Below are 71,809 nucleotides of genomic sequence, written 5' to 3'. Positions count from 1 at the left end.
GAGGTGTGGGAAGCCAAAAACAAAGAGATGCATTGGTAAATCTTGAGATATTTCTCAGTGACCTATGTAAATGTTATCTTATACAGCATGGTGCCTACATTAGATGATTTGGTGACATTTCTTCTCCCAAAAAAAGCTCAGGGAGGTAATTTCCAAGTCAGATTAAATGTCGGGACTTATTCTTTGGTCTTGAACAATCCCTTGCAAGAGTAACAGATTTGTTTGCAAGCAACTGGAAATTTGAAAGGTAAAGCTGAGCATGATAAACACCATGTCTGCTTCCTTTTAAATGTGAAGATTTCTTATTTCTGTGCTTGTATTTCCTCTAGTTAGTATTTCTGGGCTTGTATTACCTCTAGTTTGTATTTCTGTGCTTGCTCCTGCCCAGTGCTGCAACACCAAGAGGTTCTTCTGTCTGCAGATGTCAGGAGTTCCTTGAACTATCGGGATATTTGTGATGTTTATCTGGAAAGGGCTGGATTCCAGCACTCTCCCAGCACCTCAAGCAGTGTCATGGCTGTGCAGGTACTGGAAATCATGTGCTTGGCAGGGACCATGTGCAGAACCCCAGAAGGGGCCGAGCACTCTCCTTTATTGCCTTCCGCGAGTTTCGGGTCACCGAGGACCAGGCAGAGCTGAACCCTTTAGCAGATGTAATAATGATTTTTTTTTATTTTTCTTTTTAAATTATGGAGTCAAAAGAAGTAGCAACACATGTGCTGGCTCCAACATTTCCATTTCAATCCAGCTGAGCTTCTGAGGGTGTTGAGAGCGTGGCCTCTTTTGGACCTTGGAATTAAAAAGAGTATCCGAATAAAGCTTCCTTTTATTAGAGAAGAGAAGCCTTCTTTTGAAAGGGTCTCAAATATCATCCTTGGCTGCCAGCACATTTTGGGAAAGACAGGTGAGAAGTGAAACACATTCCTTCCATTATGCCTTTTGCCACAGCGTCCAGCTTTATCATCTGGGCAATTACAAGTCTTTGAAAAAAGAGCTCAAATGCCATTACACTTCTGACTTAAACCAAGAGAGGAGGGGAAAAAAAAAATAGAAAAGGTATTTTAAGCTGCACTTTGATAGGACCAGAATAGTATTAAAGGAAAGCAGCATATATTTTATCACTATTTGTGGCCTGAGTTTTTCTTAGATGATTCTTAACACGCCACAATTTCAGTACAAGAGGGTGAGAGAGGGGAGGAATTCCTGAGGTCTGTTTCAAGTGCAAATAGTTACTTTCAACTGGGTTTTGCACATCAAAGATGTGCAATTATTTCCTCTAATTATTAAAAGCATGAGATGGGTACATGTGAAAAACCATGGCATTGGAACATGCTTTGGGAGGAGTGTTAGAGACTCACCAAATTCCAGTGCTGAAGATAGAGGGAACCTTGAAGAGCATTAAGATCACTCCTGCTATTCTAATTTACATTTTTGAGTGGTTTTTTTTTTACTATTTGCAAGATTTCACTGTCCCAGATGGGTATTTGCACAGCCCAGTGCATGTTTCAGTGGTGTTTTTTATGGTTCTCATGCCTTCCTGGTGCTCAGTGCCCCAGCAGGGATTACCAGGCTCTTCAGGAGAGAGCTCCTGTAAGGGGAGAAGACCTAGGACTGTTCCCTGCTGGATGAACAATGCTTACATTGCATGCCAGCTGTTCCTCAGGCTTTGCAAGGAGCTTAGACCCTTCTTAAACCCCACTTTAGCCCTACTTTGATTTTTTTGCCTGAAAACTGACAGTGGCATCTCCGTGCAGGAGCTGGTCACTTGATCTGAGAAATGCTAAATCTGTGTATTAGGGACCTGCTTTTTTAAAGGTTTGTGGTAGAAATGTAATAACCTCAGGACTCTGAAAATGCTCTCCTTTACTGTTACTTTAACCAGTCCTCCCTCCACTTAATTTTGCTGTTTTCCTGCTTATGTTACATAGATAACAAGTTCCTGTCTGCATTTTTCTTAATTACCACCTCATAGCACCACAAGTCTTGTCTCTTGAGGGGAAAGTTTCTTCTCAGATGAAAAATGAGTCTGTGGCATGGAGTATCTGCTACTTTTATAGCCTGCCTTTGAGAGCTGTCCCTGCATTGCTTGCAAAACCAAAGACTTGAACTGGAGAACCTCCTGGCAATGAAGCCAACAGAAGAAAAGTAGTATGGGTGATTATAGTTTTCCTAGCAAAATCCAGCTACTGAGTGGCAGTAGCCTATACTTTTCATTTTCAAGACAAATATCAAGAGTTTTTAAAGCTGTGGCTGTGCCAAGTCCATGCTGTCTTTTCACAATCTCTCCTCTCATCCCCAGGAGATGTAGATGAAACCAAAGGGGATGAGAGGCTGAGGGCAGGTTGGGGCTATTGGCTTGTTTTCATTTTAATAGATTGGAGTTTTATAGTTTTATCTACATTTACACTTATTCAGAAAAGCAATTACATTTAGGGCTGTTTCTCAAATTAGAACTTAAAAAATATAATATCCTTTCAGTTCACAAATAGCTGTGTCTTCTTTAACCAAACTTTACCAAGGTTTCTGTGAAGTTTCTGTGGATCATTTTCGAGGTGCATACCTTTGGTCTGTAGGATTTTTTCCTGATTGTTGACAGATATCCCTGGTACAGTGTAACAATATCTGCAGGAATTTTCAAACCTCCACCTCCTTATGTCTGTCAACAAACAGCTTGTGCACCAAAGCCCTTTGGCACATGCAGCCCAGAAACGAGGCAGGGAGCTTGGATGCCTGACTTTCAGTCATGCCTGCATATGCAGCTGTGTTCATTCTGTCCATAAACAACACAGGGAAAACCTGGGGAAAAATTGCCATAAAAGGGGAAAAAGATTCCCTGACAGATTCAATTGAAGTTGAGAAGGAATAAGAACAGAAGTCTGTGTTAGCTGTGCAGGAGTTATTCTTGCCATTGGAATAAAGAGTGACAAAAAGATAGGGGAGAGATAAGAATGACTGCTGGGTCAAGCTTGATGTTGATATTTCTCACTATTTCACTCTGTGAATTCCTGTCATGGAATCCCAGCATGGTTTGTGTTGGAAGGGACCTTAAAGATCCTCCAGTTCCAGCCCTGTGCCATGGGCAGGAATACCTTCCACTATCCCAGGGTGCTCAGAGCTCTCTCCGAGCTGCCTTTAAACAATTCCAGAGATGGGAAATCCAAGAACTCTGGGCACCCTGTGCTGGGGCCTCCCCACCCTCACAGGGAGGAATTTGTTCCCAGAATCCAAGCTAAACCCACTCTCTTTCAGTTTGGAGCCATTGATCCTCATCCTGTCACTCCTTTCCTTGTAAATTGTCTCTCTCCATCCTTCTTGTAGCTCCTGTAGGCACTGGAAGGCCACAATTAAGTCACTGCAGAGCTTCTCTTCTCCAGGCTGACCAGTCCCAAAGTGAAGCACACAGGTGTGTATACCTTGGATACAGAATAACTTGTGAGATGTGGCTGTAAAAAGAAAACTAGCATGACATTTTCTGCAGGACATTCCCAGTTAACATTCCTTTAATTTTATTTTTTCTTGGTAGTCATATGGTTTAGTTTTAGGTAGTCCTGTGTTGGACTCTGTGATGGGTCCCTTCCAGCTTGAGACATTCTATGAATTTATGGTTCCATGCCAGGCTGGATACAAAGAGAGAGAGGTATTTTCTCCAAAGCACAGCACAGCCACAGAGCTGCCTGGTGGGCAGATAACAGAGCAGAGGGGAAGTGCAGGTTCCCAATTACTTCTAGTACAATTAACGGGAAGGAGAAAATTCTCCTGTGCATGCTTAAGGTTTTTTTACACAGAAGGAGAATTCTCTTGAAGAGGCTTTGCTGGGAGGAGTTGATGTGGGCTCCCAGTGGAGCTGAAAGCTGTTCCACCTGCTCCCTGGCAGACAGGCAACGTGCATAATTAAAAGCAGACATTTCAAAGGCTAGGAATACCCAGCAGGGGTTGGAATGCTGAGAGTAGTGAGGGGTTCTACCTCATCTACACACTGTTTCCACCATTTAAGGACTCTGGAGAAATTAACTAGCCATGTTTGGTTATTATTAATCCTTTTTACAATGGAAAGAGCATCTCAAGGAAGGTCTGGTGCCAAGAATCTGTTGTTTCAAGCAGCCTCAGACACTGCAAGCCCTCCCCAGTTAAAATTTTGAGGGTTTAATTTATTCCAGAGTCTGGATCAGCACGGGTGGGAAGGTGAAAATCCTGTGTTTCAGTATTCACTTGAGTGGAGTGAGACTCTGTTTTTCTTTCCAGGCTCAGAAGAGAAGCTGATTGCCACAGAATTAGCTCTTCCTTGGGAAAAGGGTTTTATTGGTATCAGAGACAAATTTTTGCTTAAGGTTACTAATTCCAAATTACTTCTTCTTCAACAAAGCCATGTTATTAGATTTATGGTTATTTCATCCCAAATGTAATCTGTGCTGGCTCATAAATTACCTGCTTAGAAGAGCTGACAACATTGCTGTGTGAGGGAGTCTAACTTTTTTAATAAAATAAGGGGAAGCAATCAAACAGAAATGAAAATACAACTGCCCACCCACTCTTAAGTTTTCTGTACTGGGATTACCAGTCAACAGGAATTATCCTTATTCAGAAATGGAAAGATATTTTTTAAAAATATATTTTTAAAAAATCACATGCTGATGACATCCTTTATCAAACATCTAATGACAGACCTGTTCTTTTCTCCTAAATATGTGAGAACTAATCACAAACTAGTAAAGCGTATTTTATGTTAATATAATTAATTTACACCAGACAAAGTTCTTCTCTCATTGTTTCTCCTCAACAGAGGAGCCAGTCCTCAACAGAGAATGGACCAGATGATGACTTCACACCTCTCCAAGGCTCTGTTTTATGCATCTAAATTAAAGTAAAGTAAGCATTTTTTTTACATTTTTCCTCTCCATTTAGAAAAAATATACAAAATATGCTTTCCCCATGTGAGAGAAATTAATATTGAACTTCCCATTAGCTCATTTGAGCATAAGGAACACTTTGCTTGTTTGTCTGCAAACAATACCATCTTTTCCTCAGAAGGTCTCATTCTGAAATGTGTATAACATGGAGTAAAAGATATTGATTTGAAACAGTTATTAATGTGAATATCTGTATTTCCCTGTGAATAGGGCTGTAGGATCAGGCCAGAACCATGCAAGTCACCACAGAAGGATGGATTATAGGATTGGAGAGGGATAACTGCAGGAACTTGCAAACCACATTGTATTCTTGATTGCATTTTGAATCTCCTTTTGTATTAAAGGTTTACAAGTTATAGACACCCTATGAGAATTGCCAGACAGTGCTTTAATAAACAGATATCCTGCTTGAGCAGCCCTTCTACACAGGCATAAACCCAACTCATTTCCTCTGGGGTCTGATTTCAGCTGAAGTTGGAACCTGTCAGGACATGGAACAAGACAACCAGGACAGGAACAACGAAGCAGAGCTGAGAGCTGAGGTGCTCATGAATAAATAGAAGTATACAGGTAATGGATTAAGTGGGTGGCATTCCAGGATGGGGCTTCCCATTGCTCCTTTTTCTCTGCACCATCCTGAGTGACTCCCTGCTAAAGCCATGTTTGTCTCCATAGTGCCAAATTGAAAATCACACGTGTCTGGATACTGCCCAAAGGGCAGCACAGCTTTAGAGCTTGCAGTGATTCACAGAGTGCTGGAGCTCACCCAGTCCAGCTCCCCTGCTAAAGCAGCTTCACCCAGAGCAGCTCACACAGATCCAGGCAGGTTTGGAAATTCTCCAGAAGAGCAGACTCCGGTTTCTCTGGGCAGCCTGTTCCAAGTGCTCTGTCACCCTCACAGTAAAGATTTTCCCCGTAATCAGGTGAAACCTTCTGTGTTTCAGTTTGTGCTTCCTGAGTAAATTCTCCTCTCTCCATCACTCTTATCTAGCTCCAAAGCAGAGGGGAGTTTTCTGTAGCTGCACAAGTGGGGAAAGCACTGATGTTTCTTTCATGGAGCGCTCTAAATGCTGGGACTTATTGCAAAAGTGTTCTTTGGATTTAAATACATCAATAGCAGGGTTCATTTTTTGTAAATAGCAGGCAAAAATAGGTGGCTGGCTAAGGGGAGTATTCCTGAGTTTTATGGGATCAATAAAAGTTGTTGTTGTGCAGAGCACTTGGCTTTCTCCAGTGCTCTCTTACAACATGTTTAATCAGGTTCCTCCCTGCACCAGGATGCACTGTGAGTTTGCTTGGCAGCTGTTCCACAAAATCCACTCAAAATCCAGGCTTCCCACTGGAGTGAACAGAGCTTATGGATGCACTTGAGTGCTTTGCTGAAGCAGGGCCAGCCTGGGTGAAAACATCTCACCCAGGAGCCAGTCTCACCTTCTCTGGAGGTATTTTCAAGGTATGAGATTTGTATTTTCCTATCAAATATTGTTTGGTTTGTTTTGGGTTTTTTTTTTTAGGTTGGGTTGGGTTTTGCTTGTTGTTTTTTTGGGGGTTTTTTGGGGCTTTTTTTCAATCAGGAATGATCGCCCCAGAATGAAAATGTATTATATACTCTTGTATATGAAAAATTGTATAAATAAGAACAGATGCTTCCAGTGCAGAGGCCTGAGAAAGGCATTTCTTTTGAAAAGAGCAGTCAGAGGCTCTTCATAACTCTCCCCTTTTTGGCTGAAGATATGGTTGAGCACTGAGACCTGGGCTGGGAAGCCCCACTAAGCAGTTCCTTCCTCTATAAAACAGACACAGAAGAGGAATTCGATCCAGATCCGTCCTGCACATTCCACCACACACCTTGGGTCTGAGCTCCAAACCACTGAGGGCAGCTGGATGACTCCACTGCAGTTCAGGTAATTTCCTACCTGGGGTAGGCTTGGAAAATGTCACAGCAGCATTCCTGGCCTTGCTAAGGATGTGGGCTGCTCCCATTTGTCAAGGCCTTAGAAACAGACAATCAGGGCTGCATTTACACTAAAAAGGTAGAGGAAAAATAGGAAAGAAGATGAGGATAAATAATGGGCCCATGTGTATTCAGGTCCCATTCTTCACATCACCAAAATAGAAAGCAGAGCCTAGAAGGAAACAGGATTTATTGCTGGTTTCCTTCTAACAAAGCTAGGACTAATGGCAATCTGTCTTTTGATCCTATTTCTTTAAACCAAAAGAGAAATGAGGGAAAAGGAGGAAAGAATCCTTCCAAAGAGAGGTCCCTTGTGCTGATGGGCTCTCAGGCAGTGAGCACACTGAATGTCTCCCTCACTCCTGTGCTGCTCTTGGTTCACACAAAGACTGCTGCACCCTGTGGCATCTTTGGACTGAGGGGATTGCATTTTTCCACTCCTTGGGAGCTTGAATACAGCTCCACACCTCCAGCAAAACACAGAAAACCCTCATAAACCTGATCATTCAACTCTGATCATACACCAATGTCATTTAAATTGGTTGGAGTTGATGGGTAGCAACATTTACTGCATTATAAAATAAAGCCTAGCTCAAGACTGAGCAAATTACCCTCCCTTCCACCAAAACTAAAACTTACATTTTGATGTATGTAGAATTCTTTTTAATTGTAATTGACCTTTTAAATTACCTCATTCAGCTGGGTAAAAACTGTTTGAGTGGAAACCCTGGTTTAGGTGAGTCAGTAAATATTTGTCCAGCTAACAGCAGTGAAGGAAAAAGTAGGCAAGTTTGCTTTTGTTTAGGCAAACAGAATGATAAAAATAAAATTGTGTCATGTAGGATTAATGGTTGGTGAAATCTTAGTTCTTGAAGGTGAGGCAGCAGATCTGTCAGCACTGTCCTAATATCAAATGCATGAAAGAGAACATTTCAGTTTCAGAGCAATAATATTAATAGGTTCAAGATGCTTTCAGACATGTCATTTGATCTGCAAGAAAACTCTTCTTGAATGGCTCAGGCACAAAAGTGTTCTTTTGTTCCAAGATTTGGAACAAATTGAGGCAGAGATGTGGGAGAAGATAAAATGTGATAGCTGAGATCTTCCAGGACAACAAAACAGACTCTCCTTTTCACAGGTTTGCCATAGTTGTCTCTAATTTGTAATGATAAATCCCCATTGCTGGGATTTTCCAAAGCATGCCATTTCAAGGGATTACCAAACCTGTTCCTAAATTATTTAGGAGTTTTACAAAACTCCACAGCCATTTGTCAGTGACTTCCAAGGGCATTTAGGATTTAGGAATGGCCTCAGGCACTTCTCTGGAATGCAAGTGTGGAACCTGTGGGGATGGTGTTGCTGCCATTTCACAATTCCTGGGGGTCATTTGTAGGTGCTCCAGCTCCCTGCAAGTTTGGATGCTTATGGCATTTGGATGAGGATCTGCCATATCCAGCTCATCCAGAATAAGCCCAAACCCCAAATTTTTCTGTACATACAAGAGGCACTGGACATTTCAAGACCACTTTGCTGTGTGATTTCAGCTTGGAGACTCGGCTGGTTTGCCAGAAAATCTCCCATCAAGTGCTTCACTCTTTTAAATTTATCTAAGCAGCAGTGAATCATTTCAGGTACCAAATCTGTATTTATTTTTAACTGACAAACTTTTATTGCTGTCGTGCTAAAAAGCAAGAAAAAGAACCAGCCCTTAAAAAAACCGAACCAAACAACCAACCCACCAAACAAACAAAAAACCTAGAAATCACAACGGTAGACATTAAGCTGAAGGCAATTTATTTATTTTTGTGAAGTTATTGTTCAGTAATTGGTCTCCTGCTTTCCAACAATCAGCAATTCTTGCTCCTGGAGGTAGAAAAGCTGGAAAGGGCAGAGCACAACAAATTCACTCAGCCCATTAGCAAAAATTTTGCAAAACTATCTCCCAGCTTTTCAGCCTTTAGTGAAGGGAGTCAGAGACAAAACAGAAAGCAAAGCAAATACAGGTTGAACATTTACAGTCACTAAATAGTGTTAACAATCATTAAGCACTGCTGCCTGAGTCAGTAAAATACCAGTTGTCTCAGATTAAAACTCTGCCTAACAGCCTTTTGGAGAACATCCTTTAACAGAATAGGGGCTTCATTCTTTCTGGTTTCATTTTTGAGTGGTTTTTTTGACAGTATCAACATGATGAGAAAGACACGGTCAGCCATGGGTCTGATTTTTCAGAGAATTAAAAAACAAGCAGAGAGGTTGTCCTGCACATGGCTTTAAATCCAACATTTTCATAACTATTCAGCAAACCTCCCATGGAAAGACTTCCCACCACCACCTTCCTCCTACTCCCATCAAAGTGTTGTGAAAAAAGCTGGTAAATGATGACTTTAAATCATATCCCAGCAAAGAAAGTAGGCTGCCAACAACAAGGAGTTTTACATAAAGTTATCTTTCTGAGTCTCAAACAAAACAAAGTCTATCTTATCTCCACATCCATTTACATGCTGTAATCTGGAGTGGTTTCATGTTGCATTTTGTTTGAAGAAGTAGGGAAAAAAAACCCCAAAAACGTTTTGCAGGAATTTCCCTCATTTGAAAACGACCTGATCAGTCCCCAAGTTTGCATAGATTTCAACCCAAAACTCAGGTGCAGCGAGGCAGGGCCGTCCTTTGCTTTGTTTGCCCATCTGTTTCTGTGCACGGGGGAATCGTGGCTGAACTGTTTAAATGCAAATGGTGCCGAGAATATGGAACAAGTTACCCGAGCCGGGAGCCAGCGCTCAGCGTACATGTGTTCAAATTACCGGAGATTTGTTCCTCTGCTAGGCAGGATTGAGGGATGAAAATGCAAAACCATGGGATTCAGCTAAGCTAAACAAAGGAATCCATGCTACGTTTTGGGCCAGATGCCTTTTTCCTGAAAAGATTTTTGCTTCCAAAGGATTCAGGTGCAAACTTGTTGTCTGCTGGGATGGAGAGACAAGAACCCTTGGTTTTGGTTTGGGTGTGACACGTCACTGCAGGCAGGGGGTTTCTGCCTGGGTTTCTTCAGATTCAAGTTATTTTATTTTTTGGTTTAATCTGCAAAGCATGTGCACTAGGTAAGGAGTCCTACAGGCTGAGGCTGAGGCCTGAGTGGGTGCAAAGCAAGGCAGAGAGAGCTGGTGGAGGTTGTTAAAAACCTGCTTCATGTTCAGCTGTAGCCTCTGTAGAAAAATCTACTGGGCCTAATCAATGGGTATGGCATAGCAGAAAGCAGAAAAAAACCCTCTCCCCTGTGTGTTTTTATTCTGAGGCAAAATTCCTCTGACATCCACCTAGGAACAAAACCCCAGATCACCTGAGGACTGAGCTTTACCTACAAGGCATCATCTCAAGGCAGATGATTGCAAGAGCTTTGATACTTTAGCTGAAGCACAGAACTGAGCTAACATGTCTGCAGGACTTCTAAATTAGAGTTGGCTGGTGTCCAGGCACTTGCAAGCAGGAGCAGGGGAGCCTCAGGTCTGTCTGAAATGTCCTCTAGATGGATTCTCAGATAGGATGCTCTGAAGTGTTGCCTCTTGTGGTTGCAGTTGTCTGTGTGGGTGGCTGAGCTCTCTGAATCACATCTTGTGCAAACAGCACCTTGACAGTTCCATTAACAATACAGAGAGCTCTAGGTTCAGTATGAAAACCCTTCTTTGCACATCTGAGGGATGGTTTGGAGGGGAAAAAAAGAATCTGATTCAGAACTTGTAAGGAATTCATGTCTTTGCCACAACTTTTATTACTGGGAAACATTACTAACTTTTACTCTAAGAGGTATTGACCAATAACTCTCCCAGTGTTTTCCTGGTAGCACAGCAAGTAAAGGAGAAAGAGAGTGTTTTGCTTTCCAACATTAAAAAATGAAATAAAATCCCACCCTTACATGCACACAGAGTGCCCTCAAATCTGCAGAAAGAGCCTGAAACTCAAACTAAGGGCAGAGCTTGCTAAAATCCATAAAGCCATGTGAATGCAGGGCACTCACACCGCAACATAATGAAAACCATCAGAAAACCAACTTCATGTGGCTTTCAGGGACCCACAGCATCTGCTGGCTTTGTTTTGGAATTCTGCCTGTGCCCCATTGGAGTCACTGTGTCAAGAGAAGAATGCGAGGGAGTCGGTGGGCTTGCAGTGCAGGAACAGCAGGAACATCCCAGCTGAAGCATTCCAGGTGCTTGTTAAAGCAGGGTGAGGCAAATGAGGGAGGAGAGAGGGCCACAGGGGTTACACTGCAGGCAGCAGACAGTCTGATGGGCCTTGCATTTGCTGCAGCCATTCATTTCCATATGTGCATGAGTGCTGCATTCTTGCAGCATTCCTTGGCAGCTTGGAATGGGGACTACTCCTTATCTCTGTAAATGAGCACGCAGATCAAAAAAACACCAAAAGCAATCAAATATTGCACCTCACTCAGCATTTGCTTCCAAGGACAAGTACAGCTTGTGCACAGTGATGAGCAGTGAGGCTTTTTGTCAAGGACTTGCAGATTTTCCTCACCCACTAAATGTTTTCTCCTTGTGCTGGTTTCAGCTGGGGTAGAGGTAATTTTTTCCCCAGTGGCTGATGTGAGGCTGTGTTTTGGGTCTGATCATACAGAAATGGATTTGTTATTGCTGAGCAGGGCTCACACAGCGCCAAGGCCTTTCCTGCTTTTCGTACTCCTGGGAGGAGGTTGGGGCTGCAGGGGACACAGCCAGGACAGGTGACCCCAGCTGACCAAAGGGACATCCCAGTGACATCCTGCTCAGGATATAAAGGGTAGGGAAGAAGGAGGAAGAGGGGACATTTGGAGTGATGGGGTTTGTGTTCTCAAATCACTGTTAGGTGTGATGGGGATCCCTGCTCTCCTGGGCATGCTGAGCACCTGCCCATGGGAAAAAGTGAATTAATTCCTTGTTTTGCTCTGCTTGTGTGCAGCCTTTGCTTTCCCCATTGAAGTGTCTTTATCTCGACCCATGAGTATTCCAGCTTTTACTCTTCCAGTTCCCTCCTTGATCCTGCTGATGGGGGAGTGAGGATGTGAGACTGCTACAATGCTCTCAACTACAAAATTGCTCTGACCTCATCTACACAAAACTGCAGACAGACTGCTCTAAGTAAGACAAAAAACCCTGCAATTAGAATTTACCAAAATGAGCTCTTCAGAAGATGCAAACAGGAAAGGACAGAAGGACAGGGGGTTTTTATGTCTCTGTGAAGTGCAGGAGGGAGCCCTATAAGTGGAAATGTGTCCAAGCAGCCAAAACAGGGCTGCAGTGAGGTCATGTCTTTGTCAGTGGCACTCAGGAAGGCTGAGTTCACTCTCAGGGACCCCTAATCCACATCCTACACAGCAGCTCTGGGCCTGGGAGGCAAAGGCTGCAGCTCACAGGGGATGGGGAGGAAGTGACTGTACAACCAGGAACTCTTATTCACCCTCATTACGCTGTGGTTGCTCAGGGTTGTCCATGTGGATTGGCTGAGGAGCAGAAAATATGCAGCAAATGTTGAGTGGATTGGAAACTGAGAGACCTCAACGTGTGATTGCGAAGAGGCAGCGCCAAGCAAGGCTCTCCTTCTCCATAGCAAAATACACAATTCTCAGCACAACACAGTTAAATCATTTTATCAGTAGCCTGCTAATAGACAGAGAATCATGGAGTCATAAAATTACCTTGGTTGGAAGGGACCTTAGAAATCATCTAGATCCAGCCTCACTGTGGTGGATAGGGACATCTTGCACTATCCCAGGTTTCTCAGAGTTTCATCCAAGCTGGCCTTGGACACTTCTTCTATGTGCCAGGGCCTCCCCACCTTCGCAGGGCAGAATTCCTTCCTTTTATCTATTCTGTCCCAATACAGGGCCCTGAGGGACACCACTGGTGACTGAAGAATAAAATCAGAGTCACATAAATTATAAAATCAGCTTTGGAGGCAATCTAAGCTTTACAATGGGCTGGACACTGGCATGAAGAATTTAGCATCCTGATTATGAAGTGTGGAGCAGAGCAGAGAAGCCTCTGGAAACAAAGGCTGAAAACCACGACCTTAGAAGAGGAACATTCTCTCCAGAGAAGCAGGGGCTGTGCAAAAGCAAAGGGAGGAGCTGCTGCTGTTCTCAGGTAATGAGTTCCCGGTGTGGTCTCTGCCCAACAGAGTTATGGAAGCCACGCTGCAGCAATAAAAAAATAGCTTTGTCCAGCAGCAATATCCACAACTTAGAGATATTTTTGATTAGCTGAAGGAGGCCAAAACATGGATTGAAATATTGAAAAACTGTTCTTTGCATAAGCAGAGAGTCCTTACTTAAGGATTCCTTACCTTGTGCTTATGCCTTACAAAGAAAGGGTCAGCTTTTGATGAGCTATTGTCTATAATATGACTAACTAGGAAAAAAGAAGTAGCAGACTCTTCAGCTTGGCAGGAAAATGTTTAATAAGGTGTGATGTCTGGGCACTGCAGCTGAAAGCATTTCAGATGGATGCCGTTTCTTACCAGTTAAGGTTAATAAGCATTGGAACACCTTTCCAAAAGCTCTCATTTCTTCCCTGAAAATACCAAGTTTTAATGAGTCAAGTGGCTCAGTCTGAGTGTTTTGGGTGTGAACACATGGCACAAACATAGTGGCAACACTCATCTTCCTCACACCACAGCAGCTGGCACCTTGTGGGACACCAGGTGCCTTAGTGGATGGAGTTCCAGCATGGGAAGGGGAGGTTTCTGTTGGGAAAGGTCATGGGTGGGACATTGCTTGGTTATGTTTTCTCTTAAAACATGTCACCATATGGTTTCCATGTTTGGAAGTGGTTGAACTCCTGCTCTGAGCAGAGGAGAATGGTTCTGCTGCACTGGGGATGGGTGAGTTTTTATGAACCATGGAAAGTCGTGCTGTTCACTGGCAAGGGCTTGAGTACACACATTTGTCAGTTCATATTGGAGCACATAAACCCCAGTAAACATCAGGAAGGAAATAAGGTTGCTGGTGTGGTTATGATCTAGACCATGACATGAACGTTGCAAAATGTTCCCCTGGGAGAAAAAAAATCTGAAAATATTGCAGGCAAGAGAGCCGAGAAGAGAGAGAATAGGTGATTTGGGAAACAGCCTTGAGGCTATGATGAAATCCCTGCAGCTCAGACTATGAAGGAGAGCAAAAGTTTGGTTTGGGTGGAAAGTTTCTTGCCATGTTTGAACACCCTGAAAGGTGGGCTGGGTGTTTTTATCTTCCTTTGTAAATCCATTTCAGGCCACGAGAGATTTTGTAGCATGATGTAGAGTGAAAGAGTGTTTTTGCCTAGTGGACCTTAAGTTTTTCTCCTGCTGAAGGTCAGGATAGATGGATTTTGAAAGGACCAGCTGTTCACATCCACTCAAGATCAACCTGTTCTTTGCTCTGCCCACATGCCACATCTGTTAAACACTGCATTTATTTATTTCTTTTTTCATTTCTTTGCATCATAGCTGCTGAAGATTTCCAGGATTCATACCTGATGATATTCTGGGTGTCCAGTAAGGAGGGAAATAATTTCCTGTAGCAGGAATGCTTCCACTGCAGTATCAGGTAATGGAGCTCCCCCATCCCTTTCAAACACACACCCTCCTGGAACAATGGTGAAAAAGGAGTCATGATATTTATCAATTTCCACCATTTAACTTCCTGAAATGGAAACCCTAATGACAGCCCATGCAGGCTGTATGGTCAGGAAAACCAGACAAAGTCTCCCATTGTACCGGTCTGGTTGTTACGGGAGAGGATCTGCCTGCTTTGGTGTAACAGGATGTACTGCATATTTTGTATTTTTGCCCAGTGCTCCAATCCCTGTGGGCTAAACCTTTTCAACAGCAGCAATAAAAGAAGAAAAAGACTGAGGCCCTTCTCTTATACCACTTTTCTTTTCGGGGGATATTAAATACAAAGAGTTTCACTCTCGGTGGAAGTTGTCCAACTGACTCCAGGATACTGTGTAATCATTAGGAACTGGAAAAACTCAAACTGCCTGTCTGTAGTGGCTTGGATAAGACCTGCTGGGAGCCTTCCAGAAATGAATATTGCAGCTGTGATGGGACTTGTGTTTGGGCTTTTCTTTTGGGGTGAATCGCGCCCTTACGGCCAGGGCCAGCCTGAGCCTAATGCATCACTTGAGACCCATTTAAGCCCTTAAAATAAGACTAAAATAGCATTTTAATGTCACAAGGACCTCCCAGCCCTTCTGAGGGAAGTGAGTGTGCTGCAGGATATGTGCTAAACCTTAAAATGTATGTGCTGATCATTAACATGCCTGTGCTAATCATTAAATGGATGCTCTCCACTGCTAGAGACAGGAAAATATATCCCAAAAGCTGCATCCCTCTCTTACAGATGGAACATGTCTAAAACCTTTGAAAAGGAACCTTGTGCAGGGCTCAGGTGACAGTGTTCATCTGAAGTAGCAGGACTGGCTGCTCCAGGAAGGGAGATCTGGATGGGAGATCTGGACGTGGAAGAGCTGGCTCAGGACGTGGCGCTCACTCGGTGCCCCTTTGGGAGGATTTATTTGGTCCAGCTCTCTCTATTCCCTGTGCACTCTGGGCCAGGCAGTGGTGCCACCTGAGAGCATTCCCTCCTTCCTCACAGGACCTGCAAAGCCCTTCCTTCCTTCCCCCAGCTTCAGGCAACCAGGACTGAGATGGAAAAATCCGTGCACAAAGCAACCAGAACTCGATCTCTGAAGTGGTGCAGCGTGTGTGTTAATGCCAGGTGAGATCTGGCAAGAGAATGTTTGTTTTAAATTTCCCTTTAATCACTCTTACAGTTTCAACTTTGAAGTCTAGGGAAGTAAATTTTCTGGTTTATGCCTCAGATGACATGGAAAAAGATATTCCACCTCCACTCCTGGAATATCATTTATAGATGTGCAAATTCATAAAGCTATGCCTCTAACAATTTGCCCACATGGAACCATCCCAATTTGCAGCAACTGAGAACTTGACTGAAAAAGAAAATAATTTTAAAACATAAAATATTTGAGGCATTTATTTTATTATAATTGCCCCAGAATTTCAGATCTGGCTAGTTCAGAATATAGGATCTATATCCAGGCTATGTGCAAAAGAAGGGCTGGGAGGACAGGGAGAAGCTGAACATACACATCTTTGGAAAAATATTTAAAGAAATAATGACAAAAAGTGCTAAGGTTTGGAGGGGTGCAAGAGAACACAGATTTATTTAAGCTCTGTTTTTCTACTACAGATGTTCTGCTAACTAGAGCAGAGATGTTCAGAGACCACATATTGGCTGTAAAATTCTAAGACTGAGATTAATTAACTGTCTGCTGCTCCTTATATAAACGACACTCGAGAGTGTTTCAGGCCTTCTACTCCTCTGAAGGAACAGCTGTAGAATACATCACATGCATTTCTTGCACCCTTAAAATGTATTTTTACAACAAGTGTCATTTTTTTTTACAAGGAAAGTTTAACATTTTACCCTTCCTCTGATTATCTTGCTGCTGTTCAGAAAATAAAAAAGGAGAAGGGTCTGAAGCTTACTCTGCTAACATGTGATACTTCCTGCAGAGCACTGCCTCCACCCAACACGTGTTTTTAAACGAAATTCATGGTAGGTTCAATGGTCACAATTATTCACTTGTGTTATGGCTTGTGTGAGTCCATTTCTTGCAGCAGTTCTTGGAAGGTGAGGACCTCATTCCAGCCTATTTTCCAGGTTAATGCCTGAAAATGCAAGGAATACAATTTGTCATTTGCACCTCCTTCTCCTGCTGACTGGACAATCCCACTGCTTCTTTTGAGCCATCAGCTCACCCCTCCCCTGGATACCTGTAAGATATGTACTTTTATTACATTATATATTTTTATTCATGTTTAATCTTGCAGAAATCTCTTTTTCTCCTCCATGATACCTTAACAATTTGATTTCTAGCCAGGCCTCAGACAATTTCCTGTTTTAATTTGATACTGTACCCACAAATTCACAATATTCTTATGTTGTTATAGTAAAACAATACAGTAGTTTAAAAGTGCCCAACCCATTTTAACTCCACACTCCACTTGGAAATGGCAGGTGTGGAAATGGGAGAGGGCAAGGATGCAGAAGTTACCTCAGTCTCCAGGAAGCACCTGGATCCCAACCCATCTGGCAGCAAGGATGCACCAATAATGGTGGTGTTTTCCTATTTATCAACCACAAATCCATTTCAGTATCAACAAGCAAGCTGAAGTCCCTCAAAACAGCTGCCAGGAGGTTTCCATCTGAGTGGGCTTTCACAGCATCCAAGCCACAGAAAGATACATGGTCCAAAAAAGGAGCAGTGTTGCTTACGTTGCTATGCTAGGGTGAGGGTTAAAGGCTATATAACTTATTCCAAATGCTGGAATATCTAGTCCTTTCCAGAAGACTAGCCTAAAATATTAATCTTTAGGAATTCTTTGCAAAATTACTTATAATGAGTATTTTATTTACTAGTGAGCCATTTAGAAATAGCTTTCTTCAGTGGTTTTAATGCATCACTGAAGGGAAGCTTTAAGATGAGCAGACTTGAGCACTGTAATCATCATGTTTGCATTGTTAAAACTGACAAGATCAACAAACCATGGCCCTGGACACTTCCAGGGATGAAGCAACCACAGTTTCTCTGGGCAACCTGCTCAAGTGCCCTGCCACTCTCAGATTATTTTTTCCCCTCTAATATCTAATCTAAACATCCTCACTTCTGATTCGAAGCTGTTCACTGTTGTCCTGTAGTTACAGGCTGTTATGAATAATCTTTCTCCATCTTTCCTCTAAGTTCCCTTCAGGGACTGGAAGGCTGCATTAGGGCACCCCAAAGTCTTTTCTCTCCAGGCTGCACAATCTCAGCTTTCTCAGCCTTTCCTTGTTAGCACAGCTGCTCCATCCCTCTGATCATCATCATATTAAAATTTTCTATGAAGTTAACAGAAGAGACAATATCAGGAAGGACAAAGCTGTCCTATGTTAAGAATTGTGTTCCTTCAGGTAGATTTTTGAATAGGGCCTTACCCAAACCTGGGTCCATTCCCAGCTATAGCCCTATGTTGATCACAAGTCTATCAAATGCTGATTTTTTTGGTATTTAGAACGTGTTGGGCAGGCCAATTTCTTGGGTTTGATTCGGCCTTCTTGTAATTTTAGAGAACAAATGTTACTTCCCACAGTAATTGCCATCTTCCCTGTGCAGTGACTTAGAAATGCCAGACAGTCCTAACACCACAACAATGAAAACTAAACAGAATTATTTTAATTTCCAAGAAGGAGTAGTTCACTTCGTGGTGAAGGACAGGTGCTGCTGGGTGGGACATCCCTGCTAGGCCTTGACTGCTTGTCAGGGGGCTGTAGGCAGATCTTGGATTCATGGTTTTCTAACCCCTTCTAATGTGCCTGAGCACTGGAAATGAGGTGATGTAAAACAGATCCTTTATATATATAAATAACTGCATGGACACCTGGATAAAATAATTAACAAATTTTCCAGTATCTCTACATCTCTCCAGTTGCTCCTTCATGTGTGTGTTTGTAATGCTTAGAGCAAAGTTTCTTTATTTGACTAAAACACTCTAGGATCAGGAATCCCCTGCTACCCAGGCTGGTATCTGCAGGATCCTGAAGGGTTTCACAGACAAACCCAGGGGGTGGAACACAACTTTAATGACAGCAGCTTGTAGCTCCCAGAGACTCCAGAGGATTGCATCTTCTTTCATCAGGATTGAATTTGATCCAGAGTGTACAAGAGTTGTGTTGTGCCTCAAAGCTAATTGAGGATTTGTGGCTCTCTATCTCTCAGTTGGGAAAGGTCAGCCTTGAAATTTCCAGGTCAGAGCTGCTTGACAAGGATTTAGTGTCATCCACAACTTGGGACATGCTAACAGGATTTCTTGTTTAAAGGCAGTGCTCTAACTGTAAGAAGAGGCTAAGAGGGCAAAACTGCAGGGAAAGAGATGATTCATTCCAGTGATTTATCCTTGCACTTCCAGGCTCTCAGACTCAAAGATGTTCCCTCTCATTGCACGAGGCACGACTGACCCATCTTTCCATTACTGCACTGCTGTGCTGACTTATTGCAGTTCAGGGATGTAAACAGGACAGATTTCCTAATCTGTGAGGTTATTTGCACAAAATAATTTGTACCTTCCTGGAAAGCCTGGATCCTTGCTTGGTGTAACAGGGCAGCCCAGCCAACTGCTTTGGTCACTTGGGAAACCAAAGACAACTGCAGAGATGAGCAGTGGGACACACCATTTAATTATCACCAGCCTTTCTAAGCATTCCTGTTTTTCCAAGGTTATATGGCCGGACAGTTGGAATTGGGCTGCAGCCTGGGAGAACATTACACTGGCCTCTTGTGCACCATATCCCTTTTCATTGACAAACTAACACTTCTTTAATGAGATGTGCTGAGGTTGTTATCCAAAATACATTCCTTATCCCAGATCTCATCTCTAGCACCTCTCCCAGGGGTATCTGGGAGTTTGGACCCAGACATGTTTGCAAATCCAGGGCTTGATCAGGTCCCAGTGAAGTGAATAAAAATATTGTTGGTGCTGAGCAGACATGCATTAGGCTCAAAGGAAAAGTAAAACCCATCCAAGAAAATTACAGGTTCTTTTTTCAATCAAAATATGTCTTCTCTCTCTCTCTTTAATTTTTTTCCTGCTGTTTTAACTTTATAATGAGTTTGAGTAACTGAGAAAATGTTTAAATTTTAGAATGTTGAATAGTCCTGGCCCAGTGCCCAAAAAGTTAATGTGACCTTCCTAATACATATCTCTTATTAATTTTGAACCTTACTGACTCCAGTGAAGAATTTTTGGGGATGACAGAGCACTGAAATGTGGAAAAAGAAATACCAGGAGGCTGAGAAGTGAACTGTGGTTCACAGGCATCACCATTTCCGGGAAAATGGAAAAAGAAGAATGAACACTTGCAAAACTTTGGTGAGTTAAACATTTCATAAGCACAACCTCAGGGTCATGTTAATGCAATCATTTACACGGGAATATTAATTCTTCAGGCTTTTGTGGCTTCAGTTAAGCTGTTCCTTAGAAAAATGGTGGAGTTGCAAAGCAGTCCCTGGAAGCCACAGGGGCATTTGTGCATCCCACCACCCATCCTGACCCTGCCAATGCCAAGCATTACAGGTGGGCACATCATTTTCTTCCAGAGCGGTCAGAGGTTTATTTGCTGCTTGCAGGTGAGCACGAGGCTGGAAATCTGCATCCCTGCAGAGTCCTGCAGGCAGAGAGCACCTGTTCGTGGCACTGTCCTGGGACGTGCAGAGGAAACACGAGGTAAATAAGCACTTTTGTTTGTCGCTGTGGGGTCTGGACCTCAGCAGGGGGAAATCAGTCGGAATCCTCAGGGGACTCCTTGCTGTCGCCTTCCCAGAGCCGTTCCAGCCCAGGGAACGGGGCATTTGCCATCTCCACCCATTCCATTGGCAGTGCTGAGGTGCAAAGGTGACTGCGGTCCCCTGTCCCTGCCGGAGCCCCGAGCAGGGGGTGAGGGTGCCACACGAGGGGACGGGGTCGGCGGCTCTGTGCGGCAGCGGGGGATGACCCAAGGGTCCGAAGTGATCGCGAAGGTCAGAGCCAGCATCGCCCCCTCCCCGCCCGCTGTGCCGCCGGCTCGGGGGAGCCCAGCCCGCCCCGGAGGGTGACAGCTTGCGGCACTGATGACAGCCGGGGCGCACACAAAGACGGGAGGGAAGTTCGGCGCTGCCCGGGGCCGAGCGGGGACACGGCGGGACCCGGGGGCTCCACCAGCCCGGCAGAGCTCCCCTGCTGGCTCCGGAGCCAGGCACAGACCTCCTCCTCCTCCTCTTCTTCCTCCTTCCCCGAGCCCTGCGAGCCGCAGCCCGGCAGGACGCGAGGTAAGCGCGGCTCCGGCCGGGCACATGCCGAGCCCCTTGCTGGGGCTGCCGGCGGTGCGGGGCAGCTCGCGTTTCTCACACACACTCGCACTCATACACTCGCAAACATCTCTCTCCTGCCGGTCTGTCTCCGTGCCGCGGCCCCGCTCCCTCCGGCTCCTCTCCTCTCCCGCTTCCCTCTCTCCCGCTTACTCTCGCTGGTTTTCTCCTCCCCCCGAAGCCGCCCCCCCTCCCCCTTTCCGCCTCCCCTCAAGTTTCTCCTTCTGTCTGATTAAATGAGAAGGAAGTGTGGGAGTGGTGGTTTTGAAGCTCTCCCTTTAAGAGGCAGCCTGCAGTGACGAATTGTTGAAATTGCCATTGCAGGATGGCATTCCGCTATAAATTCATTGTTCCACCTCCTCTCATCTTCACATTTCTCTCCCTTCTCCTCTTGTTCACATCGACAGACTGGGGATAACAACAACAACAACAGGAAAGATACAGGGAGGGGGCTTTTACAGAAATCCAGGACGTTTTACGCTTCTTGGGCTTTTTTTTTCCTCTCTTTTCTTTTTTTCCTTTTTTTTTTCTTTTTAACCATCTCACCGGAGACCATCCAGGCGGTTTTGGGTGCCTGAATTTCTTCTCTCCCCTTCTCCTCCTCCTCTTCAAAACAAAAGAGGGCAAAAGAAGGAAAGGAGCCTACCGGAGCCCGAGGAAGTGCCGAGTCGCAGCAGACCTGCCTCTGCTGCTGCTGCTGGTGATGATTCGGTGACTATAGCAGCGAAGTGGAAGGGGAGTGGGAAGTGCTCAAACTTCTCTACTTGCCGGCTCCGAGCCGTCTCTCCTCCTTTTCCTCTCTCCTCACTTTGCCTCCCCGGCAGCAGCGATTTGGGAATTTTTTTTTTTTTTTTGCCTCTCTCTCCCTCTCTCTCTCTCTCTCCCTTTCCATGTGCTCCCGGCTCTTCCCTGCAGAGAAACACAAAGTTCACACGCGAGCGGCTTTTGTTGACATTTTTTTCTCTCCCACTCACACTTGACTTCGGGAGGGAGAACTTTTTTTTTCCTTACTTTTTTCTTGTCCTTCCTTTTTTTTTTTTTTTTTTCCCTTTCCCGCACCTCTCCTTTTCTCCCCATCCCTTAACCCCGCTGCCGCGCTCCGCCGGCCGGCTCCCGTTATTCCCATCACCATCGCCACCACAATCACCACTCCCGCCGCCGCGCTGCCCCGCGCCGAGGCGAGGATGCTGCCGGCGCTGCTGTGGCTGCTGCTGGCCGCCCGTGCCGGCCGCGCCGCGCCGCCGCCGCCCGCACCTGCCGAGCCCGGCGCGCCGCCCGCCCGGCCCCCCGCCCCCGGGCCGCCCAGCGGGGCCGTGCGGCGCCTCGACCCGACCTACGCGGGGGGCGGCAGGGCGGGCTACGTGCTCTACGCCGGGGGACAGCGCTTCCTGCTCGACCTGGAGCGCGACGGGCCGCGCTGCCACTACCGCGGCACGGTGGACGGCAGCCCGCGCTCGCTCGCCGTCTTCAACCTCTGCGGCGGCCTCGACGGCTTCTTCGCCGTGGGCAGCTCCCGCTACACCGTGCGCCCGGCGCGCCGCGCTCCGCACGCAGAGGCCGCGGCGCGGATCTACGGCGAGGGCCCGGCCCGCGCCCCCCACGTCTTCCGCAGGGAGAGCTTCAGCTTCGAGACGGTGCCGGCCCGCACCAGCTGCGAGACCCGGGACCCCGCCAGGCCGGCGGGCGGGGACGGGCGGCGGCGGCGGCGGCGGCGCTCCGTGTCCCGGGCCCGGCAGGTGGAGCTGCTGCTGGTGGCCGACGCCTCCATGGTGCGCAAGTACGGCAAGGGGCTGCAGCACTACCTGCTCACGCTGGCCTCCATCGCCTCCCGGCTCTACGCGCACGCCAGCCTGGAGAACCACGTGCGGCTGGCCGTGGTGAAGGTGGTGGCGCTGGGCGACAAGGAGAAGGGGCTGGAGGTCACCAGGAACGCCGCCACCACGCTCAAGAACTTCTGCAAGTGGCAGCACCAGCACAACCGCCTCGACGACGACCACGAGGAGCACTACGACGCCGCCATCCTCTTCACCCGCGAGGTAGGCACGGCCCCGGCCGTGGGCATGGCCATGACAGCGACCAGGTGTCCCTCGGGCCTGGGGTGGCGGGGCTGCCGGAGCTCCGGCCACCCTGGTCGCCTTTGCCCAGTGGTTGCCTCCCCACTCATGGATCCGGCTCGTCCATCGGGCAGTGCAGCATCTCAGGGACCGGCACCCACTGCCGGGCATGGCAGAGGGCTTGAGATCTGTGTGTGTCCCCTGCCCTGTGCTGTCACCCCGCCGTGGGTTCACCAGTGCAGTGCTGGGACCCCGGCCCGGTGGAGAGGTGGGAGCTTTGGTCGTGGGACTCAGCTTGAGATCCCTTTGCTTCACATGTGACTTTGTCCTGTCTGTCCATGTGACATATTTAACACCCTCTGCAGAGGTGGTCCAGTCGGAAAGGGTTGATAACACTTCCTACGCTAAATTAGTCTCCGAACAAACCAGCTAGGGAAGGTGGTGGAGAGCACACCTTAAGAGCACAGACGTCGTGCTTGTGGAGCACATCGGGACGCTGTTTGCAGCAGGGATAGCTGCACAAGCAGCGCTTGTGGTTCAGGTGTTGGACGTAAGTGCAGCCCGCAGGTAAACAGGCTGGGTGGTGGCAGGGGCTGCGGTCCCTGTCCTGCCCCCCAAGCGGGTGCCCCCATCAGCTGTGGGTTGGATCTGCTCGTGTTGCCCATGCAGAGCCGTGCCTTGCTGCTCCACGCTGGGTTGTTGATTAATTGCATTGCCAGAGGTCGTTAAGGGACATTGCTCTGGTAGACATGTGGCCGAGTTTATGCAATGAAGTTCTGTAAGAATATCCCTTCAGCGGTTTGGGTTTGGTGTTTTCTTTTTTTCCCTTTCCCCAAGTACGAAAAAAATAACTGCATGACTTTCCGTTCATTTGAGTTCTCCGGCTTTGCTACATGGTAGGAGCCTGCCAAAAAGGATGCTTTGGATGGTTTGTGGAAGGAGTTGCTCCAGAAGGGAGAAAAAAAGCGCCTGGCTTGCTTTTATAGCTGTAAATAGTTGAAATATTAGGTTCTGTGTCAGGCATCACTTGTACAACAGGAGCCCTTTTTAGCAGGTTAAAGCCCATCAGTGCAATTTGCAAGCTTTCATTTTATTATCGCTATAACCTGAATGAAAGCAGGCTACCTAGACTGGATCAGAGTGTCTTTGGGTTTGCTGTAAACATCTTTTCCAATGGTTTATTAAGCCTGGGCCAGAATCCATCACTTTTCTCTGAAGAGTTTCTCTGCCACTATTCCCACTTATTTCCCTGGGCTATATGACAATTCTGAAACTCTTAGGGTGGCGGCTGTGAACCTTCAAGTCAATTATTAAGTTAATTTGGACTGAGATAGGATGTGACTTTAAAGTGCAGTTGCTTTCCAGCTGCTTAGCTGTAATTCTTTGCATGGACACCCTCCTGCCAGAATAAGAGGGTGCTGCTAATCAGTAATCCGCTTTCAAAGACTCGCGAGCAATGCATAGAATTACCTCTCTGGGCTGTAAGTAGTGCATAGAATAAACAAATCACCACGGTTCCTGTGCTCTCCTTGCACTCTTGAGATGCAAATGTTGCTTGCACTGCTGCTCAGGGCTGCTTCATGAGAAGAAAAGCGCAGGCTTGTGTTTTCTTGGTTTACATTTTAACAGCTTTAACTCTGGGATTAGCTGCTCGATGCAGTTCAGGACAACTTAATCTGCTTTAATGCTTTGCTCTGTGCACACGGACATTGTTTGGCAGCGTTTGACTGAATTAAGAACCAGACTGGAGTTTCTTGCTACATGTGTTCATGATGTTCTTTGCAGAGAGTGTGTGTGAGCCCACACGATTTTTATATGCTTACCCTTGAAATGTCAACATGAATCTATTTACTCCCCGCGGAATGTAAACACGAAAAGGGTTAAAGGATGAAAAAGCAGTGGAGATGTTTCCTGGAGAAAACAGCCCCGCTTTGAACTACAGGAGAGATTTTTTCCAGTTTAGCTTTTCAATGAGAGTGGCAGCAGTTGGCAGGAGAGCGCCACTTTTACAACTCTGTTTTGGATGGATGAAGTTGGTTGCTAAGCTACAAGACGCTGAGCCGTGGCTGCGTGTTTTGATGGGCTCTGAATATGGTCATGCTGATTTTTGAGCATCCAGATGTCTCTTTCTAAGTGCCTTGGGTTTCAGGCACTGGGCAGACGTGTGAGGTACATTTTCCATCCTTGTTTACTGACTGAGGCCACCTTGAGCTTCGTGTTGTCAACAGAATAATATTTGCAGATCGTTTGGCAGCTGAATGCGTGGCCTCAGCTGTATGGAATTGGCTTTGTGTAGATAGAATCTGCATTGTGCATGGCTGATGCCATACAAATCCCTCAATAATTATTATCTTTGTTCCGGAGTGACATTTGATTGGATGGTATTTTTTACACCAAAACAGGGCTTTATTTGAGTTCCTGTATGAAGGAAGAATCCCGAGAGAATTCAACAGTGTTACTTCATCCTGTTTGCTTGTCTTTACTTCTTTAAAGATAAATTAGTAACCATTGGTAGACTGAGAGTGCATCGGCAGCTCTCCTTTTTTATTAAATTAGCGGTGGTTCACATTATATAAGTTAAATTTATGGTTGTCATCATCATCATCATCATTCATACTAGGAAGTACTTCCTATGTAAAAAAATTTCGAAGGAAATTCACTGATTCCGAGTTAAAGCCGGCACTTCTTCTGGTCATAGTCTGTATTTAATTGGATAAGGGCTTTAAAGCAATTATTCCGCAGATCTCAGTAAATCAATACGAGCATGAATTCAGTTTGGGGTGATACAGGCAACATCTTAAAGCTGGTTTTAGGCTTTGTGTTGCTTATCAGTGATGGCAAGGGTCCATTAGCTGCAGTGGGTCCTCTGTTTACTCTGTAAATTCTAGGATAACTAGAGTTACATGTCTGGCCAGTGTGAAAACCTTACGTGGACGCAGAAATCATCTGTCACTAAATATTGCAGAAATTTAGTTGGATTCCACAGTGATTTTTTAAATCTGATAATGAGAAGTGTATTTTCCCAGTGGTTACAATCTGTCATTTTGACCCATGAGGAGCAGGATGAAGCATGGCAGAGGTCTGACTTGATAATAAGCAAACGTGATAATTTTCTGATATTTCTAAATTTCCTCAAGGCAGCTTGACCATAAGAGCCTTAGAGAGCACATGGGTCTCCTGCTGTTGGATTACTTTGTGGTTGAGTCCTTGGCAGCAGCTGTAAATCTTTGGGTCTCATGAATCCTGGAGCATCCTCCATGGATATGGTGGTGCAAGGATGCAATTCTGGTGGCCAGGTGAGTCTCCTCCACCCCGTAGAGAAGTGGCTTTTTAGTGGGGAGGAGGAGGAGCTTGCTAAGCCCTCCTTCTCTGGAGATTACATCACTTGTTGTCCATGGCACTGAAGTCAAGAGCAAATTTAGAGTTTATTCTGTTTCAGCCCTTTTTATAGTGAACAGTTTGCAGGAGCTGGAAGCAGATCATCTTCAGATTTTTATGGGTGCAACAAAACACTTGCCAGATTATTTGCCACAGTAGCAAAACAGATTAGATGGGACTTGCAAACTGCAGTTGAACTCACACTGTTCTTTTTCTGTGGTCCAGCCTGCTCTGCAATTATCCTCTAGAATCCATCCAGTCTATTTCATTAGTGGCCCTTAGTTTAATTTCAAGTGAACTATTGAATGCATTTGGACAAAATCCAGCTCTCTTCCTTCTCCCCCCGTTCTGAATCATCTGAAGATTAAAATAGATGTTTCTCACAGTAGATACAGACATTAGGAGCAAGGAAAAAATCCTTTCCTAAGTGCTTGTTAGAATCATCTGTGATAGTGCCATCATGCCTGGCTCGAGCAGAGGGTTCATGCTAGAACCAAAGGCCACTGTCCTGCCTTTTTCTACACAGTAATTATATGAGGCTGGTGTGTTTGATTTAGTTCAACTGTCCATCTGGCAGTGCTGTTGAAATTTAACAGCAAGCTTTGTATTATCTCAGCTCTGTAGATGATAATTTCACTGCATGGAGCACATGCTTTCTTTGGCTCTACTTCTTTCTTCTTTTTTTTTTTTTCCTCTTTTCTCTGTTATCATCTTCCAACAATTATTATCCCCTAGCAGTAAAACAAGTCACTGTACCAATGGTCAATAGAATAGATTTCACTGTGAATTTTTATTACTCTGAAGAAATTGTAGTGTGATGTGTATACCAGTTTCATAGTGTTTTCACCAACTTTGTTGCACATTTAAATAATGTCTCTAGGGAAAACAAAGTGGGACATAACTGATAGAGGAGAAGTTTGATTCACCCTGGTCTGGAGAGATGGTGTGGAGCTTCCCCACACAGGAACTGTGGGCTTAGGCAGGTTAAATCACACATTTTTACTTGGTCATCAGTCACCAGTTTAATAACTGAAACTTCTCCCCATGCAGATCCCAAATGCTTTATTTGCATTTTGTCAGTATTTTAAAATAACCTGTAGTTTGTATAACTCCGCTGTTTGTTTGTTCTTTTTTTTTCCAAATGCTCAAGCCCCAGGCTCATATTTATGATATGAACCCCAGAAACAAATTACCTCAATTTTTAAGCTAAACTGTTGGGAAGTACATTTGGGTTTGGCAGTTATCACCATTGTGGTTTTCCTCAGAAGGTGACCAGGCTCTGGCCACCCTCTCAAAATGTGGCCAAGGGAGGACAGAGCACTAACCCAGGGAGCCTTTCGTCACCCAGGATCCTTTCTGCTCATGGGAACATTGCATTTGAAACCCCGTGTGCCGTTCCAGGCTGCTGTGACATCAATGAAACGTCACCCACTTTGCAGAGGAGCTGAAGAGGGTGGATGTGTGTGTTCTCAGCACCACCTGACCCCACCCTCCTGCCCAGCCTGCGGTGGGAACGCTGCTGCTGCAGGAAATCGGAAAGTCGTGCCTAATTCCTTCCTCTGCTGCAGGGATTTTAGGTCTGTATCGCCCACCTCCCAGGAGAGGTCCTTAACCAGGAGGTAGTAAGCTGTTCCAGGTGTTAAGGAAGCTTTCCACCCCTCTGACCAAAGGTCTGTCACTGTTTAGTGAGTAATTCATATGGTGAGAACGAGGGGAATCGTGACCTAAAGCCGCCTGAGTGGAGCGCAGTGCCTGGAGCAAGGTGGTCTGGGTTCCTCAAGCATGGAGAGGAACTGTTTCTGTGATTTACCACAGGCTGTTCAGTGGGAAGGAGGAAGGATGAGCAATAGGGACCAAAAATTGGGTCACTTCCCTGACTGCATTTCAGGGAAACCTTGGGCTCAGGGGCTGCTCCAGGAGGAGCCACAGCTCCCTGTGTGCTTGGCAGGAGCCTGGTGTAGACCATAAAGTGCTCTCCTGAAAAAGATGCTTCTAGTTGGCCTCGTCCCTGGAAGGAATTTGTAGCTGTATCACGTTCTTAGTGGGAAAAGGTTTGAGCTGATGAGCTGCTGCAAAAGGACCAGTGAGCAGAACTCTAAGGGTTTTAGCTGTGCTTTACAAGAAGGTGATGTGCAGCTTGACCTGCACAAAGCCTCATCCTGTGGGTTCTTCTCATCCTGATCTGAGAAGTTCTGTGGGCTCGGCTTCCCTCAGGGCCAAAGGTGGAGAAACATCTGAATTAAACATCTGAACTCCAGTAAGCAAAGTGCCCAGCTGTTCCAGCCCATGGAACTGTGGCACTTTGGGGCCCACGGGGTCCCAAACTGCAAGCCCTGTGAGGGGTAGATAGCTCAGAAGACATGAGGACATTTTCTTCTGCCCTTAAATCCCACCAAAGTGTCCATGTTAGTGTTCACATGGTGTTTTGGATCTGGTCAGCGGGCTCTGACCTAATCCCAGGTTTCACTAAACAGTTTATTCTTGTTTTGAAACCTACTATAGAACACATTTCAGGTGAAATGAACTCCCTGCTCCAACCAGGACATGGTGACAGTTACCTCCCTTCACAACAAGGCCATGTACACATGGCAGCCAGCCAGCTGCTCCTGATGGATTTGGGATGTCAAGAAAACTTGGCCTCTAATGAGCTGTCTAATTAACTACTAGACTTGTGATGTACAGCTTAGTTTTACTAAGCCATTCCTTTGCCAAAGCTTAGCATCACTTGCCTCCTGCATAGCAAATGCATTGCCTTGTCATTCTTCTGTTTTGAAACTACTGTAAAGCAGATCAAGTGCCATGCTGCTTTCCTTCTTTAGAAATAGCAAAAAACATTCTTTAACTCTTCTGCCACTGTTTCAAGGCAATTGAGCATCCGGATCTGAGTAGCTGATTGACTTTCTAGTAGAAGCAAAAAAAAACCCAGAGTGAAATAATCATTGGAAACTGGTTTTGTGGATCACGAGTCCCCTCTTTCCTTGTGCTATAGCTGGAGTATGAAAAGTTGAGGCTACCCACACAGATTTTTTGAGATTGCATCATTACATTGAAGCCTGTTTTTAACACAAAGTTAAAATATTTTCCAGGGAATTAAAACCTTCTACTGTACTCCCAGAAAGTTTACTTTATGACTGCTTTCCAGGACTGCCCAGGAAAGCAAAACACAAATCTAACTATTGATTCTGGTAATGAATAATCCATAGTCAGTGTTTGATGGCTAAGCAGGCATGATTTTCAGTAACATCACTTGCAGTCAAGCTGTTTGGAAGCTGGTATTGGTGAATTGACCCAAAAACAAATTTTTCAGAATGTTTGTCTCAGAGATGCCACTTGATAGGCTGCAGTTCTAGTAAGAGAAATATATTCCAGTTCAAATTATGCAGAGGCAGGAGAAGTAAAGAAATGAATGATAATGACAACATAGAGGAGCCCTCAGTAATTTGCCTAAATGATTATTGATAATGTCAGCCTTAGCTGCATATCAGCATCCTCAGGCAGCCACTGAGGGCTGGAATTGGCAGGGAAGCTGTTATGGGGATGTCTGTGGGCTGCCCATCTGCTGCTAGAGCAGGGCATGCCATGGCTGTGCTTTGGGCAGAGCATGGATTGAGCATCCTGGTTTTCCCTGCCAATTCCAGCTGAGGTGAGATTTTGCTAACATGTCTGCCCTAATGTTCCATGTTCCACACATCCTGTCAGAATTGGCTCGGTGGAAGTTTACAAGATTTCCTGCTTAGAAAAATTATATTTTTTAGTTATATTTGAGTCATCAAATCTGGTGAATCATTGTGAATGAAGTCTGGCTGTGGCTACGGGTGTAAATTCCCAGTGTAGCTGCTTCTTGTGTGCAAATGGCAGTAAATCCTGAGTGCCATGAGGCATCTGGGTGCTGATACCATTGTGCCACGCTGGGAGCAGCACTGATGTCAGTGCCTATGTAATAATGACACCCAAATACCAGAAAAGACTGAGTGACATAGAATCAGCATGCAGAGACAAAGCCTGAATTAATGCAGTTTATACTATTTTGGCACTCCCAACCTGTCTAGCCCTCCTCCAGTAAGCTGCTTTCTGTCTGATTTATGTGCTTTTTGGTGCTTGTGTAAGAATTTCAGTTCAGCTGCTTGTGTGGATTCAGGTCCCATTGCTCCATCACAGAATCACAGGATCAATCTTGTTGGAAATGACCTCTGAGATCATTGAGTCCAACCTTGTGCTAGACCATGAGTGCCACATCCAGTCTTTCCTTGAACACCTCCAGGGATGGGGACTCCATCACCTCTCTGGGCAGCCCCTTCCAATATCTAATCACCCTCTCTGTGAGGAAATTCTTCCTAAATATCCAACCTAAACATCAAGCTTAAGACGGTGTCTTCTTGTCCCGCTGATACTTTGCTGGAAGCCAGAACTGAGCCTGAATTTTCTCTTCCATGTAATGCTTCGTATTTTTAGCTTGAAAATTTCCTTTGTTGGGGAAAAAACCCCACCTTTTTTCTTCTTTTTTTTTTTTTTTTTTGTGTGTGTTTGTAAAGAGATGCTCTGTCAGAGTATCTGTGCACTAGGTGTGGTTTTCTTTGACTTCAGTGAGGTTTGAATCCTGTGCTTTTCCATGTTTGCCTAACCTGTCATAACCAGTGAACACTGCTGCTCTGAGGCCTCCTATAAGGTGTCTGTTATTCAGGTGGATTAATTATGAAAGGCTTCATAAAAGGACGTCCTTGTAGAAAGAGATCTGAAGGGAAGAAGAGAATCTTGAAAATGAAGGGAAAAAGTTCTCTTTGATCATTTTGATAATAACATTTGTCATGGCTTAAAAATGACAATTTCATTCAACCACAATGAAATGAAGTGTTCCAAATAGCATGGCTCCTACTTCTCCTTCTCATCTAAAAATGTGCATATATGCACATGCACACGAATATTCTTCCCTCTGCTTCAACAGAAGCATGGAGAAATTGCTGCTGGTGATAAAAACACAATGTCTGACCAAAGTTGAAAGACAAAACCTGATGCTGCCTGCATGGTTTTTGGAGACATCTCATATCTACATGTGGGAGGGGTGGTTAAGTGGTTGGGATTTTGCACTTTCTCTGACTCTCAGCAGTCTCTGAGAATTGCTTAATACTTGGTATATTATTGGGTAAGACACTAGTAATTGTACTGCTTGACAGATGTGGAATGCGGTTTCACATGTAGCAATCTCTTTTCTGTTAAATGAGAATATAGGATTGGCGTCAGAAGAGCAAGGTGATCTCTGGTTCTGGAGGACTGATCAGGAAGCTGAAGCTTTCTCTGGGCTTTGATTTACCTTCTGTAAATTAAGAGAATTTTCTGGTTTTATTGTCAATGAGGAAATGCTTCCAAAGGATATTTTCAGAGCCTACCTCAATGCATGTGTGAGCATCACAGAAATACGAATTTACAAATTTACCTTAACAACAATTAGCTGCAACAACTAACAACAATTAGCTGCAGAACGTATCCAAAACCTGTTAAAAGTCCATGGAAATACTCCCACTGACCTTAACATCTTTAGCTGTAACTTACACTGATATTTTCATCCAGGACCTGCCATGGGCAAAGGCGCCTTTAGGTGGTTGTTACTGCTGGGTGTAAAAATTCATTGTAACAATTTTTTTTTTCCTTTTTTTTTGATTTTTCTTTTCCCCTTCCCGGGCAGGATTTATGTGGGCATCATTCCTGTGATACCCTGGGAATGGCAGACGTTGGGACCATCTGCTCCCCCGAGCGCAGCTGCGCGGTGATTGAAGACGACGGCCTCCACGCAGCCTTTACGGTGGCTCACGAAATTGGTATGCAGTGCCTTTTCTGTTCCCCTGCCAAGGCAAACACTCCCAACAGCTGCATTAGGAACCAAAATACCCCGCAATTAATTCCAGATTTCCCCCGGCCCCAGCCCCGCCTGGGGATTAGGGCTGTGTACATATGCACTTCAGGGTTAACTAATAAGGGATCAGAAGGCAGGGGAAGGCGCACAGTAGGTGTTTCCTCCCTGACAGTGGCCTTGCTAAGCAGCAGTTGAAGTGAAAATTCAAAGGCTGCAGCTACTGTCCAGAGATGTCAGTGCATGGCCCTCCTGAGAAAGCTTTTGGCCCATCTGTTGTAATTGGCATGCCCTTATTTATTGGAAAATAAGTCACATTTTTCAACTTGTTGCCTGTGCTGTTGTTAGGAAGCTTTTTTCCTTGTATTACCAGCACAGAAAAGCTTTTGTGGCAAAAACCCAACATAATTCCAGCATCTTTGTAACTGTACAGAAATTAATTTTAAATCCTGTAATAAGTGAAATAGTATTTAGGTGATAAAGGTTTGGTCACAGACCTGTTTAGCTTTGTTTCATTTTCCAGCTCAGAGGACAGCAATTAAATTAGAAGTCTTGCATGTACCCTTCAGGAGGGTTTAAGACAGAATTAGTGACAGAAGAAAGTTTGTGTTCTGGGATATGAGTTATTATTATGTCATGATATAACCCTTCAAGAGAGATGCTGCCATCTTGATAATGTTTAATTTGTTGATGTTTTCTGAACTGTGTTCACTGGAAATACATTTGCTATAAGACTGTTCACTTTGGGGAGTGAACAGCAATTTGAAAGTAGAGAATGTTTTTTTTTTCTTTTTTTATAAAATATTCTTGGAAGGAAATAATCAGGAAAGGAGAACTTTCAGAGAGAGCCAGCTGCTGAATTGCCTTGTACCTCGTGCCAAACCAAAGTAAAGTTTGCTTTGGGAGTATCATTGCGGTGGTTCCATTTTCAAGGAGCTTGCAGGTAGAGCCTGAGATCTGGGTGCCTTGTACCTATGGCTGAGGAAACAGAAGTCACCAAGGATGGAAAATGACCTGACTCTTCAGAGACAAGTGAACCTAACCCTTCTCTTATGGCTCTGCAAAGGAATTGTATTAGTGGTGGCTGGAGAAGGGATCAGGTATTGCATGAAAACATTAAATACTATGGCAGGATGAGTCCCCAAAGCAAAAATTTTATTTTAGTAAGCAGTAATGTCACAACAAAAGAAAAAGTCCTCTGGAATCAGTAATTCAGTGCATTTAGAGAGAGCTACAGCAATGTAGAAGGACAGATTCAGTTGGGATGTGGATGTGGATGCTGTGAGTGAGCCATCACAAACCTGGGATGGGTTAAATGGCAAACTTAGCCTGTCATTCCCAGCCAGAGTGCTGGGGACACTGCTTGTGTCCCTTGCACCCAGAAGGGATGTCTCTGCTGAGGGTCATGGATAGGGTTGGGTGAGGAGCCCTCTTGTTGGATCTGGTAGAGCATTGTCTCTCCTGCCATTTTGTCAGCAATAAATATACTTTTAGGTAGACTAAAAATGAAAGAACACAGATCAGTAAAGATAGGGATGAGCAGCAAATGTTCACATTGTTACCTTGAATTCCACACAGAGAAAATATAAGCAAAAGTGAATTATTTTTAGTGATCTAGAAGCACATTTTGGAGAAAGGCCATTTACATACCTAGGCATTTACAGGAATCTCTAAAAACTATAATTTTCAATGTAAAAAAGGCATGAATTGAAATGAATAAATAAGAACCCTAATGGACATAAAACCTCTAGTTTGAGGCTGTTTAAAATAACATCCTCTTTTTTTTCCCCTCCTCACCAGAAGTTTTTAAGAAAGGAGGGGTGTCAAGTCACAGAATGATCTTTGTGTGTGTGGCCTGAAGTGGGAGAAGCTGAGAAGAAAACACAGCTAAAATTGCTTGAGTACTTAAATTAAATCAAAGGTCAAGAAAGGATGAAAAACAAAAGTGTGGCATGGATACCCTTTAGTTAAGCACTTTGGGGAAACCTTGCTGTATTTTATTTGGAGACCAGATTTCTTCCTGCAATCCAGAAATCTCCAAGTTCCCCCTGTCCTGTGGGCAGGGTGTAACTTTAATTTTACAGTGGCTCAGTTCCTCAGTCAGAGGGAATGCTCTGAGCCTGAGATGTTGTTTTCTTTCCCTTGGAAGGTCAAGGTGAGCCCCTGGCTGAAGCAGAGTCACTCTCAGGGGTTTTTGTGCATGGGGAGCAGATGCAGCATCTTTAGCATGGACTTGGTCCTCAGAGTGTCCTCACTGTGACTTCCAGGGGATCTGAATGCTCCTTCTTCCCCCCTGAAGTATCCAAGAGCATTTTCCAGGCTCAGATTCTTTCTCTGGAAGGCAACCAAAGTAAATTGAACTGCAGCTCAACCCGACAGGAGGATGCACAGCCCGGGGCTCAGGTTGGATTGGTCACAGGAAGGCAAAAAGCAGCTTTGCTGCAGAACAAACCTGCTGCTTCTGCTGCCAGGGGTTCTGCCACATCACCTGGGAGATGTTTGTTTTATTTCTTCCAGATAAAATAGGTGGATTTTGACCCGTGGTTTTTGAGGGGGAGTGAATGAATGAGCAGCAATAGGCAAAACCTCCACAGGCTTGCGAAGGAGAGCACAGGGAGGGATAGATGTAAATTCTTGGCATAAATGATTAGCTGGCAATAAGAGGTGGAGATCTTTATATAAAGTTTGATAAGGTAGGACCTAAATCTTGTCCTACTTGTATGTAGGAAAATCAGTAATAGCTTGTCTCCAATGTCAAATGGAAAAAAGGAGGATAATGCAACAAAAAAACTGGAAAGAAACCTTGTAACTTTGAATGTGGTAATCCAGTTTCTCCTCAGAATACAGGGGAGCAGTGCTAATACCTAAATGTTATTTTGCAATCTCAGCCTGCCAAGACATCCAGCCACCAACAGGAAATCCATATCTGGTTATTTTCTAGCAGGGGACATGCTGCTGTCAGTGGGACAGCAGTAGCTTCATTTTCTCAAAAATAACCCCCTGGATTCTTGCCTGAAGTCATCACCCTATTGTGGCATATGGATGGTTTTTTTTATTTCTAGCAACTCCTTCAACTACACCTCCAGAGCTCTGCAGAGCTGTCTGAGCTTAGGCACAGTACATAGGCATTCTCCAAGCCTTTGTTATCAGCAGCCTATTGTCTGCATAAAATGATGTTTCCTTGCTTCATGCACTTCCCTGCCTCTTGGGGACATGTGGAGGAGAGCAGTAAAGAACCTGAGATTGCTCATAACCTCAACAGTTATTTGATGTTTTACATAGGGCAGCACTACATTGCTTCTCCATTGTCCCTTATTAAAATAACCATCAGGAAGCAATACCAATGAGATTGGCACTGGACTTTTGGATCAGAGATTTGTTACTTTGACAGTGCTGAATTATAAACGAGTGAAGATCAGCATGATCCAGCACCAGCCACAGGCACAGTCAGTCAGCTGAGATTACATTTGACATATTTTGTGATGGGATGTTTCCATGTTTTGCAGCTGGTGCTGTGTTTGACGTACAGTCATGGTCAGAAGTTTGTGCTGGAGTCCCACTGTGTTTGGCACAGCCGTACCACCACCCTAAACAGTTTGCCATCTACAAAAGCAAAATGAGAAGAGTTCAAGGGGATCTAAGTGAAGCTACTGCTTTTTTTAGCTATAGGAAATTTCCCCAAATCACAAAGGGAATCCCAGGGAAAGCCAAGAATTAAACCTGGGTTTTGATCTAGAGTCTCCTGAGTTTTGCTCTGGTCCTTAAGTACAAAAGCATCCTTCCTGCAGCCTTCAAGCAGGCAAAGCTCCAGTTCAGCTCAGTGGGAGTTACATGGGTCTAACATTTTAAATTATATTTATCTCTGTTCTTTCCATCAATCTTAAGAAACTTAATTTTTTAAAAAGAGGCAATACAGCCTTTTTTTCTCAGTGATAATGTTCATTTGACCTTTTGCAATGTTCCTACTCCTCTGTTACACAAACACTCTGGCATGCAGTTACTCCTTCTGTCCTCCTGAGTAATATGGTTTACTGATGTTCTTTCCAAGTATTTTATTTTTAGGCTATAGCTTTAGCATTGCTGCGTGGAACTAATTAAACCTTTGTTCATTAGTTGCCTTTTATCTTTCACATGTGACTTTTGGGGGAGGCAAGGCCAAAGGGTGGGATAAAAGCAGCCTTCAAATACGTTAAAAAAATTGCTGCAAAAATTTGCATAATAAATCATTCCCCATGTCCACCTGGGACAGCACAAGGGATAATGGCCTAAAGTTGCAGCAGGGGAGATTTGCTTTAAGCATTAGCCAAGATCATGTGAGCAGGACAGTGGAGGACAGGAGTGAAGTGCTTGGGGAGGCTCTGGTTCTGGAGGTTCACAGGAGCCATCTGGCTGAGGCAGCTGTGGCTCAGGGGATGCTGATCCTGCCCCAGGGCACAGGGATGCACAGGATGCCTTTCCAAGGTCTCTGCTCAGCATCATTTTCTGTGGTTATGAGGAGTTATCACAACATCCTCCACAGCTGGGCTGTGTAATGCCTGAAACCAAGGGGCTGCACAGAAACTAAAACTCAAAAATCATGGAATAGTTTGGGTTGGAAGGGGCTTTAAATATTATCCAGTTTCACCCCCTGCCATGGCCAGGGACATCTTCCACTATTCCAGGCTGCTTCAAGCTGGCCATGGACACTTCCAGGGATGGGGCAACCACAGCTTTTCTGTGCCAGGGCCTCACTGCCCTCACAGCCAAGAACTTTCTTCATATATTAAATAATGGGTTTGATACCAAATCTTTGCTAGCATGACATCATTCTGTGGCCTCTGTCACCACTGAGGACACAAGTGTTGTGAGCACTGTCAGCAAAATGTATTAGAGAGAATAATTTTCTGTAAAAAAGGCATTTTAGAAGTGAGGTATTGCTCCTGGCATCTCTGCTCAGGTGGTTCACTAAAATCCATCAGAATACCATGAACTATGAGTAGGTTGGAGCTGTTCATTCAGAGCCTGAGCTGTGTTTGAGCTGCAGGCCCCTGAGGAAGGAATACCATGTCTAACTTTTACAGCAAACTCTGATTCTGATTCCTTCAATAACAAATGAAACTGAGAACAACGTGTGTGATACTTAAAGGAGTCTTTTGATGTCCGTAGAAGAGTAAAAAAATCCTCCCACTCCTTGTTTTGCCACATGTGCTCATTTTGTGTACACTCAAAAGTAACTAAAGACAGCAATCTTTCCTTTGCCATGTTGTGCTGAACATGCAGCCCTTTGATTTCCAGGCTGTCAAGATAAAGCAGATAAAGACAAGGTTCAGACCTGACAGCTACAAATCTCCTGGAGCCTTTCATTTAAAGGGGGATACATTGCCAAGGGCACAGAGTCTCACAGCCACATGAGAAAAATAGTGGAGATTGAGTCTCATATTAGGTTTCCTTCATGACAGATGAAGTTTAGGCAAATATCCAGGTAATCATAATTAGGCAGATTTGCTTTCTTAAAACAACAAAAGAAAACAGAGAGTACACTCATTTAACTCTTCTCTGCTGACATACATCAGGAAAATTGCTTGATTCCTCCTCTTTGAACCTTTTTTTTCAATGTTCTGTCCTAATTTCTGCTTGCAAAAGCTCTCAAATTAAGCCTTCATGAACATACTCCTTTTGATTAAGAGTAAAAGGTGGGCAGACAAAACTAAGCCTTCACAAGAGCTGAAGGTGGGGCAGAAAATTAAGCTGATGTCTCAAAAAGCAAACATCAGCTGTCTAAAAGGTTGCTGGTTAAAATTTTGAATAAAAATTCTTGGCTTGCCCAGCAATGTTTTTATTGCCTTATAATGTTATATAAAATATATCATTGCTCCACCTGCAGCAGACATGGGGCTTAAAGCAAGCTGTAAAACTCTGTGTTTTGCCTAATATTTCACAGCAGTCATTATCAAAAAGTATGTTATGGACGTGGTTTAGTGGTGCATTTGGCAGTGTTAGGTTTATGGTTGTGCTCAGTGGTGTTTTCTAACCAGCCTAAGTGATCTCTGATGTTATGATCCTATAAGAAGTTCAGTGTTCAGCCTGGGCCTCCAGACTGCAGGGTAGAGTAGGGATTGCTTTCCTCCTTGGCAGGTAGATAATACCAATCCAATAATGTAGGTTTTGTGGAGGGAGGCTTCTGGTGCAGCAGACAATGCAATTTTTACATTCTTGCTCTGCATACTCCCACAGATCCATTCATTTACTATGAGCTGCTGTGAATTGTGTTCTTTCCAAGTTGCTCTGAGTTGAACAGGTGTGAAATAGGTGTCACCAGCTCCTGCTTCTTCACTAAAATGAATATTTCTCTTCTGCATGCCCCATTAATTAGTGCAGTGTGGCCCTCCAAGGCCACATCTTGTTAATGATTATTTAAGTCTGTGTGGACACAGTGGTCTCTGATTGCCTGGAAATTGCCTGTCTGACAGGGCTGATGGGTCTGTGATCTCCCTCAAGTCTGTTACAACAAGCCAGCTCAGCTCAGGTTTGTTTTGTGTAAAGTCTGCAGCACTGGTGGGTAAATGTCTGATTGGGGCTTTTTTTTTTTTAGTGTCTGCTCCTGAGAAGAAGGTGCACGCCAGACTATTGTTTCATTGAGTCTGAAGACTCTTTTAAGCCAGAAATATTAAAAACTGCCTCTGGGCTGGAGATTTAAAAGAGAGAGTGATTTTTTAAATCCTTTTTATTTCATAAGTGGCTGGTAGCAGTCAAAGAAAAGAAAACTGGAAGTAAAGTTCAAGAATAAAAAAAAGAGGAATGTCTAGTTTTATATTCTATGCTTTTTTTTGGTAAGCTTGTGTAATTCAAATCACTTCTGTTTATTAGAAAAACCACCAGCTTTATTAATTGCTATTGCTTAGGCCCATCATGACTTCAAGACGATTCCTGAGTGATAGCAGCATGAAGTTCTTAAGAAGGAGTCAGAAACTCACAGGAGTTAGGAAAACAGCCCATGCCAGAGGAAATGGTTTTGTTTTGACAGAGTTCCCACGTGCAATCGTCGTTCAGCCAAGGGGAGAGCAGGAGGCTGATGCAGAGGTCTGGGCTGGTGATTATTAGCCCAAGGAATGTTGAGCCAGGAGCTTCCTGAGCCCTGATCCCACGAGAGCCACTGACTCACCGGGGAACCTGGGGCAAATCTCGTGACCTTCTTTTGCTCCCCAGTTGTCCCAGCTGGAAATGAGGTGAAAGGCACGACCTCACTGGCAAACACGTGCTTCATCCGAGCTGAGCTCCTCTGAGAAAACAAATTACAATGCCTGCAGCATTTCCAGCCTGCTGTGTCACCTTGCATGTCTCCTGTGGTCAAAGGGAGTGCAAGAGCTGCTTTTTGACATTCTGTCCAAGTTCTTGTCCATAAGCAGGTGGCTTTTTTCCAGGAGATCCAGCTTGGTTTGTGCCTTAGCAAAGCCTGGAGTTGGCTTGCTGCATGTTGTGGATATTTTCTGCTTTCTTGTTTCTAATGCTTGAAATGCCAGTGAGAAATGTATGACAGTAAATTTTGCATGGTGTTCACTCAGAGAACCTCTGCAGATAGTCTAGAACTGTATATTAAGAAATATCCAGGCTCCAAGAAGTGTTTGGACAATGCTCCCAGGCACAGGGTGGGATTCTTGGGGCTGTCCTGGGCAGGGCCAGGAGCTGGGCTTGGATGATCCTTGTGGGTTCCTTGCAGCTCAGGATGTTGTGTGATTCTGGTTTGTTTCCCAGTGTTCATGGGAATAAGAGATCTGCTTCACCACACATGCAGCACAGCTCTGGCGCACTCCTGATTTCCCTGCAGGGCTCTTGTGTCCTGATCCTCAGAGAGGATGAAAGTTGTAACTGACTCTGAAACATCCCCACCTTGTGTTAGGGATATACCCCCCATTCCTGCAAGGTGTAGGGATCATTTTTTAACCCTTTGCAGGTATTATTTCCCGCTGGACTGTAGCAGATGTTGGCCTTCAGCAGGGAAAGCTGTGAGGGGAGGATGTCACTCCATTTGGGTTGTTGGTCTTTTTGGAGTTTGAGATGAATTTACAAGCAGACCACCTCCTCCTTGGCTACAAGAGGGCAAACCCTGCCTCCCCTCCATCTGTTTCCTTCATCATTTTGTGCATTCCTACAGCATAACTTAACTAAGCACCATCCTGCTGGTAAAATTGTATTATGTCATTTTCACTCAGTGGGAACTGTCAGCACCAGTAAGATGCTTCATTAAGTAGAAAATAGCAGATAATCTACGAACCCATTCCCAATCAGTCATCGTTTTACACAGCTGCTGGGAGCCTTTGCTTTTTCTTCAATAGCTCAGTTTGACATTCGTACTGGTACAAAATGGGATGGGGCTAAAATTGGCATTGTTTTCAAAAGTCTTCTGTGTAAGATTTGTTTTCCTAGAGTCTTGACTTCTGACCAGAGCTTTCTCCAGAGCTCTGCTTCCATGCAGGGTCACTTGAAGGATCAGCCTTTCCAATTTGGAAGGGAAGCACCCCACCAGAAAATGCCAGAAACCACCCTAATGTCATGTAATAACATCAGCAGGGTTGTGCATGTGAGGGGTGGTGGGGAGAGACTTCTTGAAGTAGGAAGGAAAGTGTCCCTCCCTTAATTTTTGGATGCAAAAGGATGAAGGGTACAGGTGTTAAAGGACTTTGCTGTTCTCACTTCTGTGCTAAAAAGAGCAAACCTTAGCCAGGCAGTATATAGAGATTACGCAGCTCTGTGATATTTTGAATTTTGATTCTTTTTAATGAAATGCAAAACCAGATTGCAGCATCATTGGGAGTATGTCATATGCTTTAATCACTTCTAAGTCTGGTCAGAGTGCCTTAAAAGGCAAAGTTAGAACAGGGAGAAATTTAGGTTGTGGTAAGAATTAGGAATTTTAGCTCCATAAAATCCTTTGAGAGTTGCATTCACAGTGTTTGTAAGTGAATGTAAGTGTTTGTCACCCCAGGACATGTGCATACAAAATTAACTGGCAAATCAGTATGGAGAGCTAAAATCCATATATTTAATGGTATTATCCTCACTAACATCACAGGGAGCTAATTTAGAAGCCCAGACACTGACAATCAGAATTATGTTTTTTAGAAATTATTCACTACTTACTGCTTCTTTCCTTGTCATGATGGATTTTTTAAATTATTTTTGAAAATTTTAAACATAACGAGGGAGATTCATAAATTCTTTGGGAAGCTTCTCCTCCAGGAGGCTGAAGTCTGCCAAGTAAGTGACTTGGTTCTTGTCATGCACTGGAACAATGGCCTGATTTAATATGACAAAGTAAAGGCTGCTAATGAGGTGTGTCCTCAGTTCACCCCATTTATCACTGTAAAGCAGAGAAGTTATGCTGCTTTCTCATTAAAGGTGAATTCAGTGGCCTGACACTTTCCAGGAGATGACCCTGTTTCAGATTCCTCTGCTTTTGCCAAAGTATTTGGGATGAAACGTTCTGTGCTGAACAGTGGCCTGAGAAGCATTTCATTTTATTTATTTACTCTGAAATTCTCCATTGAGGCTGTCCAGGCTTTTTCTGAGGAGGGAGGCTAAACTGCAGCAGTGTTATGAAGGAATCCTCAGTCTCTCTGCTCAAAGTGAAGAGCTTGACATTTACCTGCAATCTTCCTCATATCCAAAGGCTATTTTTTATTTGTCTCTATGAAGGAGAAAAAAAGAAAGAGAAACACAAGAGCAGCCCAAGCTGCAGGAGCATTAGCAGGCTGTGAATATGGGCACTGTATTGTTTAGTTATTCCATGGGATGTCCTTAGCAGAAAATGAACAGTCCTGAAGAGTGAAGTACAGTTATGCAATAAAGGGTTTTGTCTGGAGAACAAAACTATATCTTACTTGGGTGAAGTGCTGCAGAGTGGTGTGGGAAATGAATTTGTAGAGAATTTTTAAAGTCTGACAGAAGGTGGAAACTGTCTTCTGATAGAAGATGGAAATGGAACTAGAAACACGTTTCAAAGGATGGCCTTACAAATAAGACTGGATACTTTAGAGAAACAGAACTATGAAAGATGCATTGTAGTAGGACCCACAAGGGGTAATTTTAGATGATTGGCTTTAAGGCATTTACAGCGTGATGTGGCAAAAGCTGACAGGCCAAGAAACACTTACAGTGTATTGGAATTAGGAAATAGTTGGCTGCTGATTGTGATGGTGAATTCTAACATCTGTATTGTCTCACCCTTCACATGAGACTGAACATGGAATCAAAGTTTTTAAAACATCACTAGGTCAGAAAAAGGCCTAATGGATAGAGTGGTACCAGAGGCTGTGACAAACTGCAGTTCTGGCCTGCAGGACTGAAAGCTCCATGTCACAGAGCTCTGGGTAGTTCTGAATGGTGCTATAAAATGCTGAGCACTCTGAAAAATTACATCCTGGAGTTGCTGGTGTGCACCCAACTATCATTCATATCCCACGCTGAACCAGTGCTGAGTGCCATGGGATGTTACTGAGCCAAACTCTTTGGATCAATGCTCCAGCTTTTTTTATTCACCCAGGGCTGCTTAGTTCCAAGGCAAAGACTTAAAAATTAAACTCCTTTTCCACTGAGAGACCCTCATTGCCTTATTTCACAAACATTCTGCAGTGAGGTAATTTCTACAACTGTGAGCAATCTTGGATCAGTAAATGCAGTGTAAATACAATGTATTAAATGCTCAACCCACTTCCAGAGAGTTTGTTCTTTAGATTACAAGTGGTGCACTGATTATTTGGTTACTCTGTCAGAGGAATCTGTCAGTTTGAAATAATAATCTTAGCAGTGAATTGTTTTGCTCAACAGCAGCATTTGTCTGGAATGAAACAAAGCTGTTGTCATCTCTTCAGAGCAAGTCTTTGTATGTAGTGCTGTATCAGATTGAAACTTGACATGTACCTCCTGATATTCAGTGTCTCAGTGCAGCGTAAAAACAGCTTTATCTGGCCTTATATAGGAAGTATTGCCAAACAAAAATGGTTTCACTTACCTGAAAAAAGAAAAGGCCAAATCTTGCAGAATGAGTCCCTTTCAGGGCATCAGACTTTTTTCTTCAGTGGCTTTGATGGGAGGTCTTGTCCTTATTGTTAAAGCACTCTTGGTTTAGCCCTGCATATCTTATTAATCAACTTCTGGCTTAAGCTGAACATTTTGAGCAATAAGTTCAGGCTTCAGCTCTTTGCAGCTTTATTCCCATTCATTCTTCTACCCTTTGTTTAGTTGCATCATAAATAATTTTATTTTTAGCTATTCAAAAAGATGTAGCTCCTTTCTAGACAGTTGCAGAACATTTTCACAAAGCTTTTCTTGCTGAAGGTGATTTGTAAAATCAGTAAGAAATCAATTGTTGATAAATATAAATGAGTACAGTTCCCTTCCCTCACATGACTGTGAGCTCCAGCTGATAAACTCTGGATAGTCATATAATTGTATTTATTTGTTTCATTTCCACAGGGCACTTGCTTGGGCTTTCCCATGATGACTCCAAGTTCTGTGAGGAGAACTTTGGCTCCATGGAGGACAAGCGCCTGATGTCCTCCATTCTGACCAGCATTGATGCTTCAAAACCCTGGTCCAAGTGCACTTCAGCAACTATCACAGAGTTCTTTGATGATGGCCATGGTATGTTGTGTCAGCTACATGCTACTTCTTACTGTCAATCTGTATTTTTTAATAGGAACACTTTATGGCAGCTTATTTGCTAAATATGACATTTACCCCTCTGGGAATAAGGACAAAAATTTTGTTTTCCAAAAGTAGAAATGAAAAAGTATAGTCTTCAGCTTCACTCTTTAATGAATTTTAAAGTCTTCACTGTGCTCCCAAAGCAACTGCAGTTATTAAACAAACCACTCAAATTCCAAAATGCTGAGATAAAAATGACATAATTGAGTGAATGGATCAAGTTGTTATGGTAACCAAAATGCTTATGGATAAATGTATGGTGTGTCTGCTAAATGTAAAGATTTGCTCTTAAATATTTTGTTGGCTGATTTCAGTGCTCTCTGAAATATTTTTCTCTGCATGACTTAATTTTTTCTCTCAGTTTTATTAGATCCATTAATCTGTACTATCCTGTTTTACGATCCATATTGCTCTGGCATTGATGTAATATTACCAAATTAATTTCCACAAATGAAGAGAACTTTCCCTTTTGAGCTACTGAGGTAACTCTCCCACCATCCATGAATGACTTCTCAGAGAATGTAAGGAACTGTTTTCTCCTCAGTTCATGAGTAGCTATCATTTAGGTGTGTGGTCTTCAAGAGTTATTGCTATGATGAAATTTTTCATAGCAAATTTGAACCTCTCATGTAGGTCTGTAGTCCTCTGGGAATTAATTGTATTGCTGGTGCTATTGTTGTGATTTCAAATGCGTATTTAAGGAATCTCTTTTTCTTGATGGATCAGCCATTCAGAGACCTTTTCTATGTAACAGTCTTCTTTTCTGTAGAAATTTATAATTTCCCAGTTATTTTTTTAAAATCAGAGACCTGTCCTAACAGAATACAAACTTCTACTAAGTTGAAGTGGAAGTCAATAATTTGATTTTAAGTTATTTGTAAACTTGATCTGACAATCAGTGGCCTCAGCAGCACTGGGGACATGAGTGGTGCTGAATGACGCCACAAACTGATTTTGCTAGGCTGTGAAACACCTGACAGCTGAGTGCACTGCAGATACCAGCAGTACACGAAGCCAGCTGAGTAAATCCCAATGGAAATGTCTGGTCCAAGGTCAGCCAGGGGGCTGGGGAGGATCAAGGTGCTGATTCCCTGTCTCCTGGGGCCTGCTCTGAGAACAATAAACAGCTCTGTCATGGTATCACCATATTTTTTACACTCATGATATGACCCCAGACAACAGTTTGACATTTAGGAAGAAAAGGCTCGGTTTGTGTCCAGAGGAGAGTGACATTTATATCCATCTGCTTTTAGCAAAGCCTTTCCAAAGGTACTAATTGCCTTTATTGTCATGCCAACCAACGGGCTGTGGGATGGTTGCTCTGGATTTGGTGTGTTCAGTCCCAGTGCTCTGTGCAACCTGGAACAAGGACTGTTTGTATTTTAATTAATTTATATCCTGCTTATCTGCTTCCTGCACAGATCTTGTTCCGCCGCCTTTTTTTCTCCCGAGATATATTACATACAGCATTGAGAGAGATAATGAGATGGCTTAATTAGCACTGTCATCAGCCAACAATGTTGCTCTATTCCAGGGCACAAAGATGTTCTTTGGTGCCCAGGACAAAAAAAAAGGAATAGCAGTTATGTATATGCTCTGGATGTTGAAATGTAATGGAGAATTGAAGCCCCCCTCTGCCCTCCCACCAGGGGCCATGACAAGCAGGAGGTTGGACCAGCTGGTGGCAAAAACACCTGCAGCTCACTGCACCCTGTCCAAACACAGACACTGCTGCAGTCTACCCATATAAAGATTTTTTTTTCCTGTGGGAAATCCTATGGGGCCTTCCCTATGTTCAGTTTTGAATTTATCATGTGAGCTCAGCTGGAGCACCTGGCTTTGTAGAGATTGCACAACTTCCCTCAGTTAAGGAGAAGTTTGGAACTCATTCTCCTGTGTTCTGGAGGGGAAAAAATGCTACATTTGCTGTGTGAGCTTGTGAGACTGAAATGACTGACAGATGGGTTTATGCAAGGGGAGACTTTTCTTTCCTTTTTCTCTAAATTTGTATTTCCAGTCAAAGTGTTATTGTGACGTTGTAAAATACTGAAAAATAGCTCTGCTTGGGAGTTTGATAAACTTAGGCATAGGTACAAAAGCAGTGTGCAATACTGAATATTGACATAGTACAGTCTTCCCATCACTGCCCTCACATTTCAGTGGATTCCTCCCTCCTCACAAGGTATATGAAGGAGGATTTCCACTGCTGTTTACTTTTACAGAGTGTATTTTTGCCAAAACTTCAGCAAATTATGTCCAGAAACTCCAGGAAAAACCTTACTCCTCATCACATCACTAATATTTTACACTATAACAACCCAGGGTATTTTTAATTATCTTTATGTCATGACAGCTAGCATTAGCACACCTTGTCTGCATTAAAATTTCAACATAATCCAGATGAAATAAAAGGCTAGGGTAAATCAGGGTCAGCAAATGGAACAGGTTTTACAAGACAGTTTTTGGTTATAAGTCATCACACAGAAAGAATTTTTGGCTAATTTGGCTAATTGGCATTAGTCTTTAGAAGAGCAGAACATTTCTAGTAAGTGTGTGTGTTTTGGAAGGAAAATACAAGCTATTGAGAAATGGGATATTTGGTTTGCTTAAACTCCCTGCCATAGCTTGAAATTCTATTCCATTTTGTGTAAATAGTGAGGGTTTTATAGATAGGCTTTTTTCAGTCATGATGCAAGTGAAGAACACTGGTGTGGGTTCCAAAGTGAGGTAAATTGTGGTGAGTTATTTTGGCTGAGGATGAGTGAAGCTTGCCCAGACCACATATCCCTTTCATGAAGTGTAAAAGAGGTTACACTGAATAAATAGTTCTGTATGTCAACAAGTGAGGTTTTCAATAGTAAAAAAACCCCAGCTATCAGAAGATACCTAGAACATAAATTTGAATTCTCATTTTTAGAATGTGGCAGACAAATCTTGACCACTGCAGACCTTAAAACACTAATACAAATCTGTACATTAGTGCAATTTTTTTCTTCCTGCTATTTATGGGGTTTTGTATAAAATACATAACCCTTTTCAAACTAGTTCCATAAGCAGCCAAGTATCACTCCTTACAGGGAAAGTGCAGTCCAGCTTTAGTGGCAACATTGGTTTTGATACCCAGCTTATATTTTTCCTTTAGCCTGGTAGAAATTTTGATTTTTCGATCTGTTTTGTTTGGGTTTTTGGCCTCATTGGCTACAAGTCTGTGCTTTTTGATTTTTCTGGCATCCCTTTCTGACATCCTGATTTAAAACTCAAATTACAACTGTGCTTGCTTTGAGTCTTGCTTACGCGAGTCTAGCTTGCTCCTTAAATCACAGACTGATAAATAGCACGGAATGTGTTCCGAGTCTTGCATAACGGACTGAAAGGCCAAAAGGACCTTGGTAAAACTCATTTACACCTCAGGCTGGGAATAGGCAGCTCAGCAGCAGGGTCAGAACACAGTGGCAGCAGTTTGACCTTGTGAAAACCTGATGCCACCTCAGAATTTGCACATCGCCATCCCTTGATGAAGGCTCGCTGTTGCAAGACAATATTGCAGCACTGCAGGGAAAAGAACAGTAAAAAAGCGAGTAAAGATCACCTTGCCTTGCTCCTGCAGGGAACTGCCTGCTGGACCAGCCCAGGAAGCACATCGTGGGCCCCGAGGAGCTGCCGGGGCAGACGTACGACGCCATCCGGCAGTGCAAGCTGGCGTTCGGCACCGAGTACACCGTGTGCCCCGGCATGGACGTGTGCTCGCGCCTCTGGTGCGCCGTGGTGCGCCAGGGACAGATGGTCTGCCTCACCAAGAAGCTGCCCGCCGTCGAGGGAACCCCCTGTGGCAAGGGGAGGATCTGCCTCCAAGGGAAATGCGTGGACAAAACCAAGAAGAAATACTACTCTGTAAGTTACCCCAAGGGGAATTGGGAAGGGTGATCTCTCGGAGGGGCTTCTCAGACAGACCTGCCGTGTTTTCTTAGCATGTAATTGGGGTGTTGTTGGTGAGGAAAAATGCTGCTGAGGTTCAGGAAGTGTATTTTCTTCCTTAAGGAAAGCATTCATTCCTGGAAAACTGGATGTAGTGATCTTCCCATTCAGTAAATCATGGCTTTCTGACCTGGCACAGAAAACAAGATAAATCTCATCTTCACATTTAGCTTACAGCCCTTATCTGAAAGGCCCCAGGTCCCTAATTCTAATGAAGAAAAGGGCAGATGAAATTAGTCCAGAATATAAATTCTGGATCAAGAAAAGCTTGTGCTTCCAGTGACAGAGAAGCCCTGTCTACTTTATACATCTGAAGAATTCCCAGGCTCATGAGAGCTGTCAGCTACACAGTTCAGATACTTATAAATTCTCTGCGTAGACAGTAGCCCCTTCTGTTACACCCACAGAAGAGATGAGGACTTGTAGATCTTTGAGAAAATATTTGCAAACTATGGGAGCCATTCAAATCAAGATACAGCATTTCTAACACTTTTTAAATTGATTTCTTTACCCTTTTTTATGGATTTCTGTGCTTCCACATGATATTGCAATACTATAGCCAATGTAGCAGAATTGACAACTCCATCACTTGCCAGTAATTCCAAGCAATACCTACACATCACAACAGTTGGATTTAAATAATCTCAGATTAGCAGTATGAGTATATTCTGGGAGTTGAACTCTTGGAGCCAGTTTAAGGGGCCTTTTTGGTAGGAATAGCAAAAATAAGAGAGCAGCTCATGAAACCGTGGATGTGTTCTGTGAAGAGGCTGAACGAGCAAGACCCAGCATTGGCTTTGCACCCACAGTGCAAATGAGATATCAGTGTGCAAAAGAAGATAGAAATTAACTTTGCTGGGAGAAAGAAGTTTCCCAAGACCTGCTTTCCCTGAATGGCCAACTGAAGGAATTGCCTTCAGTTGAGGAAAGCATTAGCAGTGACTTTGAGGTAACAGTTCCATTCATGTTTGGATGATGAACTCACCTCCTGCTGTTCCATGTGTTTTTCAGGCCTCAAGCCATGGCAACTGGGGGTCCTGGGGCCCCTGGGGACAGTGCTCCCGTACCTGTGGGGGAGGAGTGCAGTTTGCCTATCGGCACTGCAACAACCCAGCCCCCAGGAACAACGGGAGGTACTGCACAGGCAAGCGGGCCATCTACCGCTCCTGCAACGTCACCCCCTGCCCTGCCAACGGTGAGTGCCCCCTGCTCCAGCCCTGCCTCCCTTCACAGACACTGAACACTGAGTATCTGCCCTGAAACCACACAGCAAGGGCTCACTGTGGCCTCCCCAGGTTGTGTTTATCAAGGCAAGACCTTCAGCATCACTACAATATCCTAATTCTTCACCCACACCTCACCCTGGGTGCTGTAGAGAAAGCTAAAAAAGTCAGTCCTCTAAAATTAATCATGCAAACTTTAGGCCTTTACCGTTTGTTATGCAATTGGGAGATTTCCAAGCTAAAACAGTAGAGGGATTTGGAAGGCCAGTTCTAAGTAAAGAAGTGGTGTGACATAACTTAAAAATGATGTAGGAAAGAAATGGGAATAATAGATGGACATAATGATATTTGCAGCATGGTCTGAAATAGCCACTAATGATGTGAATAATTCCACAGCTAAATCCTTCCGACAAGAGCAGTGTGAAGCAAGGAATGGCTATCAGTCTGATGCAAAGGGGGTCAAGACTTTTGTGGAATGGGTCCCCAAGTATGCTGGAGTACTGCCTGGAGACGTCTGCAAGCTCACCTGCCGAGCCAAAGGAACTGGTTATTATGTGGTATTTTCTCAGAAGGTAATGGCAGCTCCAGTCAGGGTTTCATGCTCCACCTTAGAAGTGTCCCATATATTTTAGAAATCTTTCCCTACAACCAGGGAAAATAAGTTAATCGTGTGATGCAAATATTTAACAGTGTGATCGGTTTTAATGGTTTAATCCAGTGGTTGTACCTTAGGGCCAGAAAATGCGATAAGTTTTTCCATATCTCAGTATGTGAATGCATGAAAATTATGGGCCTCTCTGCACTAGGTTGTTTTCAGTAGTGGATAAAGGGCTTTCTGCCTGGAGTTCTCTGTCATTCTCTGGGGTGGAGTTTTCTGGAGGAAAAAGAGCATTAGGAGAAAAGAGTAGATCTAACCCTGAACTATGTTTAAGGAGTCCAGAGTAATTCCTAAAGAACCAATTAGCAGAGGATAGTTTGTGGTACAGATATGACTTGTAGTCAGTTTGTTCTATCAGATGCAATCCAAACTGAAAGTTAGTTGTCCTTGCTTTTGTCCTTGTGCTAGATTCCATCTGCTTTTTTACCATCAAAATTAGAGAAACTTAGTGTGATCTGTCAGGGAAGGCGACCTGCTCTGAGCTGGTAACTTCAGTAAGGAACTGGGTTTTGCCAGGTGGATCCAAACCAACAAATCTCTGTGGCATTCTGAACCAAGTTTTATTTGCTTGCCCAGGTCACCGATGGCACCGAGTGTCGGCCCTACAGCAACTCAGTCTGCGTGCGAGGGAAGTGCATCCGAACGGGCTGCGACGGCATCATCGGATCCAAGCTGCAGTATGACAAGTGTGGGGTGTGTGGAGGAGACAACTCCAGCTGCACAAAAGTCATGGGAACCTTCACCAAAAAGAGGTACTGATCTCAACAGCAAGTGCATCTTGTTGTGCAAGTCATTACTCTGCCATGTGCTGCTTGCTTTCTGTCTCTAAATGCAATTTGCTTTCAAATGGGGGAAAAACCACACTGCCTGTAGCTTATTGCAGTTTCCAGATGTGCACAGCTGGCTCCTAGCATTATCCTGAAATTGGCAAAGCATCAACTGGCAAAACACTGCACCCTGCTCATTTCTGACACAAAGTGCCAGTGAAGCAGGAATAGCAAGTCATGGCACTTGCAAATCTTGCTGTGTCACATGGATTGTGGTTCATAGAGGACAGAGGAAAAGGGAGAGGTGAATCAGAAAGTTGTTGGGATCAGAATTATCTGCATCTCTCTGAAATTTTGCATTTCTCACTTGTTGCTGCATTAGCAAGCTACACCCTGAGAGTGCTTTTTCATCTCATCTATTTTGAGAGGCACTGAGGACATCCCACCTGATTTTGTGACACACATTCCTTGTATTAGAAGTGCAGAGAAGCAGATAGCTGTAAACACCTCCCTTAACAGCTGAGAGAGATTATACCCAAAAATTCTCTTTTCCCACTGCTGAGTATGTGTGGAGTTCAGGTAAATAGATATCAGAAATATCATAGGCTTACTCATGACTATATCCCTTCATATCCCTTCATGTCCACTGGCATATTATCAGTCTCCAGATGGATTTTTGAAAGTCAAAATATTTATGGCATTTATCCACAAGCCATTTGTCTCTCAGAGTTCACATTCTAACTGTAATAAAGCTTAATATAAATAAAATAAAAGGAACTCTTGCCATGGTTTTCGCTCACGACGCCTGGGCCAGTACTGATAGACCAATGTCAAGGAAGTCCTTTCTGTCAACTGATTTTTTTTTCCTTCTTCAATTCTTAAAATTCATCGAAAAATTTGGATCTTTAATCATCATGTATACCTATTCCAAAATCTCAAAGGACTGATCTACACATAGAAACTTTTAGTTGACAGTTTCTATTCAAAATCAGTGACTCTGTTAAGCATCTTTGATACATGAACTTGATTTTATAACTTCCAAATTCTTACATAGCATGTTGAAAGCTACCAGAAGTTGAAATCTGACTCCTGAAATGATCTTTTATTTCTATACATTTCAGCAGACTGATTAATAGCAGTCAAAAATGGCTTGGAGTGTGAATTTATTCTAAAAATAAACATAACTAATCTTCTTCTTGGTAAACCAATGATTGCTCACCTAACGATGCCAAAAGGCCTCTGCCAAAAAGAATGGCTTTCCAACCAAATTAGTAATTATATAAACCAAATATTTTCCAGTTTGTAAATACTGGGATGTCTGGGAATGTCTAAGTGAAGTTGACAGTAGGAGATGTATTTCATGTGATTTGGCAATAATCAAGGCCAGGAAAAGTGTTAGAGGGGCTCCATGAATTTCAGGGAGGCCAAATTTGTACCACAGATACACTTGGAAATGGAGAGATTTATTATAATTATCCCTGTGAAGTTACCATCTTACTCTTCACATTATGCTTTTAAGTGTCATGAGACTGGCCAGAGGGTAAATTTATGTTCTAATATGATTTTGATTGGATTTGAGACTGCAGATTTATTTTTACTGGAAAAGTTGTTTGGGGCAATTCTTCTCTGCGAGTAATTGAGGTTAAAATAAACTCCTGATTAAAATAGTGAAATCTTAATTGTCTGTAAACTGTTTTTGCAGTTTTGTTTGAAAGGGCAGTGCTGGTAGGAAAATCATCTTTCCTCCACTGAAAAATGACAGTTCCCTTGTTGCTGTCCACTATAAACTTCAACAATCTGTACACGAAATGTACAGGGAAATTTAAATGTACAAGGCAAAACTAATGTTTGTCATTGCAGACAATTGCCATGACAACATTTGTTTGTGCTTTTTTTTTCTTTTAAAGCAGGCAAACCAGAATCTTCTGGGAAGTCTGCTTCCTAGGATTTTTGTTTAAAAAGCTGTAAAGCCAAATTATCAGAAGTTGGGAAAGAGAGGAATTAATCTGCACATGCTTCTCTGTGCACATGGAGCATTAGAGCTCTTCTTGCAGACAACTTGAATTCTCCAGGACTGCTTGTAGGTTTTGAACAAATGATTTTGTAACTTTAATGACATGTTTGAACTGAGTTATTCTGGCAGCTCTCATGTAAAAATATTTGTGCAGTGCTGTAGAGCAGAGTCCCCAGCCTGGGATTCACACCATACTGCTCCAGCTTTATGGAGGTGCTAAATCAATGGAGTCTTAAGTCATTGTCCCATAATTGCTGGAAATAGCAGGGGATCAGCACAAATGTTTCATTTGTAATATCTGCAGTCTCTACTTGTGCAGCCAAAAATTCTCAAAATTAGCAGTCTGTTCTTTAAACAATCCCAAAGGAGATGCCATCACTTTTATGTATTTTTCATGTATTTTCTCATTAAACCTTTCAGATAGGAGGTACTTTCAGATGGCTTTGTCACAGGTTTAGGAATGAAAACACATCTCCAGTGTCCAGCTGGTAGCTTACAACTATGTAAATCCTTTAAATTGTTTTCTATATATCAGTAAAGTTAAAATAACATACTTGAGATAGTGATAAATTCCAGCACACTTGCAAGTTTTGAATGCTTGTCACTTTTGGTAAAAGAGTTTAATCTCTTTTTCTAAATCCCAGTTGAGATGGTTCATAACTAATAGAGAATTCCATGGTGGCACAAATGAAGCCTTTGGGTGCCCCTCTTATTAGACACTTGACAATTAATCTTTGGCTTTATAAATTTCAAAGTAAACAAATTTTTCCTCAGTGATCAAGACTATTTTTAAATGTTCCCAAGGTACCTCTACCCAGCTGTTCCTCTGTTCGTGCTTTCCTTAATCATCATTATAGCAAAGACAGCAAGAAACAGCTGTAACCAATGCATATCTCATTATCTTTTCCTTGGCAGGCAGCGCGTGCATCGTATTTCATATCTCCCACCCTTTGCTGAAATCTATAAGCTGTCTGTTGTTTTTCATTCCTCTGGTATCTGACCCACGTCAAGCTGTCCCTAAAGCTAAAGATTAAGCAATCTGCAAGAAGTGCAGTAGAAACTTCTTGGGGAACATGAAGAACAACACAGCAGGCCAAGGGTAGAACCTGGTTAAATTAATCTTAGGGAAAATCCAGGTGGCCTGAACTGAAATGAAGCAAGATGTTGTTGTCCATAGGTTGGACTGAAAGATCTGTTCCAGCCTGCTTGGTGCTGTGATTCTGTGTCATGCCAGTGACTTTGTGAGGCGTTGCAGTGAGACTCTTCCTTGTTTCCCTTCCTCCAGCAAGGGCTACACGGACGTGGTGAAGATCCCTGAAGGAGCCACCCACATCAAGGTGCGGCAGTTCAAGAGCAAGGACCAGAGCAGGTTCACGGCCTACCTGGCGCTGAAGAAGAAGAACGGGGAGTACCTGGTCAACGGCAAGTACATGATCTCCACCTCGGAGACCATCATCGACATCAACGGCACCGTCATGAACTACAGCGGCTGGAGCCACAAGGACGACTTCCTGCACGCCATGGGCCACTCGGCCACCAAGGAGATCCTGATCGTGCAGATCCTGGCCACCGACCCCACGCAGCCCGTGGACGTGCGCTACAGCTTCTTCGTGCCAAAGAAACAGGCCCAGCTGCCAAACTCCGTCCCCGGCGGCAGCGGCAAAGCGCCGGTGCCGGCGGCACAGCCCCGCTGGGTGACGGGGCCCTGGCTCTCCTGCTCTCGAACGTGCGACACGGGCTGGCACACCAGGACTGTGCAGTGCAAGGATGGGCACGGGAAACTGGCCAAGGGATGTCTGCTCTCCCAGAGACCCTCAGCCTTCAAACAGTGCTTGCTGAAAAAGTGCTAACCTGTGGTGCTGCTGAGCTGCTCTCCAGGAGGTTTGAGTAAGCCGCTGTTGGCGTGCTGGTGTCAGGTCTGCCCACACAAACAGGAGCAAAGGCTTCAAAGTTGTGTTCAGTCTCTAATTATGGGCAGAATCTGCCTGTTCGGACCAAATGAAGATGTGCACTGCTTTAAATAATGGTAGGGTGGTCTAAATACGTCAAAGAAAGTAAGGTTAAAGTTGTTATAAGCCCTCTGTGTCTGCAAAAACGTAAAATAAAATAATGCAAAAGAAGAAAAACTAGTGAATGGAGGATCCTGGGATATTTGAAGGTTACAGAATCATCTCCCCTTTTTTCACCTACCTCTACTACAGTATGTCCTTAGGAAACGTCACATGTCCCCATGATCCCACAGTAGATTATTTTATACTGTTTTGTAAATATCTTTCAGTTGGTATATCACTTTATATCACTTCCTCTATTAAAGAAATCAAAAGACAAACTACATAAGCAAAATGATTGACCAAAGTATATCTGCAGCCCTTGTGGACTTGGTCCATCCTTCAGAAAGGGCCACAGATGTTTTACTGGAAAATGAAGAGCTTGCTGCTGGTTTTAAAAAGTGATACCTTTTGGTTTTGACAAAAGGAAATACGTTTTCACGGTAGGAATTTCCTGACAGTATATCATTAATGTCTGACAAACCCTGTGTTTCCACCCCAGAATTCTCAGGAGGAGCCTTGCAGCTGCTTGCAGAGCAGGGAACCCCCATTGCTCCTGCAGCAGGAGCATCAGTAGCTCCTCCTTGTGTGTGTGTCAGACATGCACCCAAGGAGGAGCTGGCTGCAGGAGGAGTTTGTGTGTATACTCTGTGCTTGTAAAACTCCCTGGTTCCAGCTGTGTCACAGCCTGGCTCCTTGTTGTCACTGAGCAAGAGCTGCTCGAGCTGCTCCTCTCCTTCAAACAAAGGCATACTGTGCTTTGTAGAAAACTAGTTAGAGATCCCAAACTTACAGGTGAGGTAATCAAGTGTCTTCTAACTCAGATATTCTGAGGCTGTGTTCAGCTGCTTTCTCTGGTATTTTCTCTATGGCTTCTGCCTTGAATTTAACAATGTGTAATGTACCTACATCTTTTCAAGAGGCTCTCAAGGTCAAAAAAACACAGCAAGCAGTTAATATTTTATCACTGTTTTGTCCATCGTGTCTAACTCTGGTATTCATCTTACCAGCAAAAGTTTGTAACTATTTGTCTTTTTTTTTTTTATTGTTTTGTGTGTGTTTGGGGTTTTTTAAAAGCTATAGAAGGCATTCATGTTTTGTATATCTACATTTGGGAGGAAGAGGGGTCACTAGGAAGTCAGACCACATCAGGATGTGGAGGACTTGTCCAATATCAATAAGACTGTTTCCACAGCACAGGCAGTAGCTGGTAACAGTTTTCCTTGGCAGCAATTCCTGAATCCTGTTATTGTCTTGTGGAAGTTCTGTCACTGAGGCTGGACATTTTACCTTGTGCAGGTGGAGGCCTGAGAGCAACCTTGGTAAAATTGCTCTCTTTAATATATCTTTAATAATAGGCTTTGAATTAGACCCTCAGAGAACAGGTACCAAGAGAAATGGTAAAAAAAACCACTGATGAAAGTAGAACCCCACCTTTTACTCCTTTGTTCATCCACACAGGAGAGCAGGAGACTGCAGGAGGATTTTCAGACAAGCCTCATCTGTAAGTCAGTGGTACCTGAGCACTGAAACACCTCAGGCTCTTCTGAAAATCCCAGGCATGAAATCAGCAGGGAAAACTCACTGCAGTGTGGAGCAAGAAGGGTAGGTCTGACTCCAGGCTGACACAAACATGTTTTTGCAACTGTGGCATGTTTGTGTGAACTCTAAAAAATCATGTGATGATTTCAAAACAGCATAGAGTTGCTACATCTACAACTGTGAAATCTGGAGAAGGATCTGGTTTTTTACCCTGTTTTAAATAAACAGTACTAAGGGCAGGGCCTCCTCCTCTGTTAAATGGATTGCCAACAAATGTTATTAATCAGCTTTCAGAAATGGTGTGGCCTTCTGTTCAGAAGTCGATCCTGTGCAAAACTATGCGTCTTGATGAATACTCCCCATTTACTCTTGATCCCAATCTAAGAACTGAGATCAAGGCTCAGATGATTTGCAGAGTGTTAAAAAGTAAACATTTATGCCTCCTCTGCCTGTTTAAATAAGATCACTTTGAAATGCCTTTTTTTTCCTTCTAAGCAATCTAATTTTGATTCTTATATATATATGTATTACACATGTCCTAGAACCTCTCCAAAAAGTCCATAACAAATAGAAACCATCATGAGAGGAAAAAGATCAGGAGATTGAATGTGTCTCAGCATACAGCTGCTGCATTAAGTGGCGTTTCTGTTCTGTCATAATAGAGACAGAATGTGCAAGTATTTGTGTTTGCATCATGGTAATAATTTATTATATATTCAGCAGGCTGAGTAAAGCTTTTGGATGCTCTCTAGGCATGCCATATGCGGGTATAAATTCAGAGCATCCTTAGATCAGGAGTATCTTTTAAAAATGAAAGAGTTTATTTAGAAATAAATATGAGAACAAACCACTGCAGTGATTTTCACCAGTGTGGCAATGAAACAAATTCACACAAGCAAAGATGTGAGGAGGACAGACCAAGGCAGGACCTGAAAAATGTAAGATAAAGGGTAAGCCAACACTTGCTTTTTCAGGTGTTCCTAAATCAGAGTCCAGTTCCAGACCTTGCCTGTGGCAGTCATGGCTGTCCCATGTACCTGATGGATGAGGAATTGGTGCAGGGTCTGTTCTCAGCTGAATCCCGTGTCACTCACACTGTGACATCATTGTTTACATTTCTGCCCAGTGTTGCACAGCTGGATTCATGAAATGCACCGAGGGGATGGAAACCTGGAATTCTGCTCGTGGCACAGCCAGGAACCATCTCAGTGTTAAATTCGCTCTGACTTTGGGACACACTTCCAGTGTCCATGGGTGAATTTGGACCCCTGAGCATCAGTGGGGTTTTCAGCATCTGCTTTTCAGGTAGGATATTCTCATTAGGAAAAAGCCTGGCATCTTTGGTTTGACTGGGTACAAGAAATTAAGTTTAGCTGCCCTCCTGTGGAAACAGTTTTATCACAAGGGGAAGAGGGAATAATCTTGTGGATTAATAACAACTGTTTAAAAAAAAAGCAACACAGCACTGAAAAAAATAAAATAATTTATTGTTTTTACAACTGGTATGTGAACGGATGTAATGAATTTATTTATTCTTATTTAACAAAGTACCAATTGTGCAAATTCTATATTTAAAATGTTTTGCTATCATCTCTGTCTCTCTTTCTGGCTCTCTTTTAATTTATGCTTCGGGTTTGTGTTGAAAGTACACCTTGTGAGTTTACATAATATATGGCACTGGTCATTTTTTTGTATGATTTTATTTAGAAGACTTTTTGCATGGAACAGGAGTATATGTGTATACACACATGTGTAGATGTATATTCTTTTTCTGCTGCCATCTTTTCCTTCAAGAAGTTGTAGCTTTTTAATTTGATGACACCTCGTGCTCCAAGCTCCTTGTTACACTTTAAAAAGCTCCCAACAAGCAAGTCCCAAAGGTCTGCAGACCAAAAAAGCCCTGTAGTGGCTCCTGAGGAATTCACAAAACAGATTGATATCTCAAAGGCACGAGCAGTTCATGCTGGAGGCCTCAGTGATTGACCCCCAAAGCTGATCCTACCCCTTGCTTTAATTGTAGCAGAAATTCAGTAGCTGGGAGTTGTCTCCATGGGAGTGAAGTTCCTCTGAGTTGCCAGCACTTTTCACTCATGCAGCTTCTTAGGTTTAATTGACAACACTAAAGAGAAAACTCCTGGGTGTCTCTATAAAATAGCTTGACAAACATATGGTTTATGAGGACTGAACCATTAAAAAAGCTGTTTTTTCTGTGTTATCACTATTTATATACATATATAAATATGTATATATGGCTATAAAAAGTCAAAAGCCCAAATTGGAAGGCTTTGCAATGTTTTACTTAATTGTATTTCAGCTCTTTGCACCGCATCAGGCAAAATTAGATTTTAAAAAAACAGCAAACCATGTTTCCATGAGAATAATACCTGTTTTTCTTCCAATTCAGCTAGTGCGGACCTCAAGGGAACTAGAATTGGGTGCAGTGTGAGGGGAGAAATGTGATGTGGACAGACCTCCAGCTTTTCTGCAGTAAGTTCATTGACCAACACAAATGGCTCTGCAAGGGCAGTACCAGAGCCTGCACATAAACACTTCCACACTGCTGGAAGTCACCTTGCTCCAGTGTTCACCTGAGTTAAAGTCCAGCTCAGCCTCTCTTCTGCCACCCAGGCACTGCCCAAGGCCAGTCAGCCACGAGGCTTTGGAGGAATTAGGCATGGCCAGTGGCTGATGCTTCCTTTCAAGGCCCAATCCAAAATCCTGGGCTTTGATTATTTTAAGGGCAGGCTTTGAAGAGGGTTTATCATTAATTGTGGGCTTTCTGCAGTAAGTTCAGGTGAATGTTTCTCCTTTTCTCCTCATGCCATGCTCTTGTCACTGAGGAAGTGGAGCCTATAGCGAGAGGCAGAATTGGATTCTCTGGGGGAAGTAATTTGATTTTTATAGAGCTGCCAGAGTGCCTCGCTGTATTCATACTTATCATGTTCAACATTTTCAAGGGCTTTTTTCCTATGGGTGCCCTTATATTAACTTATGTAGTTAATGTATAGTTCAATTATATAGTTCAATTCTTGTTTCAAACAACATTGCAAATGCAGGTACTTCTGGTTTATTACATGCACCAGCAATGTCTCAGTCTAAGAGAGATAACTGGGTCCTCAGCTGGCACCCCAGAAGGGGCTTTGGGGCTTAGAAGGTTTATCCACAAGCACAAGTTTTCAGTGATAAAGTTTGAAAAGCCCTAAACACAGGTGAGTGTGTAAGAGCTCCTCCCCACGCCACACCACACCAAACATCCCAACACCATCCCACTGCTCTGCACTCTGTGAGTCACAGGACAAAACTCACAGCATCTTTTGCCATGGAAGTTGTGTGTGGAGGCTTAGAGTCAGTGTAAGGACAGTAAAATCCTCTCCACAAACACCAGTCTAGCACAGATCATGTTCAGACACCTGTGGCTAAGTGCAGGTGCATATTTTGTGTGTGTGCTTGTCTGTGTGAGTACTTGGGTTTCCATAACTCCCACTCCCGGGGGAAAAAAGTTACACTGGGTTTAGTAATACCTACATAAATTTAGAGTTACTTCATGGCATCATTTGGCTTTGCTGGAGGTGCTTCAGACTTACACCACTGTGACAGCATAGGTTTTTCTTTATTTATATTAGCTGGTTTACACAATTTATCATGTGAACTGTGAAATCTGCAAATAGGTTATCTTATGAAATATAGTGACAGGCATACAGGCATTGTTAAAATCCCATCAGATACAGGAAATATGCTGAATTAAGTAAGTTGGAGACAGGGTATAATTCTGTAGAGCAATAAATTTAACTTCTATTGCCAGGTCATCTGCTTAGCATCAGATACGAGAAAATGAACAAGGTATTGCAGGCAAGACTAAGGGGAAAGCACAAAGTTTGGGTTTGCTTAGGTTGCTTCATGTGCCTCTTTGTGCAGTGTCGGTGTCAGCATATTGTGGGAAGTCACTTTGTCACCTGGCTGAAATACCAGTACCCTTTCAGAAACCAGCATGTGTCACAAAACTTATTTTACATCCTAGTCTGTGTCTAATCAGAGGGAGTTAATATTTTTAGAGCACCACTGTGTCAGCCAGTTTACAACATAAAAATATGTTACACAAACTATAAATTCCTTTGAACTGAACTGTGCAAGGTCTACACTGTACAATGACACACAGAAGGCCAATATTTTGTTTTGTAAACTTACATATGTGTAATTTACCAGTTGTAACCTTAAAACACTTGACTCTGTGATTTCAGTAAAAGTAATAAATACAAACTGTATCATAGGTCCAAAAGATTTGTTTATATGGTATATATTTGGGGGCCTCTGTTTGCTCTTTGTGCCCCACTGCAGGCAGATGAGCATAAAGATCTTGAGCATAAATTTAAGACATATCTTTTCTATATGTGAACACTGCATTTTAGTTGTGGTGGGGTGGAGTTCTAAAGTGTTTTGGGGAGTTGTGAAACAGCAGGAAAGTACAGAAGTTGGAGTTTCTCATAATTATCCATCTAAAGCAATCTCAGAGCAATAAAGACCTGACAGAAGGGATGGTGTTGGTGCACTCTGCATGCTGAGGTGGTGGCACAGCAAGGTGAGAGGTTTTTTGGGGAGACAGAGCTGCAGATACTCCAGTTGAAGTGTGGCTCTTCAAAGGCACCGTTACAAAGATTTACTTTTCTAATAGAACCTTATAATTCATTTTCCATGCTGATTTCTCGCTTATCCTTTCCACATTCCACAGCACTATGCTGGGAGCTTTTCTTGTTCCCAAAAATGGTGCTTTCCAAAAAGATACTCTTCCCAAAAGTAAAACCAAACTCATCTTGTCTAAATCTTACCCCATGTGTGTGGCTAATGTATTGATTGCTGGTATTTTTAGGAATTTTGGATTTTGCCTTTTATTGACTTGAAGATTTTGCTTTCTTGTGTTTTACAAATTGTGAATGAAATTGAATTTTATATACAGAAACAGTTTATATATGCCTAGGAACATCTTTCCTTTCTAGGCTGTTAAATAATGGCAGTGCAGCTTTACAGAGCTGTCAGTACCTACAGAGGTGCCCAAGCTCTTTACAAAAAAGTTCTGTCACCACAGGGATACATCAGTGCCTCCTCCCCAGCTTTGCATAACAAGCTGCAATGTCACTGTGATCATGGCAGGTCCTGTCTCCCCAAAATTCCATTTTCATTTCCCACTTCAGAGTTTGCAGTAGCTCAGAGAAAGCCATTACTGGCAAGGGAAATCCATTGGTGTACAAATCAAATGGAGCAGACACAGCATTACAGACTTCCCCAAATGTCCAGCACTGCCATAATCCAATTACTGTCCAGGGACTGTTCTGTATCAGGCAGATGAACTCATTCTCTCTTAATGCATTTTCCATCTCATCATATTGTGACATTTCACCTCTTCAGAAACTATCTGTAATTACATGTGAGGAGGGAGATCTTCATTCCCAAGATGCTTAACTTGTAGATGCAAATCTCAGTTTTAGGTGGGGATGCAAGATGGATTTGATCCAATTTCAGTATTCAAACCAATCCTTTTTTTTTTTTTTTTTTAAGGAAAAAAAATTTGGAAACCTCCAAGTACATCCAGTAATCAAACTAAAAAATGTACAAGTCTTTCCACATTGCTTATGCTGTTACCTCATTCTCCAGTACTCTGTGAAGTTTAAAGCAATAAATCCATCATACTTAGACCACTCACCATTCTAAGCTGACCCAAGGACAGGGTTGAAGAGTTAGAGCATGGGAAAAATAATTTAACAAAAGCCAAGGAAGAAAGACTTCTTTCCACGCTCAGAGGGCCAAGGCAGCAATCTCTTTGCTTTCCCCTGATTATTCTGGGGAAAAAACCCACATCTAAGTGAAAAGTCACAGATGTTTTCTTAAGCAGCTGCTCAAGAAGGCTTTGTTGTAGCAATCTAAGGCTGAGCTTATTAAAACAGCCATTTTGGACATTGCCACCGTAGTGACTGCTCCAAGTGTTGCTAAAGAAGTACAGTAAAACAAGAAAGTTGGATGAAATTCTGGAACACGTAGGTGTGGGAGAAAGAGGGGTGAAGAGCCCTTACTCCTTTTGAGCTTTAAGCTGCTGGGTAGCAGGTACTGTGCCCTCTCCCATTGGAATGCCTCCCATGCCTGTGGAACATTTTGCTTATGATCAAAGGCCAAATGCCCTGGTGAGGTTTGCAGACATGAATTCTTCCCTAGTAACCACATAAGGGCCATACATATGTGTTAGTGCACATAAACTACATGTGGGGGGAGAAAAATGTGCATTGCACCTGACTGGCAATGCAGCAGGGAGGCCCATTGGAAAGCAACCCTGTAAAGCCATGGAGGTACCAGAAAGGAACATCACAGTGAACACCAGTGATGCTTTAAGTTTCAGCTTTCATGTTTTCCAGACTCTGTACCACATTGGTATATAATTCTGAACTTCATACAAAGTGCTAGTAAGCTCTCCTCCCAGTTCAGTCAGACAAAACAATCCTTTTCCAGGCCCAGAACCAAGGACACCATTACAGCTTCAGGCCCAAAAAGTGCAAACAGCGAATTGAGGAGAGCAAACTGGGAGGATGGGACTGCATAACCTGGAGCTGGAATTGGACAGTTAACCCCAATATGGAAATGGACCAAAACTTATAAAAGTGTAAACACTTGTGACACACCGTCCATCTTAGGTCCATCTTGGGTAGAGCCACGACCAGGCTCTTGTACTGCCCAAAGTGTATCCTGTGACGGCTTTTTTAATAAATATCTACTTTATTCCTTTAACACTGTCCAGCCTCAGTTCCAGGTAGCCTCTTGAGGCATCACCATGACGGTCCTGTCGTGCCCCAGAGCATCGATCGGGGAGCTCACATCTTGAAATAGTTGAGAGCTGGCAGCAGGCCACCCATGCAAGGGCTGAGATGGCAGCTGCCCAACAAACAGGCCTAGTTACCTACTAAAGGTGGTCTGTAACTACAGGGGAGCAGAAATTCCACTGGAAACTTTCCGAGAGCACTTTAAAGTGGTCGATCTGAGGCCGGCCCTGCCCACTGGAACTGGGCCTTCGGCGAAGGCCTCGCTGCGCTAGGCCGGGTTTAGTCCAGAACAAACAGCGCTGGGCGCATTCTGTGTGGGCTGGGAGGAATGTTTTCTCACTGATATTTATGTGGCATGCTAAGATTTGACAGCCATCCAGAGGGGGGTTTGGGGCCAATTTTTCATTTTAAATACAGGCTGCACACGGAGGAAGGAAAGCAACTTGCAATGGCATTGCTTGTGAGGGGTGATGGGAGCGGCAGAGCCGAGACGGGCTCCGTATGGCCAAGCAGAGATAGAGGTTGTTTCGACAGGAATTTGAGCTATGAAAGGATTTAAGGGGAAATTACCAACCAGTCTGGCATTCAGATGCCAAAATACACAGGCAGACTTGGCTGCACAGGCACACTGTAATGCTCCTCAGCTTGGTTTCAAAGGGAGAAGGGAAGCGGCAGGACCTGGTGTGGAAACCTCAGCCTCTCCATGCATGCAGGGAATAAAAAATCTCCATCACGACACCACCCCTTTGTTGGGATCAAATCAAACTCTAAAGAATTCTACATGAACAACTTTTCCTTCAGAGAACAGAAGAAAGAAGCAAAGAATACTTTGTTTCCCACTCCATCAGAGTATTTCATATTTTGGGATGAGTTTGTTGTGCATTTTTGGCTATTTTTTCCCCCAAAATAGGCCAGGTAGAGATGAAGCCAGAACCTAAGGCAAGTTGTGATGTTGCTGTGGAAGAGCTTTGCCTCCAGAAGGTCTCTGCCTGCCTCAGCCTGCTCAAGGCTTTCCCAGCATGGCCCCAAACTCAAGCTCCTCTTCCCCAGAGCCCACATCTTCTACCCCTGGAGCCATTTCCTTTGGCTGCATTCATAATGTGTATTTAAATCATCACCTGGTTTGCTTTCAGAGCTGGTCAGGTTTCTAGAAAAATGGAAAAGAGGATGTCTAATACCAAGTAGATTAGGGGGAAAAAAACCACATCAGAAAAAAAAAAAGAATTAGGGAGGTGTAGTTACTTTCATTTACAACTATGAAAGAGAAAAAGAAGGGGAAAGCTCCAAGAAGAAACAGTATTTATGAACTGTATCTCTTCTCTCTTGAATCTGGATGTAAGCCATAACCAGGCAGTGTCTAAAACCTTTGGAAAACTCAGGGAGTTAATTTAGATCTCACAGAACTCAATATCTTGGGCTAAGCTTTAAAATATAAAGCAGAACAGCTAAAATAAGAGAACAGAGCAGCAACAGAGGAAAAAATACTTTAATTTTCAATTAGATACAGCAAGGAGGGAAAATTAACTAAGAAGGGAGTCCAGATGGTTTAAGATCGTTTCATACAAGGCTAAATGTAACAGATAAATATAAGGGAAAAAATTTTTTTTTTCAAAAGGATAAATATGGATTTTCATTAGAAGCAGTAGCTGAAAAGTTCATAGCTCATTTTTTATGAGAACATGGATATTGTTACTAAAAACCTGCAGCCCAGACAGGCCTAACATTTTAAGCATTTTTAAAGCCTAGTTCATTTATTTCATTAGATATCCCAGGAGGCTCCTGCTCCTGCATGGAAGCAATGGTGGCTGCTGTATACCTTACAATCCTAATTGAAGGGATGGGAGTGAGTCAGTCACTCCTGATGAACCTCTTTATGTAACAGTGGCTTTCAGAGCAAAGGGTTAGCAGGGAAAAATAGAATTTCATTGTACACCTGCTCAGGCCAGGAAGATGCACCTCAGAGACACAGGATTCAGGCATCAGCTTGATTAACAAGATTAACCCAAGGGTTAAAAGAAAAAGCCTGGGGTGAGGCTCCCTGCTGGAGGTGCATCATGGCCAAGGGTTGCAAAGGGCTCCTTGAGGGACAATTTCTGTGCTGACCCCAGAAATTTGTGAGGATGAAGGGATAAATCCTGCCTGGGAGCCAGTCCTTGAGCAGGGCTGTGAGGCCAATTCACCTGACTCAGTCCTGTGAGTAAATCATTTGGGACACAGCTCAAAGCACTGCAGGGAAGTAGCTGGAGGACCACAAAAACTACATTGGTGTCTATATGGCAACAGACAGAGGTTATTTTAGCAGTGTGAAGTGTTTTCAGATTCCAACAGCATGCAAATAGTGCCAGAGTAATTTGCCAGTGACAATAATGTGTGGTGTAATGCTGAGGATGAAAAGCCTTCAGCTGGGTTTGACCCAGTATAAACCATCCCTGGGTTCTACTCCAGTTGTTTGTAGTGTTTATCAACTATATCTGGGCTTTTTATCTGGGTAGTATCCATCACTTGAATAGAGATAAATATTAAATTATGTCTACAATTAGATTGACACTTAAAAATGTAACTTTTATTTCTAAATCATTCCAGTGAATTTGTAAATCCCATCCTTAAAGCTTTTGAAAAACATACTCTTTTTTCACTCTGCTATTTAACACCAGAGTGTGGCTCCAGCCAAAACCTGAAATCCCACGCAAGGCAGATTATGTTCAGCTCTCTGGCTGTCTGTGTATTTTCCTCTCCTATGTACCTTACAAGCCAAAGCCTGAATTTAGCCCTAAAAGCATATCCTGAGCATACACTCAGGAGACCACATTCGGGATCCTGCCACCCATCATACTGAACTGATGGATTCTACCAGGATTGGTAGTAAAACCATCATTTCAAAACAGGCTCTTTACTTAAAGACTTTTTTTTCTTTTTTTTTGTTTTAATGGTATAGTAGTTATGGCAACTGCTTCCTGCCACCTCTGCTGCCAAAAGCCACAATCCATCCATGAAAAAGAGCTCCTCCATCCAAACACATTTTTCAGTGGACAGCAGCATTCCCTGGCTGGAGCACACTCTTCCCTTCCCTTCTGCCAAACAAAATGTGTAACGAATGTGAGCTAAGAGTGAGGAATTAAGTGAACTCTTTACAAATGACTTTGTATTTTTACACATACATGCAAGAGACAAGAAATAAGAACACCTCTCAGGGAGGGTGTAGGGGGAGAAAAGGGTAGTGAACCCCCAGGGCTGTTCAATGAAAGAAAATGTTTTCCTTTCTTAGAACACATTTGGAATTCAAACTCTTAAAAGTCTTGGCATAATACTAATTAAAAAATTGGTGGGTTATTTCCCCTTTCCCCTTAGTTTTATTCTACCTCCGAGGTCAGTGGCAGGATTTCTCAAGTCTGGGGTATTTCCTGCACAATGATCAAAGTTTGCTGTATGAATTTGAAAATAAAATGTTCCTATTCTTTGCTAGTCCCATAACTCTGTTTCTGTGGGCAGTTCTTCCTGGTCTTGACACAAATGGTAAGTCTTAAAATTCTTGTTTGACAACATGGTTTTAGAAAAGCTTTACAATTGCTTCTATAGGCTGTATTAATATCGATTATTTTCCCTCCCTAGGTGTAATTCCCATGCAGAGCTATGTGGATTTTGCTTGTCTTTCCCTTGCTTTGTGGGCTGTGACCTTTCACCACTCAGAAAATAATTAGTACATTTTCCAGCAGATAGCTGGATGTTTTCATGCCCTCTTATTATGGGAAAACATTGTAACAGAGCACTGGAGCAAACAGTTCAATGTGCTGTTCTTTCAAGCCCCTGCACAGCAAATGAATTTAAATTTACAAGAATGTAAAAAATGGAGGGAATCAAGAATCAGCAGCTGCTTATAAAGCAAGAACTCTCTAATATGGACTGAATTTTGAAGTTTTCTCAAAATGCACCACAACCATCATGATTCAAGTCCCTTGGAGATTTTTGGCTGCCTGGGAGTAGATAAGGCATGGGTTCCAGGTCTAATTAGGCATTGCACGCATTGGGGTCATTAATGATTTCCACCACAGTAGCTCCAGCCTATGAGATATTTTGCAAGCAAATGGCAGAAGCACAGTGTGGGCACCCAAACACACATACAGTACACAAGCTGGAAATCATGGGAAATAGAAGGGAAGGTAACAGCAGAGACACGGATCCAGTCCAAAATTTGAGGTCAGTATTATCAGCTTTACTTCCAGGTTCAGCAACACATTGCAGCAACAGGAGAACCAGAAGAAATGAGAAGGCAAAGCTCATACATATGATGCCATGAAATAAATTGATGTTTGCATTTCCAAGGACTGACTGATTAATTCATTGCTTGGATTTTTTCCCAAGTAAGTTATGCTGGGTTGATCCAGGCCTAGCCTAGGTAAAAGATAGTGCTGCCATTCAAATCCTAATCCTAATGAAATATCCCCAAGTTCCCCTTAACTGTGAAGCTGAGCTGCAAGATTTCAGAATTTGTCTAGGCTTGCACAGGTCAAATGAAGTGGTGACAAATAGGCACCAGAAGATATTCTTCCCCCTGTTTCCCTGCTGAAGCAACTGGAAGACATAAAAGTCATAATTATCCTGGTTTAAGTCACACAGTGAGCAGAACCACAGCCAGGAATGTACCGTGGGCTTCTAGGCTCCAAAATAGTGATATAAAACAACTGTTCCTCTGTTACCAGGATTTTTTACAGCTGCTTTCAGCATCAGGTTTACATTCACAGTTATTTTTTCATTCCAGCCACCTCTTGCAGCTGCATCCACAGAAGCAGCTCCACACTGCAGAGAGGAGCACTGGCCCTGCCTATAGAACCTTTAATTAGTCAATCCAGGTACCTTTGCTAATTGATAGAGAATCCCAGAATCACAGAGGTGGGAAAAGACCTCCAGGGCCAATGAGTCCAAGTTGTGTCTCATGCCCACCTTGTCCCCAGCCCAGAGCACTGAGTGCCTTTCTTGGACACCTCCAGGGATGGGGACTCCAAACCTCCCTGGGCAGCCCCTTCCAAGGCCTGAGCACCTTTCCATGCCGAAATTCCTGCTGATGTCCAACCTGGCCCAGCCTGAGACCACTCCCTCTGCTCCTGTCCCTGTTCCCTGGGAGCAGAGCCTGACTGCCCCTGGCTGTCCCCACCTGGCAGGAGCTGTGCAGAGCCACAAGGGCCCCCTTGAGCCTCCTTTGCTCCAGGCTGAGCCCCTTCCCAGCTCCCTCAGCTGTTCCTGGGGCTCCAGGCCGTTTCCAGCTCTGTTCCCTGTTTTGGACTCCCGCCCCTCCATGTTCTTCTTGCAGTACAGGGTCCAGAACTGCCAAACTTGGTTTCTTCTGCAACTGACTGAGGCTGCACTCGATCCCCTCATCATGATCATCAATGAAGATATTAAACAGCACTGAAGACATCAAAAAGGACTGAAAAGCAGGCACCTAAGAGGTACAATGCTTGTGGCTTTTGCCCCTGACCTTAGGATCAAATGAACAGTGACCCACAGGCTCTTGCTTCTCCCCAGTGGTCTAGGGCCTTTTGGATGGAAAATCTCCCTTTGACCAGACAAATCCATCCCTGGGCTCAGATTGCTGTACAAGCTGCATTATGGAACAATGGCTGACTTTTCTGGGAGTAGATCTGTGAAGACAAACACTGCTGTCATAATTTATTCCAGTGGCATGCTGTCTGCCAAGGCTGCATTACACTGCTCCTCTTATTTATTTATTTTTTAAAGCCTGAATATATAAAATAGTTGCAACTGTTTAATGGAGTTTCAAGAATGTAAAAAAAAATATTTTGACACTGGAGAAAGGATTTCTCCCAGGACTCTTGGATGTGCCTCTGCACAGTGTTTATAGGTGCCTTTTGGATTCAGCAGGGAGAGAATGGGAACTTCACTTACGCTCTTCTTTTCAGCCTGCACTGGATGTCCATAGTGGGTCAGCTGGACTGCATATTCCAAATGTGCGCTCCTTTCCAGTGACAAAGGGACAGGGGGTTCACATGCAGACAGGCACAGTGCAGATGTCTGAGGCTGAATGAGATCAATCTCCTTCCAGGGCTCAAAGGGCTCAAAGTGCTTGGGAGCAGTATCCTGTTTCCAAAGAGTTTTCAAGTAAGAACTCAGTTCCAAATGGCCATAATTCTTTCCAAAAATTGACTGGATGAAGGCAGGTTTGTTCTGCAGCATTTTTTTTTCACTGAGCTACCATTGTGAGAATTAGTAATGTTCCAATTCAGCCTCTCTCCCTCCCTATCATCCCTCCCCTTGACGTCCTCCAGCTCTTACTTCATTGCAAAGTTATCTTTGAGCCCAAAGTAAGAAACTGTACCTCCTCTCTGCTATAGAAAATATCTGCAGTGCATTCAAATCCCCTCAGAACGTGAAGGTTGCAATGATGGTCAGAAAAATGCTTTGCTCACCTTCCACTGCACAAAATATATTCCTGCAGAGTGACTTAATTTTTACACTGTGACTTATTTTCAGATTTTTTTAAAATTAAAACATGAAGCTGTTTAAAATCACATCAGGAAGGCCTTGGAGAGATGCAAAAGTATTTGCTTCACTTGGCCTTGATACACAACATCAAAATTGTAACTACAGAGCTTTTAGAGTATATTATTGAATTACATATTTGCAGTGGTTATTAGAACTCGGTATCCCTATTGCACATCCAATATTGCAAGGCTTTCGCTTCAAGGAGCTGGGACTGTGAGATCCAAAATGTGGCCATGAAACACACAGAGGCTTTGACTGCTCTGCACTGTGCAGAATCTCTCAGTGAGGAACTCCTGTTGCTGTGCTACCAGCACAAAGGGAACCCAGCTCCTCACCCATTCGCTCTGTGTGTATTTCCACTGTCTCTCCTCTTTTGCCTTCTTTACTCCATGGTGAATAAATGTAATCGAGCCAGCTGCTGCTTTCGTGTCTGTGCAGTTTTTCTGCAGGGGGCACTCAGTTCTCTTGAATGTGCTCCAGTTCATTCCCTGAAGAAAACCCCTATACTAGAGGTGGCCTTTGAGTCCTAGTAAAATATCTGTATAGTACTTGAATACCTGTAAGTAAAAGGAAAGGGGGAAATACAGTAGTTGAATATCTGTGTATAGACCTTGCCCCAGTAGGTCCCAGTTGTTCTTGGTGGGCTGCAGCTGTGATGTCCTTCATTGGGCTGCAGCTGTGGCTAGTGAAGGTAACTGGGATAAAAGGAGGTGGGCTGGCTGGTCAGGGAGAGCCTTGGAGGAGCTGTGATGGAGAAGCAGGAGCAATACTGCTGTGAAGAGCTGTTTGTGAACAAACCACCCAGAAGGTATGGGACTCTAGAAATATGATAACAACAAACCCCAACATCCAAACTTCTTATTTTGATTACAGCCAAATAATTAGGCAGTAAAAAAGGCAGAAGTGAGTGAATTACTGAACTCATGGAGGGGACAAGCTTTGGAGCAAGTGGTGCAGATTTTTGTGTCTGTGATTTTTGTGTCTTCCTGGGAAGCTTCTTTTCATCCTCCTACTTTAGCTGCAGTTTAACAGGCAACCACATTCAAAAGAGGAGCCTCATAAAAAGGGGAGTCAAATATTTGTGGAAGGTGTTGGATCTCTCAACTTCTTTTGCTACCCAAATGATTTCTGCTCCAAGCAAAGGTGGTGCTTAGTGTTCTTTCATTTGTATCATTTATTATTAACATCTATTTGATTAAAATCATGAAACTGAAGTAATTGTAGAAAATTACTCCCACAGGATGTGAGGATTCCTCCTCTAGCATTTTCTGTGAACACTCTCATCTTTATGGTTTGGTATAAATTAGAGGCCACTTCTGAGTGTTTAGAGGTTATAAATATGAAAGGGGTGTTTTTTTCCTCCTTGAACTATTACATCATAAAATGAGAAGTGACTAGCAAAAACATGTCTTGTTCTTCCTACTGCAGAAAATAAGCTAATTTAAAAACCAAAATAATCAGCCCTACCCATTCAAGAAGGGAGTGACAATCAGCCCCTTGCTAACACCTGTCATTCCATGTAGCTCCACAGCCTTTGGTGGGATGGCTCCACATTGCCCACACATAAATAAAAATGCCTTGGGCCCAATAACCACAGATTTATAAAGGCCAATGTACAGCTTCTAAAGAAACAAATATTATAAGTGCAGTGCCTAATTCCTGGGTAATTTTAGCCCATTTTCACAGCTCACCAAATGTCATATTGTCATGTTTACAAGGACATGAATGCTTTCATGTGGGCCCAGGGAAGTCATATTTGCAGTGCAAAGTTTACCTGCTTACATAAAAGTCTCCCCAGTTTTCCTGTTGGTATAACATAGAATTATCTAAAACGATTCCTACTTTGGCACACAAAATTACAGAATTAAGCTAGCGAGCTATTTCTGAGTACTATTAGCAAATTTTGTGTGTGTGGGTGCCTGTGAGCAGGACTAAAGGTTTTTTAGTGCCATCTTTTGGGTGGTCCTAATACTACAGAACAGCTTAATCAATGCAATTATAGATTTGCCACCATCTCTGTGCCTAGGAAGCCACGTGTTGCTTGTTTCTAGAGAGAGTGGGGATGACACAAACTCAGTGGGAGCAGGAATTGCTGAGAGTGTTTCCATGCTGCACAAAGAACCACCCCCTCCAGCCCTTTCTTAGCACACAAATCCCCAAATCCTCAGCAGCAAAATATTTTCCTGTTTAGAAACACTGGGTTTTTTCCAGCTTTGGCCAATGTTCATGCTATTTTATAAGATAATTATCCACATATTCAGTCACACCCTATAGCACCAAATTTCCTTCTCAACATAAGACTGACAATAAATTCGCAAATGTAATTGCTTCTCTTCTGTCTTTATTCAATATTCCTTGCTAGCCCTAAAAGTAGGTCCATGTCAAAAACAGACAAAACCCAAGAGTTCAACACTCCAATTTAACACCTGCTCTGACAAAACAGAATTAAAAGTGCATATAAAATATTGCTCTCTACATGATAATTACAAAATCTAGTCATAAACCAATGGTTTTAATAGGTTTCTAAATAGGA

General features: G+C 43.4%; 1 protein-coding gene across 1 annotated transcript; it reads left to right on the top strand.

Moving 5' to 3' along the window:
* Positions 1–21,976: 21,976 nt before the first annotated feature.
* ADAMTS5 (ADAM metallopeptidase with thrombospondin type 1 motif 5) lies at positions 21,977–55,760 on the top strand. The gene is made up of 8 exons (XM_054270226.1): positions 21,977–22,828; positions 31,905–32,037; positions 43,521–43,688; positions 47,359–47,642; positions 48,738–48,921; positions 49,346–49,521; positions 50,184–50,359; positions 53,674–55,760. Exons 1-8 carry the CDS (start codon positions 21,977–21,979, stop codon positions 54,236–54,238), a joined length of 2,538 nt encoding a protein of 845 aa, XP_054126201.1. The 3' UTR covers positions 54,239–55,760.
* Positions 55,761–71,809: the final 16,049 nt, after the last annotated feature.

The sequence above is a fragment of the Melozone crissalis genome, unplaced genomic scaffold, assembly GCF_028551555.1.
Source record: "Melozone crissalis strain CALT ecotype California unplaced genomic scaffold, PUWL_Pcris_2 ptg000009l_1, whole genome shotgun sequence".
NCBI classification, from domain to species: Eukaryota; Metazoa; Chordata; class Aves; order Passeriformes; family Passerellidae; genus Melozone; species Melozone crissalis.
This window is presented reverse-complemented; position numbering and strand designations above follow the sequence as displayed.

Bases quoted from the DNA above. Each gene is read 5' to 3' on its own strand.
- ADAMTS5 (XM_054270226.1), top strand. From the start codon at position 21,977: ATGCTGCCGGCGCTGCTGTGGCTGCTGCTGGCCGCCCGTGCCGGCCGC. The intron at 49,522-50,183 runs GTAATGGCAGCT...TTGCTTGCCCAG, and splicing joins ATGTGGTATTTTCTCAGAAG to GTCACCGATGGCACCGAGTG. The intron at 50,360-53,673 runs GTACTGATCTCA...CCCTTCCTCCAG, and splicing joins GGAACCTTCACCAAAAAGAG to CAAGGGCTACACGGACGTGG.